A 72,089-nucleotide genomic window follows, 5' to 3' on the forward strand; every position below is an offset into this window, starting at 1 on the left:
TGCATTTACAGAATTATTTGTGTTATGGTTTAGCTATTAATTTTACAGAGCAGTGCCATGGTACATGGATGTAAAAGAAAGACTTATCAGACACCTCGGTATGCCTTAGCAAATGTATACATATATGTATGTGAGTGAGTTATTGTGGGAAAATGCCACTGTTGGCATGGTCTCCCATTTTGCCTAGTGTTGATACCAGCTTTGATTGGAAGTGTGTTGAGACCCGGCTAACTAGGCCACAGCACCAGTGTTCTTTCACTAAAAATTACCTTTGTTTCCACAATTGGCACAGCCCTGGCACACAGTTAAGTCCCTTGTAAAAGGTACCCCTGGTACCAAGGGCCCTGTGGCCAGGGAAGGTGCCTAAGGGCTGCAGCATGTATTATGCCACCCTCAGGGACCCCTCACTCAGTACATGCACACTGCTTTGCAGCGTATGTGTGCTGGTGGGGAGAAAAGACAAAGTCGACATGGCACTCCCCTCAGAGTGCCATGCCCACAAACCACTGCTTGTGGCATAGGTAAGTCACCCCTCTAGCAGACTTTACAGCCCTAAGGCAGGGTCCACTATACCACAGGTGAGGGCATAGCTGTTTGAGCACTATGCCCCTACAGTGTCTAAGTCAATTATTAGACATTGTAAGTGCAGAGTAGCCATACTGAGTATAGGGTCTGGGAGTCTGTCATTACGAACTCCACAGCACCATAATGGCTACACTGAATAATGGGAAGTTTGGTGCCAGTGTGGGATTTATTGAAAAATGCACACAGAGGGTATCTTAGAGATGCCCCCTGAATGTTAGCCCAACTGGTAGTGCAAGGCTGACTGCTCTGTGCCAGCCTGCCATTTCCAGACGAGTTTCTGACCACATGGGGTGAGGGCCTTTGTGCACTCTGTGGTCAGAAACAAAGCCTGTCCTGGGTGGAGGTGCTTCACACCTCCCCCTGCAGGAACTGTAACACCTGGCAGTGAGCCTCAAAGGCTCAAGGCTGGTGTTACAGTGCCCCAGGGCACTCCAGCTAGTGGAGATGTCCGCCCTCCCGGATGAGCCCCCACTTTTGGTGGCAAATCTGGAGGGATAATGAGAAAAACAAGGAGGAGTCACCCCTCCAGCCAAGTCCACCCCTACGGTTACCAGAGCTGAAGTGACCCCCTCCTTGAGAAATCCTGCATCTTGCTTTGGAGGACTAGAACCAGAGGGAGTGGGCACAAGGAGAATGTAGCCACCCTCAGGGACAGTAGCCATTAGCTACTGCCCTCTGACCGAACACACCCCTACATTTAGTATTTAGGAGTGATCCTGAACCCAGCTCTTCAGATTTCCTGATGACCTCAAGAAAGAAGAAGGACTGTTGAGCTGAAAACCCCGCAGAGAAGAGAAGGAGACACCAACTGACTCGGCCCGGCCCTACCGGCCCGACTCCTGCTTCGAAAAGCTGCAAGAAAAGAAGCAAGGCATTCTGCAGGACCAGCGACCCCTGAAAAGCCTCCAGGTGACTGCCTGCATCACCGAGGACCAAGAAACTCCAGTGGACAGCAGACCTGCCCAAAGAAAAGACCAAGAAAGCAACTTTAAAGGGACTCTCATCTCACTCCAGAAGCGTGAGTCCAACTACTCTGCACCTGACGCCCCTGGCCCTTGTCCAGAGAAACCAGCTATCCAGAGAGGACCCCCAGGTGACTCCAATGACATGTCCACCCTGGGCTGACATCTCTGCACCCCCACGACGACACCTGCAGAAGGAATCCCGAGGACCTCCCTGACCGTGACTGCCCGGGACGAAGATATCCGACATCTGGAGAAGCACTGCACCCGCAGCCCCAGGCCTCAGAGAAACCGACCACCAGTGCAGCAACGTCCAGCATGCGGCCCTCACCCTTGCTCAGTCGGTGGCTTGCCCGGGAGGCCCCCTGTGCCCTGCCTACAGCGCCTAAGTGACCCCCGGATCCCTCCATAGAGGTCTCTTGAGAACCCGACGCCCTGTTTGCACACTGCACCCGGCTGCCCCAGTGCCGCTGAGGGTATGGTTTTTGTACCTACTTGGGGCCCCTACAGTGCTCCTCCAAACCCCCCTGGTCTGCCCTCCGACAACGTGGGTACTAAACTGCCAGCAGACTGGAACCGGAGTACCCCCCGTTATTTTTGGCTCTTGTTTGACCTCTGCACCTAACCAGCCCTGTGTCGCTGGTGCTGGGTGCTGGGGGTTGCCTTGAACCCCCAACGGTGGGCTACCTATGCTCTGGAGACTGAACCCGTAAGTGTGGTACTTACCTTAGAAACTGTACTTTTACTTAAACTCCCAGGAACTGTTGAAAACTGCAGTGTCCACCTTTAAAATATATTTTTGCCATTTTAAAGAAAACAGTGTACAATATTGATTCTATTCAAAGTCCTAAGTATTGCTATGCAAAGTACCTTTCATTTGACGTACTTACCTGTTAAATGAATCTTGTGGTTCTAGAAATAAATTAACAAAAGAATATTTTTCTATATAAAAATCTATTGGCCTGGAGTTAAGTCATAGAGTGTGTGTTTTCACTTATTGCTTGTGTGTGTACAATAAATGCTTAACACTACCCTCTGATAAGCCTAACTGCTCGACCACACTAGCACAAATAGAGCATTAGTATTAGCTACTATTGCCTCTGTCAAGCCTCTTGGGGAACCCCTGGACTCTGTGCAAACTATATCTCATTTTGATATAGTATATGTAGAGCCAGCTCCCTACAGTTATTATCATAGAAGTATTGAATGACCGCTTATCATAATATCTTACCTTTATTTGCATCACTTGCTGTGTCCAATTGATCTTATCATCATACACTGAGGAAAAAGGGAGTCTACAGGTACTTATTGCAGTAATCCAATGCACAATTAGAGGAAGGTTTAAGGGAAGGAATTTGCGGAGTTGATTACTCTAATGTTATTTAATTTTCTCCACAGGCAGAAAATCATGTAGACGAATCCTAGATTGAAGTACCTTTGACAGCGCTACCTCTTCAAGGCATCTCTTGTTTATTCTCTGTCTCATTTCCCCATTGGTCAAATGGTGGCTTTGACCTTGTTGGGCCCCTCCGATCAACAGCGAGGTGGGGATTTTTGCATTGTGTCCTCCATCTTCACTCCTGCAGAAAAAACAAGATGAGATTGTGTCATATTTTTATTGAACATAAGTAGCTCTTGTTAGTGAAACGTTTGGAGACCCGCCATTGTACTTGGTTCAGCCTTCAAGAGCCATCTATACAGAGAGTTTTGAGATCTACAGGGTGTAGGAACCCCTCTCTGACATCCTTTTGGAATGAGAGCTGTAAAAGAAGGCAGTAGGGTGGGGTAATCCACTATTTTAATCAACTCATGATCCTCTGTCATTTGTTGGGAGAATAGTTGTTTTGGTGTGAGCAATTGTTGTTGTGATATGTTAGAATATGCTGTGGACAAGGTGTAGCATTGTCAATATGTGCAGGACCTTCACAGTTCAACGGGAGAAAACAGTTACTAGAGCAGGAGGGAGGGCGACAGCAGATGGTTAGTGGAAGAGTAAGATTTGGAGTTGAGCTACAGCAGGCATGACGGAGAACAGTAGAAGGTGCTTAAGGATATATGGTTGTGAAGGAAGCACACAAATAGGCAGATGAAAGAGAGGCATGGAAGTATGGAGAAGAAGAACCATGGCTGTGGAAAAAAGAAACGAGAGGGCTTCCAAAACATTTCAAAGGAAAAATGGCAGCAACACACAAAGGGTTGAAAGCAGCAGTAAAACGGTGGAATGCCAAAGCAGTAGTGTGGCTGCGGTGGCATGTGGACAAGAACATCATGCGTTTTGCGAGGAACAGTGGGGAATATAATGGAGCATTTGGGTAACAAGGTGTTTGAGAGAGAGGAACTGTTCATGGGTAGAGAGGTAGTAAGGAGCGAGGCACATGAAAAGCTTACAGCACAGGGAGGACACTGTACTGGATGAACAACATAGGATTTACAGAAAGTTGATGAGTTTTGTAACAGCAGAGAAGAAAATGTGGGTGGTGTCAGGGAAGGAAGGATGAAGAACTGAAGGGGTACAGAATGTATAAAGTTGCCATGCAAAGGTATTATTGATCCCTGGGATTAATGGTAAGTGTAGCAAATTTTAAAAGGATGCCAAATATCTCAGGGGATTTTTTTAGGATATTGATGTCATGAGCAGAAGTATCAGCCAAGGATGTGTTGCAGGATAAGTTACAGCTGTAAACGATTATGGAAGGTGCGGGTGATGTGAGTTAGTATGGGTGATGTTAGTTGAGCACTAGAAGAACTTGTGGTTTTAGCAAGTTAGACACCGTCATTGCAAAAAGTTAGTAATAGGCCTATACTTTGCCTTTTCTATGGTGGCCCACAAATATTGGAGAACCTGGGTCAGGGAAGGAATGGCAAGTAGGCAAGAGGACATCTGGGCCGAAGGAGTGCACACTACACTGTCTAGGGCAAACCAGCAACTTACCTATAAGTGTTCTGAGGCACAGCAATGCACCAATTACTCACTATTTCAAGGGACTAGGAAGAGGCAAAAGCAAGGAACAATCAAAGGGGCGCATGGAAAGAGACTGGCTAATTTGTTCCTCGGCGAAATTAAACGCCCTAAGCAAGGTGTGTCTTGAGTTTACCAGCGCAGTTGAGAGGTTTGGACTTGGTGGACCCGAGTCACCACTACCGAGTGGTTGGCTTGTTTTATGATAAGTGGTACCAGGGTAATTATCATTCGGCAAGAGACCAGATAAATCAGATTTTATTCACATTTTGATGTTTGATGTTGCACTTTATTCCATTCCATCTCCTTCCGTTTTTGTTTCTGTCCTAAAGCGCAGGGCCCACCAGACACAAATCTGCACAATTGCTTATTTGAGTATTGCTTGTTTGGGCAGTCCATGTTGCACTGAGAGGTAAAAGCCTTTTAGCAGCAAGCTGGGGGAATTTTAACAACTTCATAAGTGCAGTGGATGGACAATGCACTGGGTAAGATTTTGCCAGGTTCGGAGAGAATGAAAAAGGCTGTCCATGGATCCCACTTATACTTTTAAAAGAGAAAGCACAAGTAAGATCTTGTGAGGTGGAAACATGCAGAGATGAAAGATGAGGAATAAACGTAAGCCTTCGGTGAGCTTAAAAAGAAAGGCAGCTGGGATGAAAAAGGAGAGAGCAATAGGTCAGGCTACATTTTGCGGAGAGAGGGTTGGATGACATGCAGCTGTTGAGAGATCTGAGGATATTTGAAGTGGTGACGAGGATTTAGGGCCATATGTACGAAAGCTTTTTCCCATAGACACAGAATGGGTAAAATCCTTTGGTACATCTGGCCCTTAGTACTTTGAGACAGAAGTGTTAGTGGAGGATCGGAAGCTCAGAGCATATTACTGTCAGAATGGAGAGCGTTGGGAGAGATCATCATTTCTGTCATCTCCCCTAGGGTTTTTTGGGATGACAATGCTCTTCATTGGGGACTGTAGCAGGTGATAGGGCACTGATTGGTGGGTAGAAGGACTGGGTTAGACAGAGGGTGTTGTTAGGGGGTTGGACCTTCTCTTTTGGTGTGTGTCCACACCTTGTGAGTGTTGGTAGCTGTTTCTTTCTGGCCCACTCGCCTTGGTATTTGGGGAAGGGATAGGGGGTATGGGCACACTTGACATGAAGATGTTGCCTTGTTCGGCCCTCATGTGACAGGGTTTTCGGAGTTCTTTTGTTTGTATAATACGGCTAAAGATTTTCGCTGCTGAAGGCTGGTCTGAGAGCAGGAGACATGCAGCCGATGGAGGCTAATCCAGGCTTGTAGCGTTGATTGGAAAACCCGGCTCATGGGAATGGGAACTAATCAGAGGATGGGCAAACTGTTAAAGTTTAAAGGAAACTGTTGCGTGGGGGCGATTGGTTCAGTGTTTGGAAAGTTCAAGGGTGGGGTTGACAGGTTCGGTGAACTGTATTAGGGAGGTTGGGTTCTTTATATTATGTATTTTGTTACTGGGTTTTACACACACCCGTACATTTAAAGCAGCCATATTCACAACTCATGGAGACATGTTTAGTGTACAGTGATGTTGTTGTAGAAATATATAGCCTTTTTTCTCGATTTGCCTCATGCTAAATAAGGGATCGTTAGAGGACCTCGTATAAACGTGCATTCGAAAATAATGTGGAGGATTTTAGGCTGATATTTATACTTTTTTAGCGCCGCATTTTGTGTAATTTTTTGACGCAAAAACTGTACAAACTTGCAAAATACAATTGTATTTTGTAAGTTTGCGCTGTTTCTGCATCAAAAAGCGGTGCAAATGCAGCGCAAAAAAAGTATAAATATGGGCCCTAGGCCCATATTTATACTTTTTGACGCAAACCAGCGTCGGTGCTGGTTTGCGTCAACAAATGTACTGCCGGCTAACCCCATTCCTACGCGCCATGCGGGCGCCTTATTTAAGGATTGACGTTAGCCGGCGCTGCGGGCTGGTTGGAGTAAACAAAAATGACTCAAACCAGGCAGTGCCGGCGTAGGGGAAAATGGGAGTTGTGCGTCAAAAAATGGTGGAAGTCAGGTTTGAATAAAAAATCATGGCTCAAACCAGACTTGCACCATTTTTTGACGCACAACCCCCATTGAAATGAATCCTCTCTTAGCAAAGACAGGAGTCATGCCCCTTGCCCAGTGGCCATGCCCAGGGGACTTTTGTCCCCTGGGCATTGCCATTGGGCACAGTGGCATGTAGGGGGGCCCAAATCAGGCCACTTAAAAAAATTAAAAAATAATACTTACCTCAACTTACCTGTACTTACCTGGGATGGGTCCCCCCATCAAGGGTGACCTCCTGGGGTGGGTGAGGGTGGCAGGGGGTGTCCCTGGGGGCAGGGAAGGGCACCTCTGGACTGCTTCCATGGTCTGAGGCCATGGAAGTGAGCCCACAGGTCCCTTAACGACTGCCCTCACCCAGGCGGTTCAAAAATGGCCCATATCAGGCTGTGCGCCGTTTTTTAAGGCCCGCCCCCCGTGCGTCAAAATGACGCAGGAGTATAAATAAGGCGCACAGGCCTTAAAGTCATTTTTTGGACGGGAACGCCTACCTTGCATGTCATTAACACAAGATGGTTTCCCGCATCCAAAAAATGACGCACACATAGGTTTTTTGACGGCCGCGGGGTTGGGTGTAATAGTTTAAATATGGGGCAAGGTTTGCGCCGAATGTGCGTCAACATTTTTGAAGCACATTTGGCGCAAACAGATTATAAATATGCCCCTTAGTGTCTATGCTAGTGGGGACAAAACATATATTTCACTTTATAGAGAAATGAATGTTGTGGGTTTTCGATTTGTAGCCTCAAGGCTCCATTGGAGTTATAGAAATGAATGAATGAAAAAGCTGAGTAAAGTGACAGGTAAGAAAGTCAGAATAAACAGTGATTAAACTTTGGGAGAAAAGAAATGTACAATTGTGCACCTTAATATACAGGTGCTTATAAGTGTTATTGATTGGAAATTGTGTCTAAAAACGCATCGGTTTGTGTACCTTGCAGGAAAACAGAAAGTGATGTAGTAAAGAGAGTTAAAAAAAAATCAAAGGATCGAGTGTGGCCCCAAATGTGATTGATTTGCCATGAGACTGGGTGAATCTTTATATATGTTACCCCAAGACTATCCTTTTAATCTTAGATAAGAAGATTTTTGCAACATGAGGTGAAAGGGTCATAATCCGCTATATGGTATTTGGGAGGCGTGTAGAAACATTTTCTGTTTAACTATATAAGATAGAAGGACAAGAGGGCTACAATACCATAATCAGTTGAATTTGGGTCAGAAAACTAAACGGCCCCTTTAGAACAAGGTGGGATGTAATTCTATCAACACTCTGGTATAAAATAATTCAATTTGATTCAGGGACATAGGAAGTATCAATATGAATGTGTATAATGGTGTATAGGAGACATCAGTGGGAATAGCCATGAACTGAGTCGGTATCCTCGCCCAGAAAGTAATTGCTAATATTGTAATAATAATGTCATGTGTCAGATTAATTTTATAATGAAATCATGTGTAATCAATGCTTGGAGGTCTTTAGATCTGTAAAGACTGTATTAAATCCATGTGAAGAAAAAGATATAAGCATAATAACATTTTTTGATAAACGATGTAGGACAAGTATGAAATAGAAATGTTTCAACATTATAATTACAATTGGTGTCATGTGTTACTTAATGTAAAACGTATGCTTTTATTTACAGCCCTGAAGAAGTAGTCAGTTTACAGCAAACAAGTTAGCTGTGACTGTACATAACATGATGGATTTGTGTATTAACAAGTGGTGTTTTGGATTCAAATGAATTCAAATACTCAAATAATGGACAGTATGACATAATTCTTCCATGTAGAATAGAAGATGCTTTTCGTGTATTGAAAAGATTTTATGAATGTTAAACATACATGATTGCGAAGAGAAAAAAGATTTTCTAAATATTTTTTCAATAATTGTTTTTTTTATATGAAATGGTGTATTAGTGATAAATTAGAATGAAAAAGAGGTCAGCTACATACTAACAAATTAATTTGAATGTATACCTTATCTGTCAGATGGGTTACTGACGTAGTGGGTAGAAGCCAGCACAAGGCGGAATGCCTCTTAACCCATGGTAGAAGTTAAAAACAATAAAATGTATTAGTTTGATTTCACTCTAGTCCATAAGGTGATGTATCCAGGTGTAAAAAGTTCTGTAAGAGCTGACACCAAATTAAAGAAGCATTTTCTACATCGAGAGGAGGAGTTGTTAGACGAACGCAGGTTTCCAATTAGGATGCTGGTCAATCTCTGGAAACCAGAGCCACATGAAACTATTCTGAGTCCACCTACTTGACAGGAGACTGGGACCTAAAAGAATTAACTTATTTTTTTGTTAATAAAAACTTCCTCTGCTAATGAGGTGTTAAGAGGGCCACACTCCATAATTAAATCCTGTTTTGTTTCCTGACTCATCCAGGGCGAGGTAACTTGTGTCTCAGCGTCGGCCATTGATGTTGTGTTCTTTCATTCATATATATATATATTTTTTTTTTTAAGGCCTTGCCTACACAGCGCATGCGCAGTCTCTTTGAAACCATTTGATTTCTATCAGTAAGCTAAGAGACTGCCATTGCTTACCATTATTTGGATTTATTGTCACTCATTTGTTTACTTCTCGGTTGTCAGCTGCCATAGGCTATCTTCTTCATGTGTTTGTCCATCCCGATGGAGCATGGACACATTACTTATGTTTCTCCAGTGCTCACTTTTGTACACGCTACTTTATTCTTTGAGCTTAAGGACTCTACCAAAGTATGTCATTTTCAGAAAGTACCCCTCATGTACTTCTCCCCCTCTGCTCTCCATCTTCTTGCTCTCCACCCACACTCCCTCTGATATTGCTTAACCCCCAACACACCCAGCCTCCATTGTTGTGTAAATCCCATCGCCCTACCTATATTTTTGTTTTAAACCTCCACCCAACTGCCTTCCCTCCCTTCGTTGTTGTTTAAAAACTTTCACCAGCCCTCCTTTCAGTTGTAGCTTAAAATCCCAACCCCATATAACCAAGAAAAAAACACTGGCGTCCATACTTTCCATATCTGCCATAATTGAAAATGAACTAAAAAAAATAATGCTAGGAAATATACACCACTGGCCGCATCTTAGAGATTATTTCCACTACCTGCCTTCTTTGTTGCCTCCCTCCCGCCAATAAAAAAGCACTATGGCAGCCAGCACTGGCAGTACGTATATTTGTTTGATAACTTTCAGCCACACTGTTGTGCAACATGGCTAAAACATTGTCAATACCAATAACTCCTGTAGGGGACACCTATTGACTTTGCTAATGCCTGTTGTTTTTGTTTCCTTAGTCATTAACCCCTTTGCTGGCAGGCCTTTTCCCCCCTCAGGTACCAAGCTTTTTTTTGGCTTTTTGGGGAAGTTTGCGCTTAGGCCATCACAACTTTTTGTCCACATAAGCTACCCATGCCAAATTTGCGCCCTTTTTTTCCAACATCCTAAGGATTGCAGAGGTACCCAGAGTTTGTGGGTTCCCCGGAAGGAGACCAAGAAATTAGCCAAAATACAGTGAAAATATAGTAGCTTTTTAAAAAAAAAAATGGAAAAAAGGGCTGCAGAAGAAGGCTTGTGTTTTTTTCCCGGAAAATGGTATCAACAAAGGGCTTGCAGGGCTAAAATCACCATCTTCTCAGCTTTCAGGAACAGGCAGACTTGAATCAGAAAACCTAATTTTTCAACACAATTTTGGCATTTTACTGGGACATACCCCATTTTTACTATTTTTTGGGGCTTTTAGCCTCCTTCCAGTTAGTGACAGAAATAGGTTTGAAACCAATGCTAAATCCCAGAAAGCTAAACATTCCTGAAAGGTAGACACAATTCTGAATTCAACAAGGGGTAATTTGTGTAGATCCTACAGAAAATAACAGCTGAAATAAATAAATATTGAAATTGAGGTGAAAAAAACAGCCATTTTTCTCCACGTTTTACTCTGTAACTTTTCCCTGCAATGTCAGATTTTTTAAAGCAATATACCGTTACGTCTGCTGGACTCTTCTGGTCGCGGGAATATATAGGTCTTGTAGGTTCATCAAGAACCCAAGGTACCCAGAGCCAATAAATGAGCTATACCTTGCAATGGGTTTTTCATTCTATACCGGGTATAGAGCAATTCATTTGCTGAAAAATAAAGAGTGAAAAATAGGTATTGTTGGACCTGGCCCTTTTTGCAGGGTCAGCTCCAAACTTTTTGCCTCCTTCCTCCTATTTTTCCTGACCTTTTTTTGTTGGTTTCAGAACTCTGAGCACTTTACCACTGATCACCAGTGCTAAAGTGCACATGCTCTCTGTGTAAATTGTACTGTTGATTGATTTATCCATGATTGGCATATTTGATTGACTGGTAAGTCCCTAGTAAAGTGCACTAGAGGTGCTCAGGGCCTGTAAATCAAATGCTACTAGTGGGCCTGCAGCACTGGCTGTGCCACCCACACAAGTAGCCCTGTAATCATGTCTCAGACCTGCCACTGCAGTGTCTTTGTGTGCAGTTTTAAACTGTAAATTAGACTTGGCAAGTGTCCCCACTTGCCAGGCTTAACCCTTCCCTTTTCCTACATATAAGACACCCCAAGGTAGGCCCTAGGTAGCCCCATGGGCAGAGTGCAGTGTATGGTTAAGGTAGGACATATACTAATGTGTTTTATTTGTCCTGACAGTGAAAAACTGCCAACTTCAGTTTTCACTGTTGCAAGGCCTATCTCTCTCATAGGTTAAACTGGGGGCTCCCTTTAAATATGATTAAAGCATAGATTTCCTTTGGGAGCAGATAGACTTGTGGAGTTTGGGACCTCTGAACTCACAATTTAAAAATACATCTTTTAGTAAAGTTGGTTTTGAGATTGTGTGCTTGAAAATTCCACTTTTAGAAAGTGGGCATTTTCTTGCTTGAACCATTTTTGTGACTCTGTCTGTTTGTGGATTCCCTGTCTGGGTTAGTTTGACAGTTGGGCTGTTTGCACCTCTCTCCAGACAGTGACACAAAGGGGGCTGGGGTGTAGCCTGCATAATATGATGAGCCATCTGTGCTAGGATGGAGGGCAGGAGTGGTCACTCGCACCTGAAAGGGCTGTGCCCGCCTTCACACAATGCAGTCTCCAACCCCCTGGTGTGTGTCTGAGGTCTTGCCTGGGCAAGGCAGGATTTCACAAACAAATGAGACTTTCCTTTGAAGTAAGCCTACTTCAAAGACCAAAATGGGTATAAGAAGAGCACTCAAAACCACAGGCTTTATACACTTCCGTGGTAGACACTCTAGTTCACAGACACTTCCTACAGAAGGAACTTGAACCAGAACCTGCATCCTGCCAAGAAGAACTGCCTGGCTGCCCAAAGGACTCACCTGTCTGCTTTCTGTGAAGGGCTGCCACCTTGCTGTTGCCTTGCTGCTCTCTGGCTGAGGTGAAGAAGTGCTTTCCAAGGGCTTGCCTCCAGTTCCGTGAAGTCTCAGGACTAAAAAGACTTCATCTCTCCAAGGACTCCTTGTGCGGCGAAATTCAACGCACAGCCTGCGCTGCGGTGAATAATTCACCACACGTCGAACTGGAACAACACAGCCTGACTTCCATCGAGAAGATCGACGCAGCGCCAGCGTAGCGACCGGAAATTCGGCACACAGCTGAGCCGGAACGATGCAGCCCGACTTCTAGAGAGGAATCACCGCAGCGCCTGCCGTGCAGTAGAACATTCGATGCAACGCCCACCGAATCGACGCCGCTCCTGTGACTTTGTCCTGCCAGCACAGGAAATCCACGCATCATCCCCAGGGGCGTCCTAAAACCCTGCAACCCAAAGAGGATCCACGACCGAGCCCCGGAAACTGACACACAGCCATCCTTGTGTGAAAACTAAACTATGCATCACTGTGCGCGGCCAGAGAAATTGACACATACCCCTTTGTTTCCACGCATATCCTCCTCTACGGTTCTTTGTGGAAATTGTGCACGCAAACCAGGTACTTTGTGCTTGAAAGAGACTTTGATTGCTTTTAAAACAATTAAGACACTTTATATCACTTTTACAGTGACATCTCAACGTATACTTATAGCATTTTAATTGTTTTGACCTGCATTTATCCAGAAAAATATTATATATATTTTTCTAAACACTGTAGGGTGCATTTTTGTGGTGCTATATGGTGTTATTGTATGATTTATTGCACAAATACTTTACACATTGCCTTCTAAGTTAAGCCTGACTGCTCAGGGCCAAGCTACCGGAGAGTGGGCACAGGATAATTTGGATTGTGTGTGACTTACCCTGACTAGAGTGAGGGTCCTTGCTTGGACAGGGGGTAACCGGACTGCCAACCAAAGACCCCATTTCTAACAGGTATCAAGAAAACCTTTGTATTTCCAAAATGGACACAAGATAAGGTGTTGAGAAGCAGTGGTTATTTGCACATCTCTGAATTCTGGGGTGCCCATACTAGCAAGTGAATTACAGGGCATTTCTCAAACAGACTTTTTTTAACACACTGTCTAACATTTGGAAGGAATAAATGTGGAGAAAGACAAGGGAAAATAACACTTGTTTTGCTATTCTGTGTTCCCCCAAGTCTCCCGATAAAAATGGTACCTCACTTGCGTGGGTAGGACTAATGCTCACGACAGGAAACGCAACATGGACACATCACATTTTTACATTGAAACTGGACGTGTTTTTTGGAGAGTACCTAGCTGTAGATTCTGGCCTCTAGCTCAGCATGCACCTATGGAAACCTACCTATGGAAACTAATAACAATAGGCCGATTTGCCCCCAAGGGGGGCAGAAATGGTCTAAAACACATTTGCTCCCCTATGTGAAACTGACAACAACAAAAAATTCCTGGTGTCTAGTGGTTTTTGCCCCACCCCGGGGGCAGATTGATCGGCCTAATCATATTAGGCAGAAACAGCTGTAAATAATTTGCCCCCCTGGGGAGCGGCCCTTGCCCAAGGGGCCACTCCCCATATGCACAAACCAAAAAAAAAACTCCCTGCTCTCTAGTGGGCATTTCTGCTGCCCGATCGCATTGAGAAAGACATCCTCTCTCGGCCCCTCCACGTGATTGGAGGAGAAATGCTGAGCTTCCAGCGTGGAGGGGCAGGCCTCGGATGATGTCAACACGTGGACATCATCAGACGCCACGGGGTGCAAGGGGAAGCAATTCCCCTTCAATCCCTGCTCTCGCTCCCCCCAGGAGCCCGTTGACGTAACCGTTACATCCTTGGCTGCCACCAGGTTAAGGGGAAATGACTAGTCCAATGGTCAGAATCAGTCTTCTGTAACCAGATGCCACTTTGTCCTTCCCTCTAGCTAACAGTTCTGGCTAGTGTCCATTGAAACAAAGACCATGCAGTCCACTGAAGATGGCATGGCCTCCATTCCTTCTTACTGCACAGCTCTCCTGTCCGGACCTAAAGTCAGGCATCTCTACACCAGAAACAATCTGCTTTTCTGCTACAGAATTCAAACATGGACTTCTGGAACAGGGAAAATGACTTTGAACATATTACGATATAATAATCTGGCAGTGTTGTTCACACCCTGATGAGAGTTCCCTCACATAAATCATGGTGGTAAAGTCAAACATGCATTTGCAATGCAATGGGCCTCACGTTTGCTCGAGTTAGAGCTATTAGCTTGGTAAATACTAACTGGACTTTTCTTGCCACACAAATTCAAAATAAAAAGTAAAACAGTTGACATAAGCAAGCAAATTCAAAGCACCACTGCCTCCATGAGCATGAAGGAGAGACATAAAAGGAAAAAGTTTGCTCGCAGTCAGATGTACCGGCAAACGTGCAATTATCCATGTAACAGGTTGATGGCCAAGGTGGTAACAAAACTGCCCCAAGGAGGGACACACGTAAAGTATTTACCAATGATAACAAAGGATTTTTGAAAGGCAAGTCCATAATGATAGTGATGGGCGTGCAGTGGGCATGGCAAAAAGCCCACAGATAGATTTCAATGCATCAAGCGCTTGCGCGCTAAACCTAAAGAAGACTCCAAGAGCAAACCTCTCTCTTAGAAAGATCACATTTTCCCATTGACACAGAATGGGCAAAACTGGTTTATATGTTAATCCCATAGTCTCTTATCTTACTGAGATAGTTACAGGCATATTTAGTCGAGACAGGATAGGTCACACTCTCCTGGGTTTTCTAGCATTCCTGTTAGCAGACTCCTCAGCCCTCAAAACTCCAAGGAAACGCTTGAGCCAAAAATTCCTAATTTTTTTATTGCTATCTACCCATGCTAGCGCCTGGTCTTACTCAGCTACACTCAGGAATCCAACAGGTTGTCTTACAGGAATGGAAGGACCCTGAACATGTTTCATACTTTTCGATCAAGTTATACCCTCTTCCGGGTTTTGATGAAATCTTGAAGGTTGACTCTTCGGTCTTGTCTGACAACTTCTGCTGATGCATCTCCTACTGATCCCACAGATAATCAAGCACCAAATATAAATTGCACATTAGAGAATGTCAAACTTCACAGCGCTTTGGATCTGTCTCATAAATGTTATCAAATAATGTTGCAACGTGTATCAAGGGTTTTGCTGTAGTTTATCAGGCCACATGGTGTTTTAAGAGCTGTTTTTTTGTGCATGATGGTTGGCGTTTGCATCTGAAGGCTTTATAAATTCATTGTTGAAAGATATTAAAAGAATAATGTATGTTCTGGATAATATTCTAATACACAAAAGGACTGCAAAGGTACACAACATGTGGTTGAAAGGTTTGACATATTTTAAGGGAAAATAGGTTGACTATAAATAAATACAAGATCAGGAGCAACACCTACCAGGCTGACCAGGGCATTAGACCACGAAAGGGGTTGTTGGAGGAATCAGGAAAGGCCAGGTGTGCTCCACTACCAGGCAAGGTGGACCCTAGAAGGAGACCCCCCCCAGATACATACACAGTGTCTGTGCTCTTCAGGTTCAGGCTAATGAAGGGGGCGGCGCCTTCCAACCAGACATTGAATGGTTGACAAATACGGCACTGAATAAACTAATGGTTACTGCGATATGTTCATCTTAATTGCCTTGTTATATTTTTAAGTTGGTGGATATTTACAAACTTTTTTTTTATATTATATTGTTTATGGTGTTACGAGTATATAAAGAGGCACTTTTTGGTCACACTGTGCTTCCTTTTTTTGTTTCTTTTTACTTTGAGAAGTATCTCACCACTAACTAGACTCTAGATAGCATACTACTCACTAAAGTGCTTCAACCCTAAGTGCTATACTAATACTATTTATTATTATTTCAATAACTACACTCAAAATCTGAACCACAACACCTACGTGAATTAGGAGTTTCTCCACACGTGGTGCTGTCCATTCAATTATCCCATAGGCCTTTTACTCTTCAGTCTTGTATCTGCCATGCATATCTTCGCACTGGAATTTCCCCAGAAATTTGGCCAGTCTTCTGTGATACTTTCCAATTTCTAGATTTTTGCATGATGTGTTTACCTTGGGTTTAATGGGTTCCTCCTTTTGTTGGCAACTCGCAACCTTTCATGAGCTTTATTCACCCAGGGATTCCTTTGTAGAAACGCACCCAAGGATCAGTCTTTTGGCCCTACTTGGAATCTTTCCCCCTTTCATGTAGGATCTCTATTTGCTGCCTTTAAACCTCTAAAAAGGGAGCGACCTTATCTTGTCGTCACGTGCCCCATCTGAAAAGATGGCACTCCTTTCCCTCAAAGTAAGAGCAGTGCAGCTTTCTTTAGACCATATCCTTCTATCACACTTCTTGTGTCCAACTCTCACTTTTGGCTCAGTTCACCATGTTAAAAGCTTTGTTTTCTTAGCAAGTGGTTATGTTTAGCCATTGGCAGAGCTTACACCCTGTCTGGGGTTCCTTTGCCGGTTTCCACTCAGGGCTGTTCCTCCAGGAAGTACGGCAGCTTCTCGAGCTGAAGCTAGGAGAGTATCTTCTGAATATCTGCACTGCTGCCACTTAGGCTTCTCTAATGACTTTTGCAGAGCACTTCACGCATTGGATACTTCCTGCTAGAGCTGAATTCAGTACTGTTTTACTTGAATGTTATTAAGTTAAAAAAAAAAAAAAATGGTTTCAGGTATGCAGCATTGATTCTGGAGTATTTCTTTATGCCCCCCTCACTACTTGCACATAAAGACAGAGGAATTAAATGATAATGCCTCAATTACTTACTGGTAATCTTAATTTCAGAGTCCTATTTTTCCCCTTGGCCCCGTGCTGCAAAAACAATAATTTAATTAGGAGGAGCACTCATGAGAGGGGTAGTGTTTTTTTTTCCTTATAAAACAAAATAAGGCTTTAGGTGCAGTCCTTGGAGAAGGACAGAGGAAAAGAACAGGGACGAGGAAGAGGAGGCGTCAGTGTAAGGAAGAGTACTGATGAGTGCAGCATCCGGCACAGTCATTTAGGCTCCATTGACCAGCATTCAGTTAAATTCCATTTTCATAACATGTTCTCCTAAGATGCTTCAGCACTAAACTTATCAAACACAAAACCTTTATTTCAAAACATTTAATTACATTTTTGCTTACAAACACTTTTCAACAAAATCAAGAGGCTTACGTTAGTCGGCAAATGCACCCACTAAAACTAGGCAGGTCCCAACGTCACTCTTTTTTTTTTTTAAATACACCCGTTACAACAGTGTACAATAAGGCTTCCATTATAAATACAGTGCAATACCTATGTACACATTTACAATAAAATAGCTGCACACATGTTCAAAGGACAGATGTGCAAAGCAATGAATTTAACAATAGCTTCCTGTGGAGGACCAGGCAGCCATTTCGAAGTACCACAGCTGATCTTGCCCAGTAGAATCAACACAAACTGCAGAACGGCCACTCCACCCCTCTAGGATGAATATAAATGCAAATATAGACATTAAAGTGATTTCAGCAATGGGAAGATTGCCTCAAATGAGGAAAAAAAAAATAATCCACAAGGCTGCAATTTCTGGGTTCCTCTCAAGAAAACCAACTCTAACTTGCAAGGAAAACACAGCAGCCACAATCTGCAGATTGTTGTAGTTCCTACCACCAACAAGCACTTGGATAGTGTCTGCACACAATGGAGTCAAGGAGAGGTCAGGGTGGAACCTTCAGTGACCAGCCCCCCTACCCTCCAGCAAGCTCACACTATCTATGTACGGATGCACTTCAGTGTAGGTCAGAGGACGAAGGATGGACAAAAGACTGCTTGGCAGCCATAGCTACTGGACTCCCCGCCCCTATGAACCTCTGACAAACCAACCAAAAAGCCATGGGCAGAAGTTTTTTCCCTAAGGGTTTTTTTTTTTTTTTTTTTTTTAAATATAGGGCGCAGACCATCTGCAATGTTAATATACCTTAGGTAAAGCTAATACAATTTCAGTTCAAGGTGGCAGTCTGCTCTACAATGCGGTTTGCTGAAGAGAAGAGGTGGGGGTGGGAGGGGGCGGGAGAGGAGCTTTAACTTTGCAATCATAGCCTAAGTGGAACTATTCATCAGAATAATCAACTTGCATCACAGCTATCACAAATGCCCACACACATATTTATGAGCTTACACACTGCAGACAAAACACTGAGCTTACAGTAAGCGGAAGTCGATAGCAAAATATAATTTAGGTGTTTAAATTAATGCATGTGCGTGATCTTGCGCACAAAAAGCAAGCTAGTACACTTTAAATAAGATATTAAACTCGCATAAAAAAACTACAAGAATTCATTCACTTAGCTTCAATAGAAAAATAAAACTTTTTAAAAGAACGGCTTCTATAAACACGTTTGCACAATTCAACTATTAGGAATTTCAGGTTTAGCTTTTCAGTTTAGCCCATGAGATTACATCTGAAGAGGGTACAAGCACAACAGGAACAAAGAAATTGAAGAAGCATATACTTTCAAGAGTTAAGGAGCCACCTATCACAACTTTGCAGCATGGCCCACGATTACACGATCAAAAGAAACCCAGTTACTTTCTCATTGTAATGCAATTTTGCAGTACTTTAAAAACTCCAAATAAACCGCTGTCTAAAATTCAATGGAGCACACATCACAGTCCTATAAAAATTACATTTATACACTGGGCACATTTGAAACGTAAAAGCAATTCTGTCATGTCATAGCTTCAGAGAAAAGGCGAGACGTCATACAAGAGTATTTAAGTGCCTTTAAATAACCAAAAAAAAGGAAGCAGATAACCACTTGCAGGACCATACAGGGTAAAAGGTGCATGAACAAAAGTGGTGAAAGTCATGAGCAAATCCATCGGTCCCTCCTTTAAAAAGGTGTGGGTTTGAATATAAAGAAAAATATGTTCTACGGCGCGGCCATAATTTGTAACTACTTTAATTAGATGGCTGTAGGGAGGAGCATGTCCCCAAAGATCACGTACTAAAAAGCCAGCTGAATGTATAAAAGACAAATGAAAGCAGGAGAATTCAAGCTACTCACTTCATAAAGAGCAAATATTTTTGCAGGTGTTCGTTTAAACAGAGAGATAATCTTTTGTTATGGAAACTGGGATTATCAAGCAAAACACATTCAGTAATGTACAGCAGTCTGCGAGAAGACAACACTTTTCTAGTTCTATAACTACATGTTGAGAAGAGAACCTTCTTTGCCTGCTCTGGACTGATGTTCTTGCGGCTCTAGATTCTCAATTAAACAAGATGCAGGCCTGATAATCTAATCCCATCGGCAGCAGAACACAGACAGAACTTCAAACTTACTTGGATGGCGATGCCAAATCTTTCTTTTTTCTTTTTAAAAAGGGGGTGGGGGGGAGGGGAGAGAATGCTTTATCATTGCTTTCAAGGCAGTGGAAGCCCACATGGTCAGTAACATGTAAAGTGTATTGCCAGAAAGTGTAAAGAGGGCATGGAACTCTAAACTCCATAAAACTAACAGATTAATCAAGAAACCGCCATGCTAGGAGCGATTTTAAAACTGGAGAGAGCAAAACCAACAAAAAGCCAGTTTGATAGATTAATATCTCAGTTATACTGAAATTAAAATGTAAGCAACACTATAGATCAGGGCCTCATGGCTTGTAAGAATTGCATTGCTCCATTTATGGTTGAAATTGAGTTCTGGAAAACAAGAAAATCTCACTTTAGAACAATAGTTGCTAAAATTGCCAACATTACTGCTTTTAACAGGTACGGTTTTTAAAGTATTAGTAAGTATAGAAATGAAGACACTGATGATAACAGGTTAGAGCAATAAACATGGGAACGTCCTTTTTTGAGATTGCACTATTTCCGTTTGACAATTACATTCCTTCAATAGGAGCCAACCAGGTCCTAGGAGTATTACTGAACATGAAGGCTCAAAACCAAATGCAGACTCTGAATGTGCCCCAGCCGAATGGCAACATGCCCCTACAGCAGCAAAGACAGCAATAGGCAATGATTATTTCTGATAGAGGACAGGTTAGTCCAGTAATGTCCAGCTATGAGCTCACAAGGTAGTACTCTGGGATAGTTCATCAAGATATTATTTAAAAAAAAAAAGGGAGGGGGGGGGGGGGGGGGGGGTGCAAATGAACTAATGGCCTGTGACAAATGCACCAGTTTAAAACTAGTCTTCAGAAGGAATCACCAGTCTGAATTCCATTAAAGATTTGAACTACCACCACACAAAAAAGGGAGGGGGGGGGTGGGGGGGACTATAATCTGATCAACAACCCCTGCAAGTGCTTGCACAGGGTAGTGGTGGATCAACTTACAGGCCAGAGAAGCTTGGGGGGCAGGAGGGGGGGGGGGGGGGGGGGAGTAGCGCTGAAAATGGGGCAGCAGAGTGACAACTATTAAATGAGTTACTCAGAGAAAATGAAAACTGGCCAAATCACAGGAGGTTTGATCTCAAACATATGATGGGACCCTGAACAGAAACCTCACAAAAGGTTGATTAGTACAGTTTAAGGACCCTCTGGTTAACCAAAGAGGACTGCCATAGTTCTGGTGCACAGATGAGGCTGTAACCAGTCAACCTTCAAGACATATATACTCAAAGTCCTTGCAAAGTCCAAAAAAGTGGTGCGGAAGTATTCTGAAAAAAGGTTCAGTCTACAAACATGTGGCATCAAAGTATGTGTTGAGATCAGAAAGTAAACAAAGTTAAAGTCCAAGAAAAGATATGTTTTCTCCATTCTTTGTACAGAGCCCTTCTTATGTGCACCAATCTGCGAAGCCAAAAATACATAATGTATAGAATACACTCACAGTATGAAGGTACTTCTACAAATCAAATGTTTACCAAATAACAATGTTATCCCTGAATAAAACTGTAAACATCTTCCTCTTGCATTTTGCAGTACACACAGAAAGAGGAAAATGCTTCTCTGGATTGAAGTTGCCCCTTCCTGCACAAAAACAACCCTGCTTACATTGCAGTTACCCTTGCACCATGATGTAAGGGTGCTGCATTAGCACTAGGCAGCACAATGTGTACCAGCACTGGGAAGAGACAGGAATGTACCATACCATGTTAAGTATGGCACATTGCTGTCCTCCTTACACCCCCCCCACCCAATCATCACTGGTTGATTCCTTGGTGAATATGGCCCCTAGACTACACAGTGGAAAGCACACTACCCACAAGAAGACCTTAGAGAAGCCTTGATCAGATCTATGTGCCTCTTACTTAATACTGAGAGGCCGCTCCAGAAAAAGATACGCCTAAATTCAGTTGACCTGTTAAGGCGAGACATCAGTCTTATCAGAAGATGAAATGTTGCCTGGGATCTGAAAAATAGCCAACCACCTGTCTACTGAAGCTTTGCCTGACTATTGGGAGCATTTCAGATTCCACCACCCTGACCCTGCATGAGCCCCTTAGAGCACAAGCAGGTGGCCATGGCCTCATTGATTTGAATTCACAAAAACCCTGTCCTAGAGATGGCAGTCAAAGTCTTTTAGAGGCTGGTCATGCCATATTGCACTCATGCCTCCCCCCACATGTGTGGATGGAAGACAGACACAGGCCTTTTAGTGTCAAATCTACAGCACAACTACATCCCCAAAATGTACTAATACCAGAGAACCACAGTATATAGCTAGAAAATAAGCCAGGGCATTCCAAACATAGCCAGACCGCCAAAAGCCAGACACTGGGTTTCGGGGTATATCAGGAATAGTTCTAGCATGGCTCATTCATAAGGAGGGTCAAGAAAGAAGGAGTTCTAGATGAGGAAGCCAGCGATAGAAGGCTGGCGAGTGTCCGCTTCCTAACGGTGCAAGCTGGAGAGAGGAAACAGGAGACCTGTGTGGTCACATCAGCAAAGCTGTTACAGAGGAAATAAGTCAGTGTAAGATAGATAAGCTTAGGCTTGATTCCAAGCTGCTACTGGGACCTTGGGTTGAAGCACAATATAAAGGTGCAGCAAGCGCTTATGATCAGAGGGGAAAACGCCTACTCTGATCACTAGCAGTATCCCAGCATACAAAATCAAAAAATGTGAATAGGAATCTACACAAGTTATCTTTAGAAGGAGGAGCCCAGGCAGCAGCCAATAATGCCAAAGTACAGATGAAAACGCAAAGGGAAACACTCACACTAAGCCATAACGTCACCAAAAAAAAAAAAACACTAACACAGAGGGGTCTTGTCATCCTACTCACGACTGGTGTTTACACATGCAACCCATTTGGAGCATTCTTTGCCCAGCTAAAGTGGCAAAATGTTTTAATAACTTCAGGCCCATAGTCATTAGATTCTGTAGGTAAATTTGGCTTGCTAGCACGGATATGAAACGATCAACAGGCATAACATGTGGAGAATCATCAATGGGAAGTTAAGATTATGGGGTGGGGCTAATGCAATGTATGCCTGGGAGTTCTTGATCCAAGACAAATCAAGGTGTTCATATTAGATAACTCTACAAACAATTAATATAAATTAAACCTATTAACAGTCAGTGGTAAAAACAGAGCTAAATCTACTTTAGACACCACGGCACACACTTTCACCAGCAGTAGAGCAAGATATTAACATTCAATTAAGCTCCCACCCCATCCACTTTTTAAGGGTTAAGCTAAAGGAAATGGGTCTTGAACATATGACAACCTCACCTAACAAGCAATCTATTGTCCCAATTCTGCAGGCCCGACTGCTAATCAACGCAAGGTCTACTTTTCTGAAAAATAGGGCTCAACTCTGCCCCATCAGCCTACAATGCAAGTCTTAACATGTGCCCCAAGGTCCTCTGTCCTGAGGACACAGGACTGTACTAACCTGCTAGTGCCTTCCTGACTCCTCAAGTCAGTGCTTCAGCCATGCCATGAGTCTAAAGTACAACTGCAACTGACAATATTGCAGCAATCTCCAGAAAACAGACCGCAAAGAAACTATGCAGTGCTGCATATTTTTCTGTAGGTTATACGACCCAGAAAGTGTTGCGATCTAAAGTTGAAAAGCAGGTATATTACGTGCATTAACTTTGCTTTAGGAAGCCAAGCCTTTGCCCCCCCCCCCCAAAAAAAAATCCTCATCCACAAGAACTCACCAAAACTCAAAACACCAAAGGGTATCGCACCAAAGCAGACTTAAGAGTTACAGGACGAGGTAATGTGGGTTCCTGGGGGTGGTTTCACCCTTGGGCCGTTCACCTTTAAGATGCTTCAGACAGGTGGCGCAACCCAAGCCAGTGGCGTGCCCTCCTTGGCCAGCTTGTGGTCTAGGGTGGGGTTTCATGTAGCAGCTTGAACACACAAGGCTGGGTGACGGAGCTCTAAGAGCACTGTGGTCCTGGAGAGTAGTATAGCCAGGAGTTATGTCCCCACCCATTGTTCAATTGTATCATTGCTGGGTAATAGGCGGCGTTCTTTGTTTTCAGTCCACTTTATTGGTGGGGGGTGGGGGGGGGGGGTATGTCAGGCTGGGGCTAAGCTTTAACTTAAACAAGTTAGGAGAGGCAGTAGAAAACCACAGGGCTCATGCACTACGCAAGAGGCATTGGGGCCTTAACAAAGGGGGGTGGGGAGGCACTGGCCGATGGAGTTCATGGGAGTGACGCTTGAGTGAATGAAATGGAAGGAGGCAGTGTGGAATGTCTGGATGTTATTGGGGGGGGTGAAGAGTTGGGAGGCATAGGTTCATTTGCATTAGTGGGATAGGGTTATTTGTAACATACACTAGTTTAGCTGCATATCTGCCCTCATAAAGCAGCCTTTTGCTAGTTAGTAATTGGCCTGCTAATTCTGAACCGCTCTGCCCGATGCAGCCTCCCCCCCCCCCCCACACCAAATTGTACACTAAATATTTCAAATATGTTGATGTTGAAGGTAGCATGTCGCACTCTAGCAGGGTCAACATTGCTCTGCCTTAAAGGCGACAGGCTTCTACAGACGCAGGGGTGGTCTGTACATTACAATAGCACACTATATTAGGTAAGATGTTTTCAAAAGTAAGCATTCAAAAATTGCACATTATTTCAAGTGAGCAGTGCCCCCCTTTTGATGTGCTGGAATCTAGTGTGGGCTCTTCCTATCTGAAAGGAGATTGCTGACTCCATGCAGTTTTCAGCAGTAATATTCTGCTTGAACGCCCCTAAAACACAAGAGCACTTCCATCCAGTGGCTATTTGCAACAAAAACGTATTTTGATGCTAAAAGAAGAAACGCCACCAGTTTTGTTAGTGAAGTGTGTGAGGTGAAGGAAGGAAGCTGTTTTAGGACTCACCCTTGGACCAGCACAGCCACTAAACTAGGTCATAGGTTCTCTTTTTAAGCCCACCTGTCTTCAGCAGAACAAAAGGGCAAGCAGTTTGCAGTAAGCACGAAATCAGGGGTGTTCAACAAAGGTGTGGGATGGCTGGATCCATGCCAGCTTTTCAGGGTAAGCACTATGTATATGAACTGTATTCAGCTTAGGTGCATATTAAGTTAAATGTGATAGTGTGAAAGCCTGCCAATAATGTAGCCTTAGGTACCCCACCACTAAGAGACACACAGAACCTGTACCAGTAACTGCAACCACTTACAGCCCTTCTGGAGGTCCTGGCTCTAACCATGATTTGTTTAATGTAGAAGTTAAAAGCAGTGCACTATGGTGCAATGATTTCAGTGTTGGATCCATGAGGCCTGGATTCTAATCCCAGTTTCACCACTTGATCACACTGTGGAATTCTTGGCATACTACACACCACCCAGTGCCACATTAGCCAACTCAGGACTGCTTCGAAACATGTCAAGTGCAGCATTAACTTTATACGTTAGCAATTCTTTCTACAGTACCTGGGGGCAAACAGAGGGAGAGGCGAGACATAGCTAAAAGCAAACTTCCAGCAAGAGGAGACATATCAAATTAAAGACTCAGCAGTGGACTCCTCGGAGCAGTACACTGCTGCCCCCCTCACCATCCTCACCCCTCAAAAACAAAAAATCTACATACATTAAACAATAACACACCAAGTAATCTGGTTAGTCGAAGAACTACCTGTTTTGGTAGTTATGGGAAAGCGCTGATATGCAGGTAAAGTAATTGTCTCAGTATCTTAAAGCCTGCTCAAGTGGAGAACCTCGAATTGCAATCCCCAGACTTGGTTCCAAAGCAGCTGTCTTGCCCACTAGACATCTCTGCGCCGCACTTCTGGATACAAAGGGCACTAGAGACTAAAGGTCCACTGTGGAAACCTCATATTGACCACTGACTTTGGACCAGGGACCCCTTCCAGGGAACCCGATAGGTTTGTAGGCCATATACATCTGCAAAAAAGATTATTCAGAGGTCCAGCCTTGTAGCGCAGAGAAGTCCAGATTAGAACAATATAGAGCGGAGGAAATATTTTCAGAAGCTCCTTAATTGATGTATGAGGATCAGAAATCTAAAGCAACTGTATTAAGAGGGACGGGGACCTACCGGCCAGTTGCAAGTGTTGACCACAAGATGCAGTTTTACTGCAATGCGAGGAAATAGGGACAGTTTGCATTTTTTTTCTTATTTAGTATTTGGGGGGGGGGGGGGGGGGGGAACAATGGCTATTAAGCAGCATTTTAGCTCTATTGCCTTGTTCAGGGAACCAGGAGGCGAACCAAACATCTTCAACCTTGGGGAGGGAAAAAAAAAAATACAAAAAAAAAAGAACAAACAGAATACAAGTACGACTCATAGGAGAAAGTGGTGGACACAACAGTAGGCTTGAGGACCCAGATCAAAGGAATATTGAAGGATACAAGCATCTATCCTTACACCCCCCACCACCCCACCCAGCAGCCAGATTTCAAACAAGATCTAAGCTATGCCATGCCATGATGGGGCTCAACAGGCAAACATGAAATCTTCCCAATGGCTCCTCCGATGAGGAACAGCACCAGCTGTGTGTCAGACAAGGTTGAAAGATGGATACTGTCAAGGATGGATTTAATGAGTTTATACCACCTCTGCAGCAACCTTGGACAGACAATAGCAGACTACATGCAGGCATGAGCATGGCTCATTCGTGGAATTTCTCTTGAACGAAGAGGGTTCCATATCAAAAACCGATGCAATCACCTCTTGGGAAATCTCCTTCCAGAATAGGAGCAGTCTGGACTGAATTGGCATGTCACAACCTGCAAGGCTGCATCTCCTCTTTGGATCTCCAAAAGAGCACCACCCGAAAACGGAGTACAACACAATCCCAAACTGAGGTGTCTAATCCTTTAGCAGGTCACCCAAGTCATAAGACTCAAAGAGGTCAGTCACTCCCCTCCCCAGCCTCAAGACCCCAGAGGTAGTCATCGTCTTGGTCCAAGGGAGGCAAGAAACTGACAAAGGGAGTGTCTGCATCAAAGGACGAGGAGGGAAGCTGGGTCCTCAGTTTGTTGCAGCAAGTGATGCGGGTAAGTCCAGCATGCCTTGAACGACATCCATTAGAGGGGAGGCACACTCCGTTTTCACAGAAACCGGCTGGTCCGTACACAACTCAGTCTTCACAGGTTACCTCGGTTTTCACACACACCTCTGTGGGGAGAGAAAGGAGACAAAGACTTAGTGCAGCTCCAGAAATGTTAATCCAAAAAGCACTGCAGCATTCAGGTGCATAAATGGAAGCATTATTCGGCCATCAGTGTACCAGCTCATGCCTACTGGCTGCCAGACCTACACCCATTTTCATTAAAGTGCAAAGCCACTGAGGCTAGAAGGGCTGGGATTGTTGGCGCCTCCTCATCCCCTACTGATTTAGCACTATATGCACAGGTAGTCCAGCTCACACGTGGTAGGTGGTGAGAGAAACAGCTAAATACATGGAAAAATAGTGATCGACACAAAACCCCTGGAGGCACTTCAATAAAATATTACAACTCACAATGCACAACAAAAAACCTGGACTGTATAATTTACGCAAGCATGGGCCTGGGAAACTAAAGAGCTCAGCGTTGGTTGGGAGAATCAAATGGCAGGGTATTGTGAACGTGTTCATGGGGCGTAAGAAGGCAATTAACATCAGCAGTGACCTTAAATCACCAACAGAAATGATTTATATAACCAAGGCAACAACAAAAGGGTCAAATAATGTTTAGTGCCTGCAGCTGACTGGAGAGGCACGAGCAACACTGCCGCTCACCATGGCGTCATCTCAAGCAGCCATAGCACAGACGACCACCCCGCGTTCCACTCGACCCTCATCGTGCCCCCCCCCCCCCCCCCCCCCCCCCCCAGACCCCAACCCACCCGCCCCGCACAGACGCCACAACCAGACACCCCCAACACTCTCCCAATCAGTGTGCAAAAGATCATACAAACCGAATTTTTGCAACGGAAAACAGACTCGGAAAACCCGGTTATGGAATGGCTTTTATGTAGCATAGGCTTGTTTGTTTGGGACACCAACAGGGCATTTTCTTAATCATTTCGATTGGGGGTTTTATGGGGGCATATTAGAAGGGACAATTTAGCATCACATATGCTGTAAAATCAACATTTAAGCAAAGCAAAACAAATGCTGGACGGAAGGCGGAACCAATCCCAGTCACAGATCTGGGTTTAATCCATCGTTCTTTTGCTCACCATGCCACCCCAGTTTAGACCCAGCCATATGCAAATCATTCCTGACCCTGTTCTTCATGGGAACATTCCAGCCTGAACTGCCAGGCCAGGTCCTCCCCTGGACCGGAAACAAGCATCCTGGGACTGGTTTTCAGGGTTTCACCCTTCATCAGTCAGGCAAGCTTGAATCCAGTGGCATAGTGAGCCCGGGACCCAGGTCAAGACTGACTTGCATATGGCTGGGTCCAAAACTGAAATGGCATGGCAAGCAAAAAAACTGATGGAATTTAAACCCAGATCTGTGACTGGGGGTGAATGTTTGATTTGCTCTGCATTCTGTCCATCATCTTCTTTTGCATTTGTCGCCCCCAAGTGGGAAGGGTATGCCCGGGACGTGGGTTCCCCATGCTTGTTATGCCACCAGATTCAAGCTAGCTGGCTGATTAAGGGTGATACCCTGAAACCAGTCCCAGGATGCTTGTTTTCTAGTTCAGGGAAGACCTGGCCTGGCAGTTCGGGCTGGACTGTTTCCGCATATGGCTGGGTCCAAACTGAAATGACATGGCAAGCAAAAAACTGATGGATTAAACCCAGATCTGTGATTGGGAGGTGAATGTTTGATTTGCTCTGCATTCTGTCCATCATCTGTTTTTGCATTTGTAAAAAAATCAACATTTGGGCATGCTGACGTTTTCATGGAAATGTAATGAAGTCATTTTTAGATACAATTACTTGACTGATGTTCAGATTTTTGTTAGTGTACTATATAATTTACAGCAATGTTGACAGGCTGCTTCTCTATGGGAGCGGTTTACAAGGGCTGTGAAGGTAAAGGCCGCAATCTAAATTGAGCTTTGCCCATATGTTTGCGTGGCAAAACTGCATTGCACCTAAACTTAGAATTTGAGAGTGGATGACACCTTAACCATGTAAGCTGCATCTTTGCACTAAATATTAGATCAAGTGATAGTAACTGTAGGTACAGAAAAGATGGAACTAGTATTTAAAATATCTCATGGTAAGAAAGCAATCTTCAATGTATCAGATTAGTCAAACTGTGTTACACCATTTCTATGTATCCAGTTAGCCCACTCCCCGACTTGACATGGGAAATGGAGTGCACGATTACCTCAACTGCAAAGCTCCGGTCAACTTTTCAAATGGGCCCTCCAGTCTGCTGCAGCATGTCTCCATGTTTTAATAACTTGATCCACTCTAGCTAGTAACTTAAATTCTGCAAATACAGCATTTGATGGACTTGTGTGGAAAACACATAATTATGCAGAATGTGATGCGACTGCAGACTTGCAAAATACCAGTGCCTCTTCGAGAGGCAGACAGCAGCGCCAGTCATTTTATGAGCTGAGGAATACTTAGATAAGGATTCTTGACCCCTTCCATTTCTAAAGCAGCTGGCAACTATCCATCTGATAACCTCAAACTTTTGGAATCCACCTCATACTTGTTCCCTTACCCTCTCACCACCCCCCCCCCACCACCACCACAACAACAACAACAAATCCTCCCGCTTAATAGCCACACACTGTGCATCCCCTCCATGTACCTTGCTGTGGAGGACAGACAGAGGAGGTTTCCTGGGGCATGGTGCTGGCCACTCTGCTGAGCTTCGAAGGGCTGGGCTTCTGCTCAGTTATCTGCTCCGGACAGAGATATACTTCAATGGGCCCGTTGGAACTCTTCAGGTAGATCTGCAGGTTCTCCTGCGCAAGGAGGAAACATCCAGAAGTTCAGAGGAGGGAAGGGAAGAGAGGAAGAAAAAAAAAAAAAAAAAAAAGAAAAAAAAAAAGACTACATTAAACTACCTCTAGAGCTGGACAGGCTTACCATAATTACCACTGAACAGGATTTTTCTACACAAGAACAGTTTTTGTAAGTTGGACTGGCCCAGATTCCATAGTTGCCTCTAAGTGGGAGCATGTAAAAACCCTGCAGGTGCACTCACGCATATAATGTGAAAAAAAAGAACACTACTCATTTTGAAAGGAATCCTGCATTTAATATGGGACCAAGTGAACATGACAGAGCCACCCTCTTACTGACAGCCAAACACCTGGTGTCTATTCAGGCAAGGAATCCGCTACTAGAAGTTGGTATCAAAAGAACAAAGTACTTACAGAAAAAGCATTACTGAAGGTAAGCGACTAAACAGCCACAGTTCGTTCACCTTTTACTATTCCCAGGCGTTGAAATGGGAAAGGAAAGGTTTCCAGCAGTACCTCGGCAAGCCAGTGGATGCCACCTTGCAGCTCCCACCCAATGGCATTCAACTCCGCAGTCATCAGTTGTTCTTGAGACTGCCTGCATCCCCCGGGGAACAGAGGCCCAAAAGAAAACTGGTGTGAGCGGTGTGCAGATTCCTACACTTGGGATCACGTTAAATGGACAGATTTCTATCAGAATGATGAGGACAGGATAGTTTATGTGGAATCTGTGGCTAGATAAGAATCTACCAGAAATTTACCAAAGATAAGTATCTGGTACTGCTGATGCACATTTCTAGCCGTAGATTCCTCGCCTTAATAGGTACCAAAGCAGTACCTATCTAAAGGAGGTTCTGTGGATGGACCCAAACCAGAAAGTCCTGCACAACCAAGTGGGCAAAATGCCCCTCTTAGCAAACCACTCTTGTTCATAAAATAGTTATTTGTGAATTTATTGAGGCCTGCCCAATTAGCCACTACCAGAGTAGTGGTAGCAGCTGTGGCCATAAGAGAATGAGCATTCAGTCCTTTTGAAAGCTTTTTAGCTAGTGCATAGCAGAACTTAGTACAGAACAATTAAACACGAGGTTGATCTCTTCTGCACAGCCTGGTCTTTGGTCGCTCCAAAGGTTATTCCTTGGTAAGATCAATATAGATCCTTAGTACCTCACAAAGTCAAACTTGTCACAATAACAGGTGTACACAGTTTGTTGAGAGATGCCTGGCAGCCAAAAAGATGACTACTTTTTTTTTTTGGGGGGGGGGGGGGGGGGGTGGAGGGGTGGGGGGTGAGTCAACAATGGTCAGCTGTTTCCATGGTCTCCAAGCATGAAGGTGGAAATTGTGAGGTCCTGGGTGTTGAGCCCTGCAGCAATAACTGGCAGAAGGACAGCCTGACCAGAAGGCAGGTGGTCAAGCCCAGGAATTCTGGATACCATAGACTTCACATACAATTCAGGCCACTAAGAGGACTTCTACCCAGTCGGTCCTGATCTTGACAACTCTGGGCAAGTGTGGTACCGACAGACATACAGGAGTCCCAGTTCCACTCTGGATTCTAACATGCAGAATTGCCAACAGTATGTATTCTTTGCTGTGGTGAATAATATTGGAATCATAGCCTGAATGTCCTGGACTCCTTCCCAGGGACAAGGCAGAAAACTGAACAGTGTCCAGAAAGTGGAGACTAAGGAGGAGGCATGTATGACTATGGCATGTTGATAGCAAGCCCCAAAGATGACCAGAGGGTTGTCGTCCTGGAGGTAGTTGATGGGTGCCTGAGGTAAGCCTGTCTGAATACTGGAACTACTGATCTCCAGAAGTGCACATCCAATACTTTCAGGAACAGGCTGAGAGACATTGGTGAAAGCAAAGGGGAGCACAGTGAACTGAAAATACCCCTGTTCCACCACAAATCACAGGTAGCGCAACTGGGCCAACAGGGTGGGTATATGGAAGTAAGCGCCTTGCAGGGTCAACATCACCATTTGCTCTCCAGGGCAGAGGGCAGACAAAAATAAAGCAGTGTTGGCATTTTGAAATTCTTCTTCTGGAAGAAAGGCATGGATAGGAAGCAGGTCTAACAATAGGATGAAAGCATCCATCCTTCTTGGGAACCAGGAAGTAGAAGGATTAACCACCATGTCCCTACAACTGGCACAGAACCCTTAATAGCCTATTTGGCCAAAAGGCCTTGTACTTCCTACCACAAAATGGAAAGCTGGCCCTCCATCAGTTGCTAGGGAACAGTGGAATGTGTAAGAAAACAAAGGAAAGTAGCATCCCTGCTGAACAGTTTGCAAGACCCACCTGTCTGAGGTTATGAAACTCAGAAACTGTCAATATTAGTCATATCTTTCCTCCCACGAGGGTTGTCCTCCACTAAGGGAGCGCTAAAATGGTTTGGCAAAGTGGGGCTGGATGGGGTAGTGGACTGGACAGTGATGGCCTCAACTGCAAAACTGCTGGGCTCCTTGTGGAGGTTGCATTGGCTGGCAGTATGGGCATCCCTGCTGAAGCAATGAAAGAGGGAGGGCGGTTGCAGCTGGCAAGGCAGATAAGGCCAGATTGTTAACAGTCGCCCTGCTCATCTTGAAACTGCTCGAGAGCAGACTGCCTTGTCCTTAAACAGGATGCCCATAAGCAACATCTAGGCATCACCTGGAAAACTAGTGGACCACAACTAAGCATGGCACAAGTGGAGACAAGGATGTTAATGGCCTTTCCTACCCTATGGAACCTGTGGTGTCCAACCCACAATGAGTTATGAACTTGGCTGAGTCACAACCATCCTGGAGAGCCTGGAGACACAGGACCCCAAAAGGAATGGCAATAGCACACTGGGAAGCAGCTGGCATTTACACGGATGAAACCATCCACTCAAGCATCAAAGTACACTCCCACCCAATGATGCATCCATTCACTTGCGCTCCAGATGACTCATTTCTTCCCTCGACCCATCAGACAACCCACTCTGGGACTCCAACTCATTTGCCAACAGTCAGATGCAATCAATCATTCCCCCTATGACCAATCAACTGGCTCCAACCCACTTATTCATGCAGACATCTACAATCGTAAGCATTAATCACTTCACCCTGCTTATAAAAAGCATGTGTTGACTTGTAGCATAAGAAATGGAAAAGTGACCCAAGGACAAGTGCACTTCCAAGTTAAGGGGTCAACACATTGATCACACTGCCATTCTCAACTTATTGGTCGGTTATTGTGTTACAGTAGACTTCTGTGGGCACTTGGCAGCAAGGGATCCCAAAGAACTCTCAAACTAGTTCAGAGAACTGGTCATAGATGCACAAACCTCCTGTGTGTCAAGCAAGGACAGTGGTTTGGGGAAAAGTGAAACAGCAGACTCACCTCATTTAGGTCCGGCACCTCTAGTCGCGTTTCAGGTGGAGCTTTGATGGCAATGACTGTCTGTTCCGAAAAGTTGCCAATGGAGCGAATATCCTGGTAGGTGACAAAAGCCAACGTGGACGAGGGAGTCAAGGAACACAAAAGGAGGAAAAAATAAAAACCCACAGTGCTGACCCAAAACCGTTAATTGCAGTCCAGGTGAGAGTTTAGCATCTAGAGGAGCTGACTGCCAAACATGTGGGGAGGACACCACCGTCATAACGAGGGCACCCTCCCCCGCCCCCCCCCTCACCCCTACCCCCTTCAGGACCGCCAAATTCAAGCTGAATAGAGTTGTATAAAATGAAAAAACAGGAACCTGCAGATTTCAGTTATCAAATGCTAAAGTAGGACTCACGAATCCAAATTAAGTAATACTTTCAGGATGCTTGGGCACCATTGGTAAAGGATGGCCCCCACCATGCATACTTCCCAGATAGAGGAGAAAAGAAAAAAAAAGCCTCAGGATAATGTAAAGCACCACGATCACCCTTCTGCACAGCGTATGGCATAACTAAGGGAGCATTGCACAAAGTTGTATCAACACTCAAATTCCATCAATTAACATACTGACTCTCCTCCCCCAACATAGGGGAAAAAAATGAATGCCCAAAAAAGGAATCCGTTTTATTGAGCTGTTCCAGATTCTTCAGAACGGATTTGCACTCAAAACAAATGAAAGCCTATCCACAGTTCACACAACCGTTTATTTAGGATAGGTACAAGAAACAATTCTAGATCCAAATGTAAACAGTGAACTCCAGTGACTGTAGGGGGCATAGGGGTGTAACACTAGTCCCTTGTAGGGTGCATCAATTTTAAGAAATTGAGATTTTCCTTCCTTTAAACAAGACAATCTTTTGTAGTTACAATGTTCCTCAAATATCATGTTTGTAGATTTGACATGGGAATGTCCCCTCCCAAAAAATACAGCCGGATAGCATGTTTACGTTAAACTTCTGCTGCACCTGGAGTCTGATATGTTAACGGTAGAAGCTTGAAAAGTGAGTATAGAAACTAAATGATTCAAGCCTGTGAGGGCACAAGATACCATCAAAGAAAAAATATATATATGCAATTTTGGAAGCCAGTGCACACTTGAGGGAGTGTGCGCGAGCACCCTTGTAATGCAGCCACTACGAAACAAGAAACCCTTGATGCTTCGACACATGCACCCAAACAATACAGCTGGAAGCTTCCGACTAATGCACCTCTCCCCCCAGCCCCCAAACACCCCCAGCCATTCATTTATTGGAAAGGATATCTCTGATTCTCCTCGTCCTCCGTCAGGCGCTTCAGCTGCTGGGTGCAGCTCTGAATCAGGTCGTCCAAGACCTGTTCCTGCTTGGTCAGCTCGCCCACCTCCTGCCTGAGGGACTGCTGATGTCTGCTCACTGACGGGTCACTGAAAATTCCCGTGCCCCTGGGGAGGTAAGGAACTAGAGGTTAGTGAGCCATGCATGGCCAACGCAAGGTACACTTTTATGTATTACTTGTTGCCTCCCCGTGAACGCACCCAGTAAGCGCCTCATTGGCGAGGAAAGCACTTTGACCGAATTGCTTTTCTGGTCAGCCACACCCTCGTGCTCGCCAATCTTCCACAATCACCGTACACTGCTACCACCATTTATGCCCAGATAAAGAAGCACAGCGACTGTGCACACAGTTCTTCCATTACAATGCGATCTGATTATCCAGGCAGTACACTGGCATGTTTTACATCTGCAGAAATTCTGGGGCACATCACTGTCCACAATAGCAAACGGGACAGAAACCTAGTTTCCAATTCTTTTTAGTTACAGCACTGCAAATTCTAATCATACCGATAGATAGCTGCTCTTTGTAAACGGGCAGAGACGCGTCCCCCCCCCCCCCCCCCTCCCCCGCCCAAATACTACAACTCCATGCTCTAGGATAAGGCAAGCAATCTACTATGAGCTTCACTACCTAAGGAATGTTACTCTCTGTAGGCTGCAACCATTTAACAGCCTTAAGGCAGCAAGAACGTGCTCCTTAAACCCCCCCCCCCCCCACACTATATCCTCACTTCCTATTTATTTCTCAAAACGTCACAATTATTTCTTATACTGTACATGGGGGGCTCAATTCATCAAGTTAGTTTCAACAGTGCTGACTCCCAGTGTGTCACTTTTTACATACCTTCAATAAGTCACCTTAATTATTAAGATACATGTTTTAGTCTTCCCAGTATGATGCACAGTTTTAGAATTTAATTATATTTTGAATTCATGAAGTGTCTAAAAGTGAATAACATCCAATGGCCCCCACAGAACACAGATGTAAGTTTTCACACCAGCTCAACTAAGACCACCAGTTCATAGCTGCACCAGTCAGACACTCACATCCACTGGATGTTGTTCTTGGACTTCTTGCGGATGAGCTGAATGCCTTCCAAGACGTTGGTGATGTCGTAGATGCGCCTCTTCTGCACTCTTAGCATCTCAGCAGCCAGGTTGAGGTCCAGCACCCCATCCTCGGACTCGCTCAGAAGCTGGATGAACTTCTTCGTCAGGAGGCCCAAGGATGTGTCATAGCGAGTCTTCTCTCCTGGGGATCTAGGGGCTGAGGCAAAACAAGACGTAAAATGTCACACAATCACATTGTGGAGACGGACAACTTGCAATTTTTTTTATATATACGGAAAAAGATCTAGTGAACAGAAAACGAGAGAACAAGAGGGAATTGACCAGACATTTGGGGATAAAGCTTTCTTCCTCTACACACCCACACCTCTGAACGACTCGGTAGCTCTGTGCGTCGCCTTGAAGTCCTGGCAGGCTGGCAGAGAAGCTTAAGCATTTGCATGCTAAACACGAAAAGGCCATATCCAGCTCCTCCTCACTTCAGATTACCATTGAGATAGTTCACCTGGGAAGACACCTCACTGGATGAGTCCTACAATGTTTCTCTATTCTTTGGTTCCCTTTTAGACATGACAATCTCTCAGTCACTGGTCTTATAACTCTGAAGAGAAGTTTCTACACGTGGACAGATAAACTTATACTGTAGATACTAACCACCGTGAGGCCTGCTGCGTGGCAATAACTACAAACTGTAGTCAAAGAGCTGTAAAGGGCGGACTTTACTACAGATCACACAGGCCATTCTACAAGACGAAACAATTAGAGACCGCTTCTGAGCTTCTCCAAACGTCAACAGTTTAGGATGACAGCATACATGCAAGGAGTCAAAATCTCACAGCAAGTGAGCATCTATATAAATAACCAACATCTCCATGGACCAAACAAAGGAGTCGGCACAAACCATGGATGAACTTCAGTCCATTGGTCCCCCAAACAGCATCCTGGACCACGGGAGTGTGAAGATGCATGTAACCAACATAACCAGAAGCAAAAATACAAGGCAATAAGAACAAAAATATCTCCAAGAACCACCTTGGAACATTCTAGCTCCTGAAATATTAATGTGGCCGAGCATGCCAGTTTTAGATCCACAAGAAAAAAAATAAACACCCCCCACACAGTGTAGAGGGTGGCAGTCTTCACAGGAGCTGGAGAAGTATTTTCTCCAACAATATCACCCACTCAGCAATGAGAATCAAATAAGTGCTGGAGCATGGTACAGGCAGACGGTAGAGATGTCACCAGATGTTTCTTGCAAGATACTCACTTTTTGGGCTGGGCAGTCTACTCGCTATTCCGGTCCGGCCTTTTCCCTTTGGAGTGCGAAACTCTGGCACACTGCGGTCTGTTCCCTCTAGGTCCAACTTTCTTTTGGCCTTCGGGGATAAGAGAGAAGAGAAGCAATCTGTTACACTAGAGACAAAATCAACTTCATGCAGCGAGGATATACAACAAGACAAGTGATTTTATGAGGCACTGCAATAAATTTATACCATAAGATAATACTACTTCTAAAGTTCAACAAGTCTAACAACTCAGCTTTAACTTTCTCAAGTTGAGCTTTACATAGATAAATCGACAACAATGTCTAGATTAGCTTGCGGCACATTGTGAGTGACTGAATGTCATTAGGAGTGGAGATTTGAGATAAAGTGGCTTACTGTCAGATCTTCAAGTTCAATATAGCTCTGAGGGGTTCCATGCAGAGTTTGATCAGATCATAGGGTGGAACCAAGGAGTCAAGTATTTAGGATCTTGAAGTTCTTATCTATACAAGCTGAAAGTGGTTGGGGGGAGGGGAAGTATAATGTGAAACATGGCAGTACTGCCAGCCCTCACTTTTCAGTGCAGAGGCCAAACATCAGAAGTTGCAGAGGTCAAAAGAATGGGCAGGCATGGGGCATGTATCTTGTTAAGATTTGATGACTATTTGAATAGCATGCCTGAAGCCTTATTGGTCGTATTTTAAGTGGTTTTGATTTATATGCTCCTGTAGCTTGGCCAAGGCAGCCCTGATTTGGCAACCCAGGGAGAAAGAAGAGGGGGGGCTGCTTAAGTTCTACTGTGTCTTGAGGGCATAGAGGAAGATTGTGGCTGAGGGAGGAACAAACAACATTGAGGTGGTCATCTCAAAGAGGTTCAAGGATGGATGAAAGTCCCCTTCATAGCAAGGGGCGTTAGAGTGGAGTGTTGGTGAGATCAGCACACTATAGGAGGCTGACCGTATTAACTCGGAAGTGGACTGGAAGTCTGTTACATGGAGTCAGTGAGGAGTCTTACTGTGTTGATTTTCGCAGTAAGTGCTTCATGGTGCTGCATTTGTTGACTGAGTTGGAAAGTCAGGCAAAAGACTAATGCAGTGTTTTCCCCATTTGAAAAGTACTTGCTTCCATTGGCTGTGTCACCAATAGTCTTGTGGAATGTGGTGTTAATTGCAGTGACGAAGCATCTAAGCGCAGAGCGTACCACTTCAGTGTGGGTGACCTCAGCTGGGAGTTTTGATATTTTTTTTTTTATCTGGATATGGCACACTTTGTTCTGCGAGTTTCCGTGTGTTCTAAGGTGCAGTGGGTTTAGGGAAATCGTGGTTCAGGCACAGCTCCAAGTTCTACATACTTTTCTAGAGTTGATTAAAAGATGTTCAAGGCTGCTTTGATATATGTTGCAGGTTAAAGGGAGTTCGAGAGGTTACTTGATTCTTAGAGGGCATCCTTGGAGAGGTCTATGAACGAGCAGAATGTCTGTTTTGATCAGAATGCAAAGGGCTGTATGCAGGCTGGATACGCGGATCATCAAGTGAACCAATTCTGACTTCTGAATAGCAGTCTTGCAATAAGAGGATGAGAGATTTGAGGAGGTCAAGCGCTGCTTATGTGGGTAGGTTCTATGGTTATTCTTAATGTCCAGCATATCAGAGGTATTCTATTTCTTGAAATTGTGAGGTTGTTTCAATGGACTATGGGGTGGGTTTGTGGCGTTGGGAGGCTGACGTGACAAGGGGTGAGATTTCTTCTCAGAGGGTCTTGATAAGTCCAGGAGTCTGGAGATCAGGTGGAAGGAGTAGGCTACTAAGAAGTGGCATGTGACAAGCCAGGGTGACCTAGGTGTTGCTGGGTAGCTAAGGTCAAGAGTACTTGTGTGTGTGTGTGTGTGTGTGTGGGGGGGGGGGGTGGGTGGGTGGGGGACTGTTTTGGATGCTGTCAGGAATGAGTACATTGTGGATGTGTGTGGCATGTTTACAGCAGAGCTCATCTATATTTTGTAACAATGTCAAGAGCGTGCGCTGCAGTTTTTCCTACTGATGAGCAGCAGTTGTGTGATGCTTGCTGATGGGAGAATAGGGCAGTGCCTGGATTTGGATGAGGTGGTAGATGTTAGTTGCATGACCTGAAAGTCAGTAACAAGGTTTGAGCTGTATACCCAAGTGACTGGCCTAGACCCTTCCTGGCTTAAACATGCCCAACAGGTGATGCTCTGGTCATTCACTACCGTTTGTTGATGACGCCCAGTGTCGGCAGGAAGTAAAGAAGGGCAGGAACGGAAGGTGGCTTCAAATGGTTTAGACCAGCAAGACATCAGGCATGATGCCACGCAGTCAAGGTGAACACTGAGGCGAACTTCCTTGGATCTCGAACCAAAAGGAATTACTGACCCTACACTCTGAAGGAACTGCTCCTCTTTGCCCCACATATGGTTTGGGTAAATTGTTTCTATTTCATCTCACCTTATGGAGAACTCCATAGCAATAAGGTAATGGGAAACCCCTTCCGAAAGAGGTGGAAGCAAAACAGAAGAAAAACTAGACAAAAGCAATTCAAGCTCTTAGTAGAAGGCAGCATAGTGTAAACACGCATGCAGACAACTACAGTTAAACTCTTCAGAGGGCTGGTGCACCCCAGTACCAGAAGGTAGATGAAAATAGTGGCTGTTGTGCTACTTAAAAACCCTGGAACGAGAAATCCTAGCACTACCACACGGGGCTCAGAGTGCTCGTTGAAGATCGCAAACTAATACATCATACAGGGAGCTCAGAAGGTACTTCCTGCAGCAGTATAAACGTTCCATTGACAGGGGTGGAAAGTATGCAGTGTTTGCAGAGCCATGACTAGTGATCGCATACTTTAGGCCTCAGTGCAAAGCACCACGCAAGTCTGCAACCTTTCACGCACTACATTTGTAGGTTAGGAGGCCACCATCCTCACTGCAATCGTCGCCCTCATATCGTCTGCACTATAGTGGGTTTAGACACCAACAGGTGCAGTGGAACTATCAACCCCCAACCCGGGAACACAAGCTGATGAGCGGTATTAAGCCACTTTGCAAAGTAGACGATCTGCTACCAGATTAACAAAGCAAGTCTGCATCTGCTTCCATCACTCGGGAAAGGCAGAGCAGTAACCTTGCCTGACGCCGCCATGAAGCAGGACCACCATTAGGTGATTATACCACCCGCCTGCTTGCCTCACTCAGCATGTGATTAACCCCCGCGCAACGTGCAGTGGTATAGATCTTTCAAGTAGTAAAAACTCCCAAGAAGTTTTGAATTTTATTTAGACTTAAAGTGCATAACCTAGTAAAATACCGAGTTAGGTGAGCACTGATGTGGTGGTAGGATATGTGATGACAACTTCACACAATTGTAAGGTAATATGATCCCTGCTTACGAGTTGTGCTGTTATGAATTCATGCGTTTTGAGGGCAGTGTGAGAAATTAAAGTTGTAAGGTAACCACTTGAGTACACTCCCCCACCCCCTTCACCCTGCACATTACTGGGACGCGCAGCCCCGCAAACGGAGTGTTAATCGCCCTAAGGTAGCACCTGGGGTTGTGTTCACACGCACCTGCCCCGCCCGCGTCCTCTGCGGCCGCCACACCCACGAGAACAGAATGATTGAGGTTTCCCTATCATTGCCTCACCTGGAGCACCTGCCACGAGACGTCGCTCAGACACTGCTGAACAACTGGCACAGACCCGAGACATGAGCGCGCGCTCACCCAGGTATACAGGGTCACCACCATGGACCAGTCAGACACACCGCAAACATGTTACTCGCAGTACAGAGTACCTGCTCTTATCGGTACTGCAGCAACACATTTAATGGGAAATCACGGACAATTCTCAAGAGCAAACAGGTAGTAATTAAGTTGAGTACCTGCGCTTCGATCTTTCCATTTAAAGCACTTCCCCATTGTGCACTTGTTTCCCAGTATGGCGTCCCGGGGGTGGGGGACTTTCAAAAGGCTGAGGGTGTGAACTCCCCCAGTTCGGCCTACACACACGCTTAGGAAACTTGCCCAAAGATATAACTAGAAGTGTCACTGCTACACCTGTGAGAAGATGAATGCTTTTGAAAGTGGTCTTATCTCCCTGTGGCCAGACATCAAGGTCAAAGGCTCATGCACCAAAAGTGCATGGTAAGTGCTGAACAACGCCCGCATATAAAGCAATCTTCTATTTGTTTACCACTCAGAACACCAGCGATGGCTTCAATGAGCACAAGTGCTTCCAAGTTTTCCCGTGTCTTTAGCGCTTCACTTGGGCGGTGGCACACATTAACATTTTAAAGACCAGGCCGTGGGGGGTAGGGAGGAGTGCTAGTTAAGGCACCCGCGTACATGCACACAAAGGAAGCCCAGTGTCTGAAAACCGCGGGAAAAGACAAAAGCCCATGGGAGACCTCGTCATTGCCTGCCACCTGCCCGGCCAATGGCGCGCGGCATCTCGCGCCCCCACCCGCTGGGACAGGCCCCGCCACACGACAGCTGCCACCCCGTCCCAGGGACTGGGAAGCTTCACAAGTGGAACAAAGCAGGGTCTAGTGCGAGCAGCAGCCGGGGAAGGGGCTCTGAAGGGGGCAGGTCTGCTGCGTCAGGAGGCTCGCATGGTCGCTTCCAGGGATGCAACTACTGTGTCATGGAAGCTTGCACCGATCATTTACCTGCTGTGGGAAGGCTGCAGGCCGCTGGGCAACACTAGTGAACGCGTCACTTCCGGGAAGCGCGTTACCTGCGACACGTCATCCATGTCGTTCGCAGGGCCTCTTTCTACATCGCACCTGTAGCTAACCCAGTGTTAGGCCCGCGCCGCTTCTTTGTGCTGACCTTGGCGCGTTAAGTCCGACACGAAGACTGTATTCCTGTTACTTGAACTGCAGCCCATGCTCGGTACAACGTATGCGATCCACAAGGTTAAGATTTGGTTGATGGCACAACTGCACCAATAACCTGGCTCCTTAGCCGCATTTTCCATATGAGCGCGTGTTGCCATGGCTCTGCCCACGGAGGTCCGTCCAAGCAACTGTCTGTGGGCAGAACGCCCCTAAAATATTAAGTAGTTATGTGCGGAGTTTTATTTCGCCAGTAGCTGGAGTGTAGAGTGAAGGCAACGTGCTTTAAAGGTGATCTTTAAAGAAAGTTGCGTAGTGGGGCGAGAGTCCGCTCCTTTCAGTTGGGTTGCTCGGGCCTTGGAAGACCTCTGGATCTACGGAATAACTTTACTTTGTGCAGCGTTTAAGTGTGCGTGTGTGGGAGGGGGGGGCTATATTACTCACGTCGGATTTAGCTTCGGGGTAGTTGATACTCGTAAGGATTTTATTATTCAAGTCGTTCTCACCGTTTACAGTGACTCTCCTACCCCTTTCCAAAAAGGTATTTCCTCAGAGCAGTCGTACAGAACATCAGCCCCCGGCGGATCTGAATATTCATAAGTGGATGCAATCTGGGGACCGGAAGAGTTTTCCAAGCTGTAGCACATGGCAAGGCCTCCAGTTCTAGACTAGTGAACTACCTGAAGGGAGACCAGTTTCAACCTGCATGTGCGCACAACTGATTGAGAATGGTATGGTTTCCAAGACCATGCGCAGCACCTATGTAATGCATGTTGGAAGCTACCTACATAGATGACCAGTTTAGGAAAGAGCTGCACAGGCAAAATAAAAAATAAAAAGTTCCTAGAAACTAGCTACCCCAGCCACAAGTGTTGGCCGCAGTTCCTTGTATTCTGTACAGCATTGCTGCCTTTTAGCCTGGTTTGATGGATCAATGTGAACAAAGGTAAGAGCCGAGGGGCAGGACTAACGGGAAGAAAGCTGATGCACCACCTTCATTTACTGGACTCGGGAGACAATATGTTTACAGTACAATCATACGATAACTTATCAGTTGAACTAGATGCACTTCGAACCCAGCTTCTGCACTTTAGCTCCGGAGCAGCTGCGCCGGCTAATTTTTGGTCAACTGCATTCAATTCGCAGAAAACTCCCTATTGCCACCCGACTACTTATTCCCAGTCTCACCGAAGAAATGTCAGTATAGCTCTGAGGCCCTCGAAACCTTACCAGTGGCATATTCCCCACACAAACGAAGAAAAAGAAAAAAAAAAGAAAACACAGAACCAAGAGGTGTGAACAGGTGTCAGCTGTCTCCCCCTGCGGGGTCTGTGGTGAGCCAAGCAGGGGCAGTTCACCCCCCACCCCAATAACCTAGCGCAACATTTGGTGAAGTAATGACGCTGGCCATGAGGCAAGCAGATTTACACTTGTGTTTGCTTTCCACTTTAATAAGCAGATATGTATTTAACACAAAACGTATCAAGACGCCTCGATTCATGTCCGTCACTTCTGTGGCTAAAAGGGAACAGCAATACCCCGGAAGCTGTCACAAGGGGATGCAATGTTAAAAGCCGTCGGCTAGGCCTCTGAATAAAAGCGTCTGCAAATAACTGACGCTTGAGACTCCAAGCTACTGAAAGGCGTGAAAACCACACAGGGCAATACCATCACAAAATGTGCCGCATTAAGCGGCATTTCCTGCCATCTTGCCACAAAAGCCAATCCCTACCGCATACTTTAAGCAGTCCTGCATAAGAAGCAATTTATAGCACGCACTAACCAAATGACCTCATTACCGTTTTTACCAACTACGTTGATCCCACCCAAACCGACAGAGCGAGGAACTCACAACTGTCGCCAAAATCTGCCACACCCGCACCCCACTTCCAGCCTGCAACCATCCAGCCTATAATGGTGATCACACAAACCCTACAGACTGCAGCATCCTCACCTACTCTTCCCCAGCGGCACCGTCCCCTAAAACCCTCTGCCACCACCTGCTACATGCTCATTTCAATTAAACCCTGTGATAAGTGTGTACTAGCAGGATGTCCTACGTGCATCCACCCCAAGCAGGCCCACTTTATAATATCGATAATATGGAGGTTATGTAGTGTATTTACAACGTGTGTATGGCCATGAAGCACTATCAGAATCCAGCGTGCTCTGTTGTGCTTTATTGGGTTTCATGCTGTTTACTGGAGAGTCATATTGGATAATGTGTAAGAAGATGGGACTGAATACATTGGATGCGAGCCCTCTAGACTAGTCTGCTATGGATCTGTTTGACCATTAGGGGCATGACGTGTTCGCACTGCTAGGCTGCGCACTGCTCTGCTTCAGGTGGGTGTTTCTTTCCGATGAACCAACCCCCAAGTCCACCACTGCCAATAATAACTGTACAAATGCAAACACCCCCGGAAAGTCTACAACAATGTTTACCAAACTGCTCCCACGGCCAGCATCCCGACTTTGCAGCCACAAGCAAGTCAATCAACAACTTTAAAGTGCTTCCACATGCTCTTTGTTTTTCAGTGATAGAAACCCTACACTAGCCGGGCAAGTACATGTGTTAGCCTTCCAGTCGTCGCCTGACAACACGCTAAACCTTCCTCCCAACGTGATTTTGGTTCACAACTGCAGGACCGGCCGCCAGCAGTCAAGCCCTCTACAGGTTCACCCTTGCATCACTCACTCCCAGCTGCACACTCGCGCCTCCCACAGTACATATCTGCAACAGGCCATCATGCAACGCTCCAGCTCTACCGAGGTTGTCAGCCTGCAATGGCTAACTCCGCCCGTTCTACGGCCTTGTCCAACAGTCTGACGAGCCAGTAGGACGGTCAAATCAATCCGGGGTACTCCGTGTGTATCCACACCATGTCACACTAACAAGCGAAACTATCAACACACCCAGACTGCAAACCGCTTCCTGGTGGTTACAGCTCTACCGCAAGTACAAAGCACACCCGTCAGTCGGCAGACTATCCTGAAAATGCCCGTCGATATCCGTGAACCCCCCAACAACCCTAGTCCGGCACCAGGAGTTCTGATTCCCATCGTATGAGACCACCCACTACAATCTTCTGCAACCCCCACTGACAGCGAATGCAGCAACAATTGGAGCAGCAGTCCGACGCGGAACACCCCCCGTAACCACCGAGTCCAGGGTATGGGTGGGGCCGGTAGCGTGCAGAATGCCGACGAGACACACCCTACAGCTGACTGCAAAACAAACGCATCAGTTAACATCAAGCAGAGGTCATAGAAGAAGGGACTTCCCAGATTCAAGATGGCCCGAGTCAGGCTTCAGCAGCCACTGCACACAAAGCATCCGTCCTCTCCCACAACAACCGACGCAAACGCGATTGGTAAACCATCACAACAGTTATGGGAGAGGAAAACGTCACCTCAGACAGGATATGTAATGTCAAGAACTGTCAGTCATCTCACCTGCAAAACTGACTGCATCACCAAGGACGCCCCTCGCAGCCTAGACCAGAACATCATCACACGCTCTGTCAGGCCATAGCACCCTAAAACAAGACGTACTGACACACCGCCACCAAAGGGCCCCTTCACCTGCTCAGTACAACTTTCTGCCTACAGCAGAATAGTACACCCCCCCCGCTGTGGCAGACAAGGGCACCCTAAAACAAATGCAACCACTCCACTACCCAAGGGTCCATTCAGCTGCTCAGTATAACTTTCTGTGTATAACCAATGACATGTGGGCCCTTTACACCAGCTGTGCACGTTCATCACCAGTCACATTACCCGTTTGTCACTGTCCCCACCCCCCCTTCCCCACTAAGTAGATGCACATCAATTAGACCACCTGGCACCCTTTAGCTCTGCCCATGCAATCATATCCCGGAGGACTGACGTCTTCCCTTCAAGGGCATCTTCTGCCCAGGCTTTATTCACAGGTTCAGTACTGTACAAACCCCCCCCCCCCCCCCAACTCCTCTCCGAGGATTCATGCACCCATGCAACAGTGAGGCGACCTCCTCCCCCCCACCACACACACGGAGCAGACGAGTCATTCTAGGGGACGAACTGGCTTCAGGGGGTGCGAATGGGCGTCACACATGTGCACCACACATCACTCCCCCTGTATGCGCAGCTGTCACTTCTTCGTATGCACCACTTCAAAACCCGATTATGCCACACTACCCACCGTTCGTGGCCCTCCATCTGCATAATAAGCAGCAGCCCGGCATGAAAAATTTACAGAAGCGCACCACAACCCCAAGTGTCGCGCACCACTATGTACCCCACAAGCCCACCCCAGGCCCAAAACCCTCCCCACAATTCAATCACGACCGTACAACCAGGGATTCTTACCGGCAGCCTCCCCACAGAGGCGGGTCTCAGCGGCTTCAGCTCGGGTCCGTTGGGGGTGGTGTAGAGGCAGCCCCCCAGGGGGGGCCCCGCGGGCGGCTGTGGGTAGATCTGGGTGTAGTAGGTACCGGCCCTCAGCTGCGGGCTGGAGAGATCAGGGCCCACGAAGGACAGTATCTTCTGGGGCTGGGCGGAGACGAGCACCCGCCCCGGAGCGGGGGACACCCCCCGGGGTACCTTCAACATGGCGGTGGGGGGGTTAAAAGATCAGAACAAAAGCCTTCCGAGACTGCACCCCTGCAACTGAGTAATACTCTTGCTACACGGTCACCCCACTAACCAGCGCCCTACTCCCAGGCAGGACACACCACCACTAAAACACCACCACCCACCGGTCTATTTACTATACAGCTGCTACCACTTTACCATGCAACACCCCAAAACCAACAAGCAGCACTCCCTATTAGGCAGCAAGTAGTAGCTCGTCTACCAGATAGTGCACTACGTACACAATACTAGGAGCTAGCGGCCCAGACGCACCAAGCAGCACCCCAATCCTACCGCAGCCCCCCCCCCTACTCTAACGTTAACCTTTCCTACTTTTGCAGGACTCCTCCACCCCCTACGGATGACCCTCAAGGTAGGCTCTGAAGCTCTGTGCCACGGTCCTCTACTGCCCCGGCCGGGACCCCCCCTAGCACTGCCCTAGCCGCCCCCCTGATTTTCGTGGCTGGGTAAGACGGATTTTTCCGGAGCTGGGGGGGTCCCGTCGGGGCGGATGAACACGTAGGTGACGGTTGACGATTCGCTCTGTCCCGGATGGACGTGGATTCTGGCCCGGGCTCGGGCCGCTCGATTTCGCCTCTTCCTCCTTCTTGTTCTTTTTTTTAGCGCCAAACTTGCGTGCCGCGAAATTCGGATCTCCCGCGGAAATGGGCGGCCGCTGATTGGCTGTGAAGCCTAAAGGGAAAAGTGGGGAGGCCCCGCCCACAGGAGAAGGGAAACAAAACAGCTACAGATGGTTCGTATGCTCTTAAAGGCACAGTGCTCATTAAATGGGATGGGTTAGTGGGAGGGGAGGGGGCGTTGCTGCATAAAGACAGACAAACGAAGAGAAGTGGGGGACGGTTCTAAATTGATGTACAGGGAATCAGTGAAAGAGGGTGGGCGAATTAAAGGGCCGGCGGAGGCTAGTCCGTTTTATAAAGTGGACTGTTGTTATATTTTTTAGGCAGTCCATATGTCGCTAAATTTTAAAGAATTGCCTGATTGGTTAACAATCTCCGCGATGTTTATTTTGACTAGCCCTTGAAATGTATGTAATTCAAGAAATGGGCATGAATGCCAAATAGATTTCACAAAATTCTGTTAAAGGAAAATATTAATGTAATATAAAAGTGTCTAGGTTGGTTAAGGAAAGGGATGAGTGAAAAAAAGCGAAGCAACATGCAACACACTCTGCGTTAAAAAAGACGTTTATTTAAGGTGAGATCGACATTTAAAGGCTCTATCTTCTGCCCGTTTCATACTACAGACTCTTTGATTTTGTGCCAATCTACTCTATTTCGTATTTCGCTCCTGAGTCTCTTCCAAGTTTGCCTTCCTGGGTCTGTGATGTGGAGCCTAAGACGCGTGTTATGTGCGAGCTACTTGCCGGTAATCTTCATTATCCTAAACCCTGGTCACCCTTGCCACACTCTTTACTTAAGAGGTGGATGCCACCTTATAAGGGGAAAAAGACCAGCACGTAGGAGTAAATAGTATTCAAGCCTGCCTGCCTGCTGTGTGCTATTAAGCATAGTTTACCCATAATCCTTCATCAACTACCAAGCCTAACAGAAGAAGGCCAAGAGAGGGTATGCAGTGTAAAGTCGTGGTCCCTAGGCCATCTTGGTAAATTAATCAACCACATAGACACCGGATGTGCGGGTGAATAAATAGCCCGATCGTGTGCACCCGGCCTCTTTTATTAGTAGGGTCACCTGATGGGAGACGTCTGTAATGGATGGCTGTGGGGTCGGTGGAAGTACAGCCCCCAGGGAGGATCTGCATTGTTACATATCCACGAGGACAATACAATCCTCCCAAAACAACACAAACCAGATACCATGGAGTATGTCAGTTTCTAGAGTCAATCAGCAGGACAGCAGTGGCTCATGAACTGGTGAAGCTGGCTGCAACAGGACATCTCTACTCACGTTCATATTTTAATCTGGTCTGAGCCATGACATAAACACTGATGCAGAGAAGTCTGAGACCTTCTGGTAGTATACTGGCTGGAGTTATGTCCATAAAGTTTGAATTGTCCCACTCTGTTGATGCTCAGGATAGTTTGTGGTTAGTGTCAAATGTTCAAAGCAGGTGACTCAGGAGCGTTGTTGGAGTGTATTGCTTTGGTGGTGGCGCTTGACTCACTGAAGACAGTCTTGTTGAGCCTGGAAAGGTTATCCACGATCTTCTGAGGTACTGCCCTGAGGCCCCACTACTTCCGGGAATCTGTTGGGAGAGCAGAGTCAAGTCCATCTACTGCTTGAGGAGGCACCTTGGATTGGTCACTGTGGGACTGCATGCTGTCTGCACTGGGGCTGCATGTGTGACGTGCCCAGGCTGCTACAAGACTATTGAGGAGCCACTGCCTAGTCACTCATTCAACCATAGAGGTAGATGTGTCATAGACAAGGCATGCTACAGATGACAGTGCTAGGATGTAGCTGGAGTGAGCAGATAGTCACCCACTGATTGGTGTTGCAAAGTGTCAGGAGCGCTTCTTGACTTAACGTATAGCAGTGGCATCAGATTCCAAATTTTTTGCAAGATGCTCCACAGATAGTAGCAATGATGCACTTGACAGAGACTGGTATGATGGAGTAGTAGATGCCAGTAGAGTTAACCTGTACTACAGGTGTCAACAACTTGCCTCCATGGTTACGGGGATTTGTCCTTGGTTCATTGACAGTTGGAGTGATGGTGACCAGGTGGCCTTCATAGCCTTGTGAGTTGCTCTGCTCTAAGTCTTGTGGATGTGCAAGGCACCTGTTTCACTTGGTGTGCATGCCATGGTTTGCCATACAGCCGGTGACTGTGACTGGGTATTTCCTCTAGGAAGCTTGGAGCAAAGGCTCAGTTCACACGTGCAAGCACCTTACTATTGGTTCTCCAGCTGGGCTGCCACCAGGTCGTTGCTGCTTCACATCAGTGGCTTGCTTGTGTGGGTAGATGCACTCAGTCAGTCACACAAGTCTTTTCAAGTGTGCCTCTCAGGCCTGGTCACTCTTGATCTTCTTTCTATCTGGGCTTGCTTGATATTTAGGTTTTCTAGTGTGAACCAACTGGGCACACTCCTTTCCTTTTTATTCTTCTTGGTGCTCTGCACACACGTTCTCGACTATGCAGAAGGGACTTCTATATGCTTAAGTCTCTTTGCTCTATTCTGGGTGCTCAGGGTGCACCGACATCTGGAACCCGCCAATAAGGCCTCTTAGGGGTCAGCTGTCTTTGTGGTCACTCCAGTAGGCCTTGGGATACATGACTCAGGATTTGTGACAATCAGGGTAGGCGCTGATCCACTTTTCTTTTCCTTGGTCTGGTGGCATCAAGCCACATCTTGTACATTCCCACCTAAGGGATCTATTTGGAGGCCCAATTCCCTGGACAGTGGGGAGCCTTGCTTCAACCTTACTGTCTCTGGATGTTGCAGTGTTTGCACCTTGGGGCCGAGCAGTCGTCACTCATGGTTACTGTGGGTGTGGCACAGTGTGCATCAAAGGTGCAGGACGATGACACACTAGTGTCTGGACAGAATCTTTAATGCAGTGGACTTCTGTGCTCGTTTCAGTCTGGCCTTCCTTTCTCTGGGTCTCTCCCTGCCTGGGGTAAGGTCCGCCGAGCTTGCTTGAAAAATCTGGGTGTCATCTCTGGGGGTCGTGGCCAAGGGGAGATGCACAACTCAGTCTCTTTGTTGAGTAGCAGCCTGTGATGCCTCCCCTCCTACATTGGGAGCTGAAGCGAAGTCAGATTGCTCTTCTCCGATTCTGCCGCTCGGCTCTTCCAATCCTTTCCTCACCTTATGAGGTAATGGGCTTCTGACAGTTTCTTAGTAGTCCCATTGGGAGCTGCCAATTACTGCCAATGTGCACTTTGATCCACCACAGGAATTCCATTAAAAAAGGGAACCCCTCTCCCCCATTCCATGAACAAATTGGAAGGAGGAGTTTTTAAACTATTTGATTGCTATAGATGCTACAAGAATGCCCGTAGAGCAACAGAAGGGATTCCTACTCCATTGTTTAGGATCAGAGGGGCAAGAAATAGAAATCTCCTGAAAGACAGAGCAACCTGATGCAGAAGAGGAGTATGATGTTTATGAGGAAGCTCTTGTTCTTTTGCAGAACAATTTTAAATACACTCTCAGTATCACACTTGAAAGATATAATTTTTACATATGAAGACAAAAAGAAGGAGAATCCTTGAATGATTTCTGAAAGCACCGAGAGGTCTTTCAACAATCTGTGATTTTGGAACAGCATCCAATGGGATGTTGCTGGACCAATTAATGGTCAACATGTGCAATAAAAACATACAAGAAAGATTGTGGGTCATGGGAAACCCTGACCTACATGAAGTTATAAAGTCAGCTTAAGCTATTAAACAACCAGCGTCTTGGGTGTGAAAGGTTAGAGAAGATGAGAGGAGAAATACGGAAGTCTTTGCTGTAAGCAAACAAATAAGAAATGATACATGGAACAACAAAAAGAAAGGAACAAAATCCAGTTGTTACTGCAGTGGACTATTTAGCATCATTGAGTGGTTGCCCTACAATTAATAAAAACTGACCTGTGCAGCAAGTCAGCACCTTTTGCTAGGTTTGCAAGGGAAACACATGTCCTATTATCTCAAAAGTGGTCTGAAGAGAAACCCACGGTGTCTAACCAAAGGATAAACAAGAGTTGCAAACAAGTATCTTGGTATTAGTGATAAATGAAGTGGAGAAACGGATGGTACCAAATTAGACAAAGCCTCAAAGTGCACATTGTGATGGCAGACTCCGGCTCCCTTTAGGCCATCATACTGTCCACCCCCATTACTACACAATATACATAAACGAAACATCAGAGCTGTGTCATTTAATGGTAGTAGACTCGTTAACTTTGTGGGGTACTTCTGTGCACCAGCCAGTTTTAAAGGAATATGAGCAGAAATGACAATGTATGTAACTAACAAGAATGTGCACACACTAGGATGGAAAAAAACGAACAGTTATTGAAGATTATTTTTAATCCACCTCTGCCTGACCCTGTGTGGCGGTCAATGAAATAGAAGAAGATGATCAATTTTACACAATGTATTCTAATGGATTGCACAGTGGAATGGAAAAACTAAGAAACTTTGCACCTGATTTATATATTGGTGGAGAGGTTACTCAGTTGCAATGGCAACAGAGTTCCCTGCCCCCCAATATAGGGGTTCACCGCCAAATTAAATTGTGGGCGGACCTTAAAGTTTGCCACGGTGGAGACTACTCTGTCTCCGCTATGCCCAACCTTCTCCAACACCGCTGGGGAGTAAGGCTACATGTCGCCCACCCAGTTTAGATGGGTCGAAATGTAGTCATGTTTTTACTGTTTCACATCACCAGGTAAAACCTTGCTGTAAGAAACAGTAAAACCATTCAAATGCCCCCACTGCCATTAGAAAAGCCTCCCATGGCAAGGGGATCATTACTTTTTTTCTTTTCAACAAGAAAATCCTGTTTCAGGATTTTTGTTTTCAAATTTAAAAAAGAATACTGTTTGCTACTGGGCTTCATCCTTCTGACACAGCCCTGTACCAAACAGTAAAATGTACAGATAGGAACTTCTGTGACAGCAGTTCCTGCAAATGTCTTTATAATGCCTTTATAAATGACCAGCTGCTATCCACCATGGGGACAGAGTGATTTACTCTGTCCCCATGGTGGACCCATGGGCCGTCCACCTAAATATAAATCAGCTCCTCTAGCACTACATCAAAGTCAAAGAGGGTGTTACCACAAACAAACAAAACATCATCGAGAGGTACCTTTTGTATCTGTAAAAAAACTTCACGAAATCCTTAAAATCTTGCAACATGGGGGGTCATGGCTTGGAGTGTCAAGATGGCGATCGCACTCTAGGAGTGCTCCAGACCCTCCGTCATCCGCTGCCATCCACAAACCATCAGGATGCTTTTTACTTTGTAGCTGCACCTAACAGTGCATCCGGACCTGCACTGCATGCTCCCCGATCCCGAAGAGATGCCGGGGCCCCACCTGCCTGGCATGCTGAGACACTCCTCTCCTCTTCCAACATGGCAGTCCGTGTGGGATTAGCGCTGCTGCGCCTGGGAATGACACAACCCGAGTCAGGCCACTGCGTTGGATTCAACACGAGAAACTTCACCCGACCCAGACACGGAAAGTATTAACAGGTTGATAGATCTTTCGCCATTCTGCAGGTGGTGATGCATGGCCGTTCTTAGTTGGTGGAGTGGTCTGTCCGGTTAATTCTGATAACGAATAAGACTCCTCCTTGCTAATTTGTTATATGAACCCCGTGGTAGGTTTTTACGTTCTTATAAGGACAAGTGTCATTCAGTGGCACAAGATCGAGCAATAACAAGTCTGTGGTTCCCTAAGAAGTCCAGATTGCACATGCTCTATACTGAGAGGATCTGTGTTTGTCTACCCTTCGCTTCCATGTGTGAGTAACCTGCAGTACCAGGTTCATGATAGGGGTTGGGGTTGTAATTATTTCTAATTAATGTGGAATTGCCAGTAAGTGTGGGTCATAAGCTCGTGTTGATTAAGCCCCTGCCATTTGTAGACACCGCTCATGGCTACTACTGATTGGATAGTTTATTGAGGTCCTTGGTTCAGCTCAGCTGGGGGTAGTGATGACCCTGGCTAAGTGCAGAGAAGACAATCACACTTGACTATCAAGAGGAAGTAAAAGTTGTTAATAAGGTTTCAGTAGATGAACTTGCTGAAGGATCATTTATGGTGGAGCAGTCTAAGCAACTGACAGTGCTAACCTGAGTCCTCGGCCTCCTCCCGGATGGAACTCAGGCACATGGCTTAACCCTCCCCTTATGTGCCGGTCACTGGAGTTGTTTGTGGCTGTTGAGGACTTGGGTGATGACTGGAAGCAAGGTGACTCCTCCACCCGAAGACCTGACTGAAATAAGAGGGCCTGGTAGTAACACTCCTGAAACTAAACTGTGGCTCACCGAGCACAACCCATCATTATTCTTGCCTTGGCTGGGAACCCCTGAAGGCCCTTGCCTGAGATTCAATCAACCAAGGAGTGATTCTTCAAGACTCCATGGGTGGCAGAGCCAGGGACATGAGGTAGTCCAAGTAATTCAAATGGGGGAGGGAGGCTGCCCCTGGCAACTCGGGCTTTCGTGCATGCATCCCCAGTGTGCAGTATGTGAATTGGTTTGAGAGCTTGGTGGGAACCCGGCTTTTCTCCCCTGAGTAGGGTGGGGGGCATGGCTGCCACCTATGCCTCGGACTTTCATTGCGCAGGGGTTGAGATCTGACTCCCACAGGGCCCAGTGGTTGGTGATGACTGCTGTGCATGTTGGGCAACTCTCTCTTGTTGCCAGTACCTGGTTGCACAGTGGCAATGCTGGGATTTGGGTTTGCCAGGTGCCTGCACTGTACGTACAAAGCAACCACACGGACTGCAGGCCACCCACACCCTTGTCGTACTACTATAGATGAAGCCCACTGCCTATTCTTGTAATCTCTGCACACCAAGCAACAAAGGGGGGTATTTGAGAAAATGTATCTGTCCCCCTTAGAGCTGGAATCTTCAAATGAGCCTTCCTTGGGACTTCCAGAGCTGCTGGCAAGCTTGGCCTTCCCCATCTGGTTGGAGGGCAGGTGCCCAGTCTGCGCCTGACATGAAAAACCTGTGGCATTGGGCTGTATGCCTTAAGTGGCTGTCTGTGGTGTTTTATGGTTGCCTGCGTGCATCTATTTGGATGCCCACTTCCAGGAAGTTCAGTGCTGGCAACCATGGGCTTTGGTCTCCACTCTGAGAAACAGTGTGCTCCCTTGACTTCCTTTATGCAAAAGATTGGGCCCGCAGCACCAGGTTGTTTGCTGTGCGTAGTTGTCTGTGGTGTTCCACAGTTGCATGCCTGGATCTTTTTGGGTACCCACTTCCGGGAAGTTCGGGTCTGGCCCCTACAGGCTTTGGTCTCCAATCCAGTAGAGGGTGCGCTGTCTTGATCCCCCTTGTGTGAAAGTGTGGACCTCTTTTCTACAGCCAAGGAATCATCCAGCTCCCTGCACTTTCTCATCTGACTACAACCTCAGATTAGATGTGGGGATCTGCTGAATTTAAGCACATTCCTAATCTTAGGAAGATAAACTAACCTATTTCCACAGTAATTGCAAGTGAAGAGTGTAGGAGGCTGGCCTGGCTTGTAGTGGGTACCCGAAGTACTTACACCTTGTGCCAGGTCCAGTTATCCCTTATTAGTGTAGAAGAGGTGTTTCTAGCAGCTAAGGCTGATAGAAGGTAGCTATGGCAAAGCAGCTTAGGCTGAACTAGGAGACATGTAAAGCTCCTACTATACCACTGGTGTCATATGCACAATATCATAAGAAAAAACAATACACAGATATACTAAAAATAAAGGTACTTTATTTTTATGACAATATGCCAAAAGTATCTCAGTGAGTACCCTCAGTATGAGGATGATAAATATACACAAGATATATGTACACAAACCAAAATTATGCAGATAATAGCAAAAGGAAGAAATGCAAGCAATGTAAAGTTACAGTAGATTGCAATAGGAGCACGTAGGTATAGGGGCAACACAAACCATATACTCCAAAAGTGGAATGCGAACCACGAATGGACCCCAAACCTATGTGAGCTTGTAGTGGGTCGCTGGGACTGTAAGAAAACAGTGAGGGTTAGAAAAATAGCCCACCCCAAGACCCTGAAAGGTAAGTGTAAAGTGCACCTACTACCCCCAGAGAGCACAGAAGTCGTGATAGGGGGATTCTGCAAGGAGAACAAACACCAGCAATGCAACAACAGTGGATTTCAGGACCTGGGTACCTGTAAGACATGGGGACCAAGTCCAAGAGTCGCGACAGTGTCGAGAGTGGGCAGGAGCCCAAGAAATGCCAGCTGAGGGTGCAAGGAAGCTGCCACCTGTTGGAAGAAGCTTGGTGTTCTGCAAGAACGAAGAGGACTAGGAACTTCCCCTTTGGAGGATGGATGGCCCACGTCATGAAGAAGCTTGCAGAGGTGTTCCCATGCAGAAAGACCACAAACAAGCCTTGCTAGCTGCAAGGGTCGCGGTTAGGGTTTTTGGATGCTACTGTGGCCCAGGAGGGACCAGGATGTCGCCACTTGGATGAGGAGACAGAGGGAGCACCCAGCAAGTCAGTGAGCCCTCACAGAAGCAGGCAGCAACCGCAGAAGTACCTGAACAGGCATTTAGAAGAAAAGTGAACCGGAGTCCACCCGAAGTCACAAAAGGGAGTCCCACGACGCCGGAGGACAACTCAGAAGGTTGTGCACTGCAGGTTAGAGTGTCGGGGACCCAGGCTTGGCTGTGCATGAAGGAAATCCTGGAAGAGTGCACAGGAGCCGGAGCAGCTGCAAATCACGCAGTACTCAGCAATGCAGTCTAGCGTGGGGAGGCAAGGACTTACCTCCACCAAACTTGGACTGAAGAGTCACTGGACTGTGGGAGTCACTTGGACAGAGTTGCTGAGTTCCAGGGACCACGCTCGTCGTGCTGAGAGGGGACCCAGAGGACCGGTGATGCAGCCTTTTGTTGCCTGCGGTTGCAGGGGGAAGATTCTGTCGACCCACTGGAGATTTCTTCAGAGCTCCTGGTGCAGAGAGGAGGCAGGCTACCCGCAGAGCATGCACCACCTAGAAACAGTCGAGAAAGCCGGCAGGATGAAGCGATACAAGGTTGCTAGTAGTCGTCTTGCTACTTTGTTGCGGTTTTGCAGGCGTCCTGAGCAGTCAGCGGTCGATCCTTTGGTAGAAGGTGAAGAGGGAGATGCAGAGGAACTCTGGTGAGCTCTTGCATTAGTTATCTGGTGAGATCCCCAAAGCAGAGACCCTAAATAGCCAGAAAAGGAGGATTGGCTACCAAGAGAGGGAAGAGCCTATCAGAAGGAGCCTCTGACGTCACCTGCAGGCACTGGCCACTCAGAGCAGTCCAGTGTGCCACAGACACCTCTGTTTCCAAGATGGCAGAGATCTGGGATACACTGGAGGAGCTCTGGGATACCTCCCCTGGGAGGTGCAGGTCAGGGGAGTCGTCACTCCCCTTTCCTTTGTCCAGTTTCACGCCAGAGAAGGGCTGGGGGATCCCTGAACCGGTGTAGACTGACTTATGCAGAGATGGGCACCATCTGTGCCCATCAAAGCATTTCAAGAGGCTGGAGGAGTCTACTCCTCCCCAGCCTTCACACCTATTTCCAAACTGAGAGGGTGTTACACCCTCTCTCAGAGGAAGTCCTTTGTTCTGCCTTCCTGGGCCAGGGCTGCCTGGACCCCAGGGGAGCAGAAACCTGTCTGAGGGATTGGCAGCAGCAGCAGATGCAGTGCAAACCCTGAAAAGGCAGTTTAGCAGTACCTGGGTTCTGTGCTAGAGACCCGGGGGATCATGGAATTGTCCCCCCAATGCCAAAATGGCATTGGGGGGACAATTCCATGATCTTAGACATGTTACATGGCCATGTTCGGAGTTACCATTGTGACGCTGTACATAGGTAGTGACCTATGTACAGTGCACGCGTGTAATGGTGTCCCAGTACTCACAAAGTCTGGGGAATTTGCCCTGAACGATGTGGGGGCACCTTGGCTAGTGCCAGGGTGCCCACACACTAAGTAACTTTGCACCCAACCTTCACCAGGTGAAGGTTAGACATATAGGTGACTTATAAGTTACTTAAGTGCAGTGGTAAATGGCTGTAAAATAACGTGGACGTCATTTCACTCAGGCTGCACTGGCAAGCCTGTGTAAGAATTGTCAGAGCTCCCTATGGGTGGCAAAAGAAATGCTGCAGCCCATAGGGATCTCCTGGAACCCCAATACCCTGGGTACCTCAGTACCATATACTAGGGAATTATATGGGTGTACCAGTATGCCAATGTGAATTGGTAAATTTAGTCACTAGCCTGTTAGTGACAAATTTGAAAAGCAGAGAGAGCATAACGACTGAGGTTCTGGTTAGCAGAGCCTCAGTGAGACAGTTAGGCATCACACAGGGAACACATACATATAGGCCACAAACTTATGAGCACTGGGGTCCTGGCTAGCAGGGTCCCAGTGACACATAACAAACATACTGACAGCATAGGGTTTTCACTATGATCACTGGGCCCTGGCTAGCAGGATCCCAGTGAGACAGTGAAAACACCCTGACATATGCTCACAAACAGGCCAAACGTGGGGGCAACAAGGCTAGAAAGAGGCTACTTTCTCACAAAGAGGAATTAACCCAGTGTTGAATACTTGCCTGGTATCAGGCATGGAACAAATGACTCCTCACCATTGCTCAGGGGGCCCACGTCCTTCTGATACTCACCCTGCAGACATGTGTTAGGCTGTTAGAGGACCCACTGCACCTGGGTGAGGTCTTCCCAGAGTCACATTGCTTGGAAATGCAGCCCAAACTGGGTGGTAAATTCCATCTAAAGCTGAATATGGACGTGAGACTGGTAGTCAACAAGTAACGTAGGGAAAGTGAAAAGAACTTTGGAAACAGAGTTCAAGAAGATGTGAAATTGTCATGAGGTAAACGGATGGGGTCCATCGAGAAAACCAAAGATTCAACATGCTTGGAAGGTCAATCGTCCAAGAGGGTGATTCCCCACGTGGGATAGTTGCCTAAATGCACCCGAGTCCCGCAGGGCACATTTCCTTCACAGTGGTGCACCTTGACTGGCTCTGGGTTGGCTGGGAATGCTTCAGGGAGGGAGGTGGTTCTCTGTTCTGATGGAGAATGCTACATCCACTAGGCAGCAGCTTTGCCAGGTCCATGGGGCTGAAGGGGGATTAACTTCTTCTGCGCCCTCCTACAGCAACTGCCAAGGCTCTCGTGGTATGCCAGGATGGGGAAAGGAGAGGGGGTCCTCCTGCTCGGTATTTAACTGTTGACTGGGGTGGACTCTGCTGAGTACTCCCGAACTGTATTGCACCACTGGGTGGGGAGGGCCACACTGGAACTTCCCTGTCCCCTCTTGAGGTGTGTGCCGGGGTGAGAAAGGGGGATGGGGACCACTGCTCCATGTGCAATTGGTGACTGGGGCAGACTGTGCTCAGTGCTCCCTGACTGTGTTGCGGCACTGGGTGGGGAGGACCAAACTGAGTGCCAGGGGTCTATGGCACCTGTCCTGGCCCCTCTAGAGGTATGCCAGGGTGGGGAAGGAAAATGGGGACCCCTGCTCTCCGTGTAACTGTTGAATGGGGCTGACTGTGCTCAGTGCTCCCTGACTCTGTTGCACTGCCGGGTAGGCAGGCCTACACTGGGTACCAGGTGAATCCGGCAATGTCAGTTACCCACCTGACCCATATTGAAATAAGAACCAAGGAGTATAAACCCATTTGTGATCAGAGGTCATATTGAAACCCTGTGGCGCAATGAAGCTAATGATCAGCACATGGTGGCTGAGGTTGGATCCTGCCTCGGCATTATGGCAGGAGCATCACTGGCCCATCTCGCCCCCTCTGTCAGGGAGGTGGAGCATGATAGGAGCTGAAAGGTTGTGAACTGTGCCTGGGCAGGGTGAAGCCCAAGAAAACTCTGTTGGAGGTTCATAGCAGTCCTGACATGCAAATCGGCCATCTGACCTGGGTATAGTAGCGAAAAACTAATGGAACGATCTAGTAGCTGATAGCCTCTAAATTTTATCTCTGGATAGCTGGCACTCAGAAACCCAGGTTTATATGGTAAAGCAAATTATTAGTAGTCTTGGGGTCAAAAATGATCTCAACCTCTTTCCAGATTTTGAACAGGGAAGAAGTCTGGCTCACTGGAGTGGAGGTGGGCATCAAATGCGAGTGCCTGGTGGGCCACATTTGATAAGCAGAACTGCTGCAGGGTTATGGCACCTGATGCCAATGCTCATCAGCCCCAGGAAACATGTTGGTTGATAGAGAAGCAGGGTGGTGGCCATGGAAGTCAGAATGTGTTAAGGAGTGGGAAACAACTCATCTGCTGAATTAACTGACACTGAAAATGGATGGCACTGAAGTTTCAGTTCCATACCCGACCATTGCTAGAGACGCGGTGGTGAGGCAATAATGAGTAAGAGGGCTGCTGCAGTGCGCACCGAAGGTTGAGACGAGGGCCTGGGTGATTTCGCCCCAAGTGCAGATCTTGGTGGTAGTGACAAATATAAAAATTAGGTTTTTGAAGGCCGAAGTGGAGAAGAGTTCCATGTGAACAGCAGTTGAACATGGGTCAGTCAGCTAAAGGATGGGCAAACACTATTCAGAAGGGACAGGTGATGGCCTCCATTGCCCACTGTCTACTGAAAGGGAGAGGGGTCTGGATCCGTGAACCTGGCGTGGTGCAGATGGGTGTCCTTGCAGCTTTCAGTGTGCTAATGCATTCCAGAGAAACCAGCAGGAGCCCCAGAGAGAGTTCTCATTTCTTTGTGAAGGGCAGAATACACTAGAAAGTGCTTGCCAAGAGAGAGGGACCCGAGCCTTGAAGAGAATCATGATTCCCGCAACATCTGGTGAGCACTCTCTGGTCCTAGAAAATCCAGGGCAGATGGTGTAAATCTTGCATCAGGCGCACCTATGTCTACAGCCGGTTTCCAAGGTAAGTAGCCTATGGCATGTTGGAACAAGGTAGGTAAGAAAAATTGGTAAGTCAGATCCATAACCCGTAACCATGGATTTGACGCTGATTGGCAGCAATTACAACCCACAATGAGCCCCTACATGATGGTACAAGAATAACTAAATGCCTTGTCATCTAATTAGTGACAAATGCATGGATGAACGAGATTCCCACTATCCCTATCTTCTGTCTTGTGAAACCACATTCAACAGTACAGGTTTAGCAGAATCAGCAGGGAAAGAAGCCCCTGTTGAATTTGACTCTAGTCTGACACTAGGAAGAGACATGAGAGGTGAAGGTTAGGCCACCGGTAAAAATACCACTATTCATTATTTTTGCACTTACCTCATAAGGCGCAGCAACCCCAGGGGGGCTTTTGCTTCTGGCTCCAAGTGCTTGGCACCCACTCTTAATACAGTGGCAGGTCGGTAATTTGACTGGGGTGCTATCATTGTCAAACAATAATGAAAAAGCCTTAAGGTGTGCTCAGGAAGGACAGTAACCTCACATGTAGCAAAAGGGCAAAATCTCGCTTGATCTCAATTTTCAGTTTGAATACAAACTGTAAAAGCAGGGCTTAATGATTCCTCCAACTATTTGAGTTTCAAACAGAAAGTGTCAGAAAAGTTGCCACAGGCATAACTGGCCCGTGGCAGTATGTGACATTGCTTTTTGATCCTTCGATGTTGGTGCTTCTTATCATTGTAAAGCTGAATTCCCCAAGTGTTGGACTGTTCACTCACTAATAGGTAACGTGACCTGGGTTTAGACCAACGTGGGACAGGTTAGATTTACCCTACTGAAGATGGGTTGTGGCAGTAGTAATCCTGTTCAGTACAAGAGGAATCGCAGGTCCAGACATTTGGTTTATATGTTTGGGATAAAGCTAAGATCTGTAATACTATGACTGAATGCCTCTAAGTCAAAATCCCCACTAAACCATAATGATGGTAAAATACCATAGTGGAATAGCCGGCCTCTGGGACGGTGCATAGAGCCGTCCACTTGGGGATTGGAGCATGGATGGAGGGGGTCTGTCTTCATTACCCTTAGTGCATCGCATGTTTATGGGGTACCCAGTGCTAAAGAATTCATAGACAATCTGATTCTGGGCAGAGTTTCATAAGTAGCAGAGCAGCTATCTTGCTGTGAGCTATTGAAAGCCTTCCTCTCAACCAAGCTGTATCTGTGTCCGTGTGTGCCGATTCCTCTGGTATCTCTCTGCCACTAGCCAGAGGACAGATGGGGTGTGGGTCAGTGGGAGACTGCCTCTACCTATGCCCTATCTCCTACTCCCACCCTGCACCGCTGGGTGTAGGGGTGGGTGCCTGAATCCTTGTAGGTCAGCAGACTGATGGCTAGAAAGTGCACCAGTGGAGTCACCAGGAAGCAAGCCATTGGGTGGCTCCATGAAGGGTCTCCTGAGCACTGGCCTCATCGTCCAGGGCCACTCTGGTCGTCAGCTGCCAGGGGTGAGGGATACCTGGTCACCATCTAGCCTGGGCCATCTGGTTGCCAACCAGATGACTGAAGGGCTGGCTGACATGGCAAATTCCATCTTGTGTCTCCTTCTCGGGTTCTGTAAGGCTTCTTTTCAATGGGGCTCAAGAGTCAAGGAAAAACAGCTCCCCAGGGAGGCCCAAGGTGAGAGGGGGTTTGGTTGGGAGTTTAATCCTCCTTAGCTCCCCAGGCTCAAGGAAGGTGGAAGGCACAGACTCATGGCACTCTGAGCAGATGGACTTGGGTGTAGTTTCCTGTTCAGGGCAGGGTGGATGTAGACCATAGAGGATTTCCGTGGCCCTTCAGGGTATAGAGAGGTGACAGGACCCCTGTGAAGGCCCAGCCACTGGGCAGAGCCACCTAGCTAATCCCAGGAGGGGTGGTGTCAAACTAGGGAGGAGTCTGGGGCTTCGGCAGGCTGAACAGTTCCAGTACTTCCAGGTGAGAAGTGGGTGAAGCCATGGCTTTCACCTGAGAGGCCAAGTCCCTGCAGGCCAGGGCTCGAGGCACCTGGTTGAGCCACCTTCTCTGTCTGGGCAGGGTGGCATCAGACCAGAAAGTAGTCTGGGGGCTCTGGTGGACTGAACAGTTCCAATAATCCCCAGTGAGAGGTGGGCAAAGCCATGGTTTTGTCTCGGAGACTTGGTCACTTGGTCTCCTAGCTGACCAGGGTCAGGGTGGTACCCCAACCACAGGGGTTTGGCAGGTTATAAGATGTTCACCAGTTAGCTCCTCGGTTTAGAAATCACCGGTTGCCTAAAACATCAGCAGTGATGTTTCATTCTCATGGCCGATCCAACCAATTGACAAGTATGGGTGTGGCAAGTCAATGAACCATGTCTCCAGCCAAGAAGGCCTAATTTAAATTTCACACAGTCCTACCTGACAGTAGGTCTCAGCATGCTTTATAAATAATTTATCTGAAGTTAAACTTTTGTTTGTCACTATGATTACATTCTAAATACACCTCAGTCGTTCCTCACCAAAGTGGAGACATTTAAAATAGGTGTTTGGACACGATCTCACAGCATGGACTTCAGTACGGAAACTTTGCACCACAACTGACTGAACACCATGGCCCAGACTTACTATGATTTTGATTTTGCGTTAGGGTTATGTCCCTTTTTGGACTCAGCCCCAATGCAATATCTATTATGGTATTTAAGAAGCCATGGAAAGGCTGATTTAAAAGGCTTTTTAAAAAATAAAGTAACAGATATCGCTGACTTGCATTACTTTGCATTGGGGAAGTGTTTCATGGGTGGAACATGGGTGTTCCTGTGCATCTACCCATGGATTCCAACGCAAACTCGTTTTTACTAAAGTCAGTGATCATGAGTTTGGACCAGAATGGTGTGCCTACCAGAGGCTGGCGTAACAAGAAGAAGTTCTTTATTTCTCCTCTTCACTTCCTCTTTGCATGTGGACTTTATTCTGTAGCCCACATGCAAAGAGGAATAAGCCTCTAAAGATAGTTTTTGTGAAGGAAGGTATTGCTTCTTGCACAAAAACTATTCTGACCACAACCTGGGCACACTTGGATCATGGCACAAGGGGCTCTGTGTTGGCATTAGGCAGACAGAAGTACTCCAGTACTACGAGAGATAAAAAAAGAAACATATCTTAGTAGATATAGCATATTTCTGCTATCTCTTTGACGCAACGCAATGCAGCAAATTTCCTTGCTGTGTTGTGTAGCATCAAAGTTTAGTAAGTCTGCCCCAAATGTATTCGAACATTTGCCATCAGAAGTAAAAGGAAATGGGTATCAGTTTAATTAAATTGTATTGTATTGTATTGTAATCGTATTTATATAGTGCTTACTACCCTGACGAGGCGTCGAAGCGCTTTTCGATGAGTAGCACGCTACTCCGGAACCCAACAAGAATTAGTGATGGATTAGTATCGTTAAATAATGAGTACAGTTTTAGTATTATTATGAGTTAATTTGAGCCGCGGATATGAGAGTTTGTTAGTTAGATTGACTGGAGTAATGGAGGGGTGGAGAAGGAAAGAAATCCAGAAGTGTTAATTGGGAGTATATCCTTCATTTACTCAACCCAAAGGCTTGGGATGAGTAAAGGGGGGCGGAGGGGGAAGAGTATGTGGAAGGGTTAGGGAGAACATAGTAGCAGGGTGAGATGAATGCAGGAGAATTTAGTAGGGTTGTGTGGGAGGTCACAGAGGTAGAGTGAGGTTTGGTGAGCTAGATGCGGAGGTGGAGGGAAGAGCTTAGGCAGAGATATTTAGGAGATGGAAGTGGTAGAAGGGATTTGGGATGAGTCAGAGTGAGAATGGAGGATAGTTTGATAGAGACATGACTTAAGAGTGATGAGTAGATAAGTGTGATAAGATGAGAGCAGGAAATTCATAGATACCTAGTATAACAACCCAAAACCAGGAGCCATGCAATGATCCACGAACATGCCAAGCACAGAAACAACATATACACATACATATATATATATATATATATATATATATATATATATATATATATATATATATACACACACACACACATGAATACACACACATATGCACATACAATACATAATTAGAATCATGGGTAAAAAATACTTAGTCAGACAGGTTTAAAGAGTGTGTGTGTGTATTTTATTGTTATGACATAGTAGCAATACATATTTTCCAAAGAAACTATAAATAAATAGAAATATATATATAATCTGAAAAAAATAATTTATCCACATAGGCATATGCAGTTCATAGTTGTTTGAAAAAGGTGGTTATGAAGGAAAGAGCCAACTCTTGAGTAGTTTTCTGAAGACAAGAAAGTTATCTGTGGCTCTTATAGTTGGGGGTAATGAATTCCATAGTTTGGCTGCTTGGACGGAGAAGGATGTACCACCTATAGTCTTTTTCTTGTATTGTGGTGTTCTAAGGGGAGGGTTCTTTGTTGGATGAATTTGGTAATTTTCTTTCTGATAAAAAGCGGTCCTGTTCCATGTATAGCTTTGTGGGTGATACAAAGCAGCTTGAAAGTGCATCTTCTGGCAACGGGTAACCAGTGTAGTGCTGTCAAGGCAGGGGAGATGTGGGCTTGCGGCTTTATATGTAGTAGTAGCCTGGCTTCGGAATGCTGGATACGTTGTAGTTTTTTCATAACAGATAGAGATGATCCATGGTAGAGGCTATTGGCATAATCCAGTTTGGATAGTACAAGTGAGATAGTAGCTTGCACCTTGTGTGGAAATCCGAGGTGGGGGAAGATGCGTCGTAAAGTCTTTAAGGTGATGAAGCTTGTGCGTGCTAATTTGTCTACTTGGGTATTCATAGTTAACTTGGAATCCATGGTGATTCCTAGGTTTTTAACTTCCTTGGATAATTGAGGAGGTGGTCCGAGATCGTCAGGCCAGACGTACAGAGGGTCATAATTTTTCCAGTCACCACATATGAGTATTTCTGTTTTGGAGGTATTTAGTTTGAGATGGCTCCAGGTCCAGGTCATCCACTGATCAACTGCTCTGAGGCAACTGAAGATTTGTGAGTTTTCAATGTTTTTAAGTAGTATTTGTGTGTCATCTGCATAGTTGTAGCATGTGAGATGGAAATCATTGATCAGTTCTGGTAAAGATATCATGTAGATGTTGAAAAGCAAAGGTGAGATGATTGACCCTTGGGGGACCCCTGCTTTTGTGAGATAGGGTTCGGACGAGAAGGGGGGCGAGTGGATGATATTCGCTCTTTTTTCAAGATAGGAAGTAATCCAGTCGAGAGCAATCCCTTGTATGCCGGCTTCGTGGAGTCTTTGAGTTAGGGTGTCATGGTCAACCGTATCAAAGGCAGCTGAGAGGTCCAAGAGAAGTAGTGCAGCAACTCCATTTTGGTCGACTGTGTTTTTAAGATCGTCCCAGATTGCCATGAGTGCCGATTCAGTGCTTCTTCCTGGGCGGAATCCAGTTTGGAAGTCAGAAAGTATAGAATTGTCTTCAATGAATTGTGACATCTGGGCGAATGCTGCTCTTTCTATCAATTTGCCCAGGAAAGGTCCATTTGTGATTGGTCTGTAGTTGTTGGGGTCTTGCGGGTCTAGGTTTGTTTTCTTTAATAATGGTCGTATGTATGCCTTTTTCAGGTCTGCAGGAAAAGTTCCTGAAGTTAAAGAGTTGTTGATGATTCTTCTTACAGGTGTGGCAGCAGAAGTAGATAGCAGGATGTTCTTGAAGATTTGTGGTGGGCAAGGGTCAGAAGGGCAACCAGAAGGTCTGCTTGCTTTGACCAAATCCATAAATTCATCCTGGGATATTTGTTTGAAGGACTGTAGAGGTTGGGATGGTTTATTCTTAAAGGGAATTTTAGTAAAGGGGTTGGTGCTGATGGTTTTCTTCTGTTTTAGAGTCCAATGTGTCTGCCTTGGTTGTGTAGTGAGTTGCCAATTTGTTTGTGAAATCTTGAATGGTGGGATGACTTCCTTCCATGCATGTAGGTTTTCGAAATTCATTGAGAATTTTATAAAATTCCTTGGTTGTAGATTGAGCATTTTGAATTCTGTCTGAGTAGTATCTTTTTTTAGCTTTTTTGATTGATGATTTGTATATCCTGTTAAGTTTGTGTAGCTGCAGTTTGTCTTGACTGTTGTTTGTTTTGAGCCAGGTCCGCTGCAACTTTCTGATTTGTTGCTTTATCTTTTTAAGTTCTGTGTTTCTCCAAGGTGTTGGTTTTCTTTTGTTGTGTTTAGTTTTTCTGAGTGGAATTAGGACATCAAAAGCTTCCTGTAGCCACTCAAAGTTTTGGTACAGAATTAATTGTATCTAGATCTGTGTTGGCTGTTAGTTGTGTTTTAAAGTCATCCAAATTGAGTTTGTTCCATGGTCGATAGGTGTATGTATGTAAGTAGTTGTGGGGTGTGTTGATTTGTGGAGTTGTATGTCGGAAAGTTATCATATGGTGGTCTGACCAGGTGGTTGGTGTGATGCTATGAATAGTAACGAGTTCAGGCTTAGCAAAAATAACATCTAGGATGTGACCAGCGATGTGTGTGGGATTGTGTACAATCTGATGTAGGTTCAATGCAAGTGGGCCAGTGGTGATAGCTTTTGGATGGGGCATATTGGGTTTGTCAAACCAAATGTTTCGATCCCCAAGAATGCATAGATTGGAGTATAGTGTAATAAGGTTTGAGATTGTGTCGAGAAAAGCATCTGGGAAAGTGGAGTTGTTAGGTGGAGGTCTGTAAAGGAGGAGAAAGTTACAGAAGGAAGTTGGAGTCGGGTGGCATCTGGTAAGGAGGGCTTCACAACCTTGTATGGAGATGTTGTTTGTTTTACTGAGGTTCATTGCCTGTTTGAATATAATAGCTAGTCCACCTCGTCTCTTGCCTATACGGTTTTGTGTGATGGTTTGATAGTCCGGAGGAACGGCTTCGTGCAACACTGGTGCCATGTCATCTCCCAACCAGGATTCCGTAATGAATAGTAAGTCAGGTTGTGTGTCTGTGAGCAGGTCGTAGATGTGGTGCTTGTTTTTTGAGAGTGATCGAGCATTTATGAGCTGGCAGTTTGTTTACTTACCTGACACACTAACCATTAATTACTTCCCCTCCCCAAAAGAACTGTTGATTTTTGCACTTTTAAAATAGCTTATTGCCATTTTAACTAACTGTATATGTTTTTGCTCGAATTCAAAGTTCCTGACTTACCTGTGTGGAGTACCTTGCGTTTTATGTATTTACTTCAAATCTTGAACCTGTGGTTCTTAAAATAAACTAAGAAAATATATTTTTCAATATAAAAAACCTATTGGCCTGGAGTAAGTCTGAGTGTGTGCTCCTCATTTATTGCCTGTGTGTGCCCAACAAATGCTTAACACTACCCTCTGAGAAGCCTACTGCTCGACCACACTACCACAAAAAAGAGCATTAGAATTATCTCATTTTGCCACTATCTTACCTCTAAGGGGAACCCTTGTAGTCTGTGCACACTATTCCTTACTTTGAGATAGTATATACAGAACCAACTTCCTACATTTGCTTCATGGTAAGCTATTGCAGCTGGAAATACTGCAACACAATCATACACCCCGCGTTAACACAGCAACCTCACTGACTGCCTGCCCTACTTGCCACACTATTACAACCTTACATGCAAGACTGCTCATCCCCCACGACTTCACCCATCCCTGGTCCGAGTTCCTCTATTCTCTTTCTGTTCTCCAACTGCTTTATTGGGATGCACAATGCAAAGCAAAGATAGATTTTGCAGAACCCTTGAACGAGACGCTGTTGATCTCACTTGAAACTTTTGAAATGTTCATTTCCCGAACCAGTTTGCATGGTCTTGCCGCGCTGAATACTCATTCTGTATTCTTTTCCTTTGCTTGCAACTCTTATTTGAAAACTCAATACTAACCTTTGGACATAAAAACCAAGAAACATTACTTCCTCCTGTGATTTTATGCATTGGAAGCACCATCTCTCCAGTGTAACGCAGCAGAAAGAACAGAGTGGCATCAGACAGGCTAATAGGGCCAATCTCACAGAGCCTGCCTGAAAGAACTCTTCTAGAGCAAAGATTATGAAACATGGTTTTGAATCACAAGACAGTACAAGACTAAAAAAAAAACATTCAATTACCTTTGTTTCTCCACTGCTGTCTGACACAGACACCTGGTAAGTGAGGTCAGTCTCCTCGAAACCCGTAGCACTCATACGTTGGTCTGTGGTGGGGTCTGAACGGGGTGGAGAGTCTGGAGAATTCAGGCAAGTTTGGATTAGTGCTTTCCCAGTCTCACTAGTGATCATGGGCTGCAGCTTGCGTGTGGCAAAAGTGTACAGATGGCCTGTCTCACTGGCAACAAGCAGCAACACCTGAGTCCCTGTTAGAGTAGACAGTTCATAGGCCTTCTTCATGATGCCCATGTTATTATGTTAGTGGACTAAGGAGTTTTTGTAATTTTAATCTGTCTATGATGTAAAAATTATTGTGACTTCATGTAGCATTATTAGAATGTGTTATGTCCAGAAGGAGCCTTGGTTAAAGGCATACACTTCTTTGCAGATTTTAGCAATGTCCAAGTGTGTTGGACACACAATAGAGTATGTTCATAATGGTATTGGATGAGGGGAGGGAGGGAAAGGCTCCAGCAGATGTACATGTTGCCTTTGAATTATTATTTAGAAAAGGCTGTAAATGGGCAGAGCAAGAGTAGTGATATGAAATAATTACAGGTATTGTTCAAAGACTGCTGTTGGTGTGCTAGTGATGAACAACTTGCCTTTTCTAAAATCTGCATTGTAGAGACTATGATGGCTCTTTATCAGGGGCTTCAAGGCACAGCCTCAGCTCCTGTGCCCCTTGCTGCCCCTTCTACTACAAATTATTTAATTTAGCAGTGTTCATGAAAACATGTCTTCAGTGTGTTAATGAACACTGTCCGCGTGCAGGTCAGCCCTATCGGTCTGGAATCCAGGTTCCTGATGACAGTAGGATGAGCAGGTGATAGAGGCGGTTGAGCGACAGTCCACCTAGAAAGTGTTGTTTGTAAAGTGCGCACTCTGTAGGTGGCTGTCCGAATTGTGCATGGGAGGGACGTAGTTCAGCTACCATTCCCTTACACAGGAACAGCCCATTTTATTTAGCAGGCAAACTGCGCATGCCACAGATTGCACAGTATATGAGCTAAAATGTAGGTGTCAGGGGGCTCTTCAGTGCATCCCTGAGGCCAATGAGAAGCCACACAAAGCAGCAAGGGCAGGAACCCCAGAATTATCCCATCTTCTTATGAAGCTGTGCTTCCAGTCCTATCAAGAAGCTGGGAGAGGGATTGAGGTGGGTCTTCCCCATTTCAAACATTGCCTTGCTGTTCTGCCCAGCTCCTTGTTGGGAATCCTGGTTTGCTAGTTTCAATGTCCAATGCTAGGTTTCCACTCTCTTGCTTCCATGGAGTCTCCGAGTTGCCAGCAAAGGACTCAAGGTAAGTACAAAAATGTTTCTCTATGCATGTGTGTATGTGCTTGCAAATATGTTTGTAAGTGATTGAAAGTGAATGAGATTGCGTGAAAGTATATGTGTGTGTTTGATAGTGTCAATGAGAGTGAAAGTGAGTGGAAATCTGTTTGTGAGTGTGTCCGAAGGTGTGAAATGGACTGCGAGAAAGTAAGTTAAGGAGTATGAGTGCAGTGGAGGAAATAAGTGATTGCAGATTGTGAGAGGGAGTAGCAGTGAGTCAGGGGTGTAGAGCTGTCAAAGGTGCAGCAAGTGCACTTGCACCAGGGCCCAGAGTCAGTGAGTGAGAAACGGTGAGTGTTTATAAGTCTTTGTAAGTGCGAGTGGGAACCAGTGAGTATGGGTATGTTTGTGTGTAACTGTGAGTGGGAGTGAGTATGCGTGAGAATGAATAAGTGAATGAGTTAGATTGAGTAAGGGGGAAGAGTGAATGCAGGAGGGAATGAGTACGAGTGAGAGCGACAGGATGTGAGTGAGTTAGAGTGTGTTTGTTTTCACGTTTTATGATTATGAATCTGCCACTAGCCATGACATACTCAATATAAATCTGTTTTTATGGGGGCACCCAATGTAATATACTGTTGCTGCCATTTCGGAAAATAATTCCTTGCATAAGAACGGGCACCCAGGGCAAAATGCAGGCTCTGATATTTCAGGGCATAGGGAAGTCATTCTTGGAATAGGGGAATCTTTGGAAAAATGTTGACACCCCTGCCAAAATGCTTGCGTTGGGACATTGCAGGTAATTCTTGAATAAGGGAGGGCACTCAAGCCAAATTCAGATCCTGAAATGCTGGAAGTAATACTTGACAAAAGGGAAGACCTATGGCAAGTGCTGGCATGTGGGGTGTAGTTTTTTGCCTCATAGAGAGCAGCCATGACATATTGAGGCTCAGGGGGTGCGTTGGGAGAAGAAACCATGATAAAATACTTGCTCTGAAGTACTGGAGGTAAAATATGGACCACCAATGGTATATGAAAAGAATCAAAGGCAAAGTTCTAATACTGGAATATTATGTGTAGTTCTTGTCCCAAGGGGGCACCCATAACAAAATGCTGGCATTGGCACAATGAAGGTATGTCTTAACATATGGGGAACTCTAAAAAATGGGTTGAACTCCTGGCAGGTATTATGTCCTTCCACTTTCAAAGATCACGAAAGCCACTATGAAATTATATTAAACGTTATTAAAAGTTGAAGTAATTGAAATTTTTCTGCTGCCATTTTGCTTATCTTTTTTGTCCTTGTTATGCAAAACCTGTTCTGCTTTCTGTTTTTAATGTATAGAGCCTTAATGTCATGCTTACAACTGCAAAGTGACAATTCACAAATGCCTAGCTCATCCTCTCTTAAGTTTACGCTTCCTGTGTCTGTTTTCAAGGTCCTTTCACACTATTCTCATTAGAACGGTGGACCTGTTCATTTGAATTCAGTTTGTGTCATGTGTACCCTCATTAGAAGCAATGTTTGAAGAAATCTATAAAAAACATGTAATGTTCAAAGGGGTTAGCATGAGATGTCCATTGCTGGAGGGCATACTTCCACTGTGCATAATTTTTTTTCACTTTTGCTTGTTTTGATGAGTACACTTAGGCCCTCATTCTGACCTTGGCGGGCGGCGGAGGCCGCCCGCCAAAGTCCCGCCGTCAGGTTACCGTTCCGCAGTCGAAAGACCGCGGCGGTAATTCTGACTTTCCCGCTGGGCTGGCGGGCGGTCTCCTTCAGACCGCCAGCCAGCCCAGCGGGAAAGAGGCTTCCACGATGAAGCCGGCTCGGAATCGAGCCGGCGGAGTGGAAGCTGTGCGACGGGTGCAGTTGCACCCGTCGCGTATTTCACTGTCTGCGCAGCAGACAGTGAAATACATGTAGGGGCCCTCTTACGGGGGCCCCTGCAATGCCCATGCCAGTGGCATGGGCACTGCAGGGGCCCCCAGGGGCCCCGCGACCCCCCTACCGCCATCCGGATCTCGGCGGTCCGACCGCCGGGATCTGGATGGCGGTAGGGGGGGTCAGAATCCCCGCGGCGGTGCAGCAAGCTGCGCCGCCGCGGAGGATTCAATGGGGCCGCGGTACACTGGCGGGACCCCGCCAGTGGTGCCGGTCCGACCGCGGCTTTACCGCCGCGGTCGGAATCCCCATTGAAGCACCGCCGGCTTGTCGGCGGTGCTCCCGCGGTCCTCCGCCCTGGCGGTCAAAGACCGCCAGGGTCAGAATGAGGGCCTTAGACAGGCTTCCCAAAATGTGTAAGAGTGCTTGTGTTTTCTCTAACAAGGTAAATACATAATGATTATTTTTCGAGAAATCGAACAGCAATGCTTGATGTGCCAATAAATCATCTTTTCCAACAGGTTTAACAAATGCGTGTCAGATGAACTGAGCATTTTATTTGCTGATGAAGTCACAGCACCCCCTGAAAATAACTGGTTGTCTATTTCCTTTTGTTGTCACAAATAAACTATATGAATGCAATAGACTTTGTATGACCTTGAAGGATTACGTAGTGGAGTAGTAGTAGCTTGGCATTGTCTCCAAACCACAAAGAAGTTGATCATTGTTGGGACAGACAAAGGTTTGATGCATCGCTCTGGTGAGACGCATTATGTTGTCAGGCATGCCATTGCAACGCATGCCTTTACCACGGATGTTAATGCCATGCGTTGACCTTTATAACATGTGATATTACACCGTGGACGTTTACCACGCATTTAGTGGTTTTATAGATATGTTTGTGGATCCCTAAATTCACCCTTACCTACATTTTCCTCTAAACACTCCTAAACCCTAATATCACCCCTAACTCCCTTTATTACTACCCATCTCAAATCCCTCAAAACACCTTTAATTCCCATTATGTCTACTCGCCCTTCAAACCTAAAGTCACCATTAGCTCAGTTTACCTCGACCCACCTCTAAAACCACCATTACCTTTTTTTACCTAAATCACTTTTTGAAAAGAATGTTATTTAAAAACAATACTTACAGGGTTGGTAAAGTACTTCATGGTAAAGGTACAAACACCTGCTTGAAACTTACATGTGTGGTAAAGGTCTTGTGTAGTAAAGGCATCGTGGTAAAAGCTGTTTCCCCTCTGGAGAGCCTTTGCTCCTGCCTTGCGTTTATCCTGCCCTCTACCTCAGCACATATAAAACTTACCTGTGCACTGAAGGCCTTTTGTGTAACATGCAATGTGGCCCAGAGGGGGCATCTGTGGTCTGGAAAGACACAACATGTGCACCTTCCT

The 72,089-nt window shown here is 45.9% G+C and overlaps 1 protein-coding gene across 1 annotated transcript; it reads right to left on the reverse strand.

Moving 5' to 3' along the window:
- Positions 1-17,074: 17,074 nt before the first annotated feature.
- On the reverse strand, positions 17,075-46,486 carry E2F2 (E2F transcription factor 2). Its single transcript, XM_069224121.1, has 7 exons — positions 45,526-46,486; positions 36,335-36,443; positions 35,047-35,266; positions 33,948-34,106; positions 32,645-32,759; positions 29,113-29,269; positions 17,075-26,522 (listed from the first exon to the last, which is right to left on the reverse strand). Exons 1-7 carry the CDS (start codon positions 45,766-45,768, stop codon positions 26,485-26,487), a joined length of 1,041 nt encoding a protein of 346 aa, XP_069080222.1. The 5' UTR covers positions 45,769-46,486; the 3' UTR covers positions 17,075-26,484.
- Positions 46,487-72,089: the final 25,603 nt, after the last annotated feature.

The sequence above is a fragment of the Pleurodeles waltl genome, chromosome 3_1, assembly GCF_031143425.1.
Source record: "Pleurodeles waltl isolate 20211129_DDA chromosome 3_1, aPleWal1.hap1.20221129, whole genome shotgun sequence".
NCBI classification, from domain to species: domain Eukaryota; kingdom Metazoa; phylum Chordata; class Amphibia; order Caudata; family Salamandridae; genus Pleurodeles; species Pleurodeles waltl.

Coding starts and splice junctions, on each gene's coding strand:
- E2F2 (XM_069224121.1), bottom strand. CDS start 45,768: ATGTTGAAGGTACCCCGGGGGGTGTCCCCCGCTCCGGGGCGGGTGCTC. Junction 36,444..45,525: donor CCTCTGTGGGGAGGCTGCCG/GTAAGAATCCCT, acceptor TTATCCCCGAAG/GCCAAAAGAAAGTTGGACCT. Junction 29,270..32,644: donor AGGTGCCGGACCTAAATGAG/GTGAGTCTGCTG, acceptor CTCCTTGCGCAG/GAGAACCTGCAGATCTACCT.